General features: G+C 40.9%; 1 long non-coding RNA gene across 1 annotated transcript; it reads left to right on the forward strand.

The window, feature by feature from the left end:
• The first annotated feature begins 7,849 nt into the window (after positions 1-7,849).
• On the forward strand, positions 7,850-18,898 carry LOC140069340 (uncharacterized). Its single transcript, XR_011848778.1, has 3 exons — positions 7,850-8,395; positions 10,646-10,676; positions 18,585-18,898. It is a non-coding gene; the product is annotated as an uncharacterized lncRNA (long non-coding RNA).
• The last annotated feature ends 53,191 nt before the right edge of the window (positions 18,899-72,089 follow it).

Raw genomic sequence — 72,089 nt, forward strand, 5'->3', positions numbered from 1 at the left:
CGAGCAAGAAATGGGAAGGAAGATGACCAAGAAATGAGACGGGAGATGACCAAGAGATGAGACAGGAGATGACCAAGAGATGAGACGGGAGATGACCAAGAGATGAGACGGGAGATGACCAAGAAGTGGGAAGGAAGATGACCAAGAGATGAGACGGGAGATGGCCAAGAGATGAGACGGGAGATCACCAAGAGATGAGACGGAAGATGGCCAAGAGATGAGACTGGAGATGACCAAGAGATGAGACTGGAGATGACCAAGAGATGAGATGTGAGATGAGCAAGAAATGGGAAGGAAGATGACCAAGAAATCAGACGGGAGATGACCAAGAGATGAGACGGGAGATGACCAAGAAATGGGAAGGAAGATGACCAAGAGATGAGACGGGAGATGACCAAGAGATGAGACGGGAGATGACCAAGAAATGGGAAGGAAGATGACCAAGAGATGAGACGGGAGATGGCCAGGAGATGAGACGGGAGATCACCAAGAAATGAGACAGGATATAAACAAGAGATGAGATGTGACATGACCAAGAAATGGGAAGGAAGATGACCAAGAGATGAGACTGGAGATGGCCAAGAGATGAGATGTGACATGACCAAGAAATGGGAAGGAAGATGACCAAGAGATGAGACGGGAGATGGCCAAGAGATGAGACGGGAAATGGCCAAGAGATGAGACGGGAGATCACCAAGAGATGAGGCGGGAGATCACCAAGAGATGAGATGGGAGATCACCAAGAGATGAGATGTGAGATGACCAAAAAATGGGAAGGAAGATGACCAAATGATGAGGTGGGAGATGACCAAATGATGAGACAGGAAATGGCCAAGAGATGAAACGGGAGATGACCAGAAGATGAAATGGGAGATGACCAAGAGAGCATAGAATACCAAAGAATTGTCACCCTTTATAAATGTGTCCCCAGTGAAAAAAAATAAAAAATAAAATATAAAACATAATACTAGTATATAAATCAATGATATGTCTTTTTATTATTTTCCTTTTGGGATGAGCACCAGGACAGAGGTCACTACTGGTCACAACTCACATACAATCACTTCCATAGTTCTGTCATACAGTGATAGGGCAGATATTAACCCCCACCCAAGACAGACACCAGATGTCTGATTAGTAACTGTACAAATTGTCCTGATATTATATATTTTTAAACAATTTTTACGTAAAATTTATGCATTATTGGCTTAACTTCATTACAATTATTAAGGACAATGAAATGTAAAGACTCCAGCTCCACATCTATCTATCTATCTATCTATCTATCTATCTATCTATCTATCTCATATCTATCTATCTATCTATCTATCTCATATCTATCTCATATCTATCTATCTATCTATCTATCTCATATCTATCTATCTATCTATCTATCTATCTATCTATCTATCTATCTATCTATCTATCTATCTATCTCATATCTATCTATCTATCTATCTCATATCTATCTCATATCTATCTATCTATCTATCTATCTATCTATCTATCTCATATCTATCTATCTATCTATCTATCTATCTATCTATCTATCTATCTCCTATCTATCTATCTATCTATCTATCTATCTATCTATCTCATATCTATCTATCTATCTATCTCATATCTATCTATCTATCTCATATCTATCTATCTCATATCTATCTATCTATCTATCTCATATCTATCTATCTCTCTCATATCTATCTATCTATCTATCTATCTATCTATCTATCTATCTATCTATCTATCTATCTCTCTCATATCTATTTATCTATCTATCTCCTATCTATCTATCTATCTATCTTACAACTACCAATTCAATTCAAAGAAGCTTTATTGGAAGGAACAAATAAAAAGTAACATTACTAAAACATTTAGAGAGACAGGGTAAGAGATGGGGGACATGAATGAAAAATAAATTAAAAATCCAGCGGGTTTTTCTATAGATAGATAGGAGATAGATAGATAGATAGGAGATAGATAGATAGGAGATAGATAGATAGATAGATAGATAGATAGATAGATATGAGATAGATAGATAGATAGATAGATAGATATGATATAGATAGATATGAGATAGATAGGAGATAGATAGATAGATATGAGATAGATAGATAGATAGATAGATAGATAGATAGATAGATAGATAGATAGATAGATAGGAGATAGATAGATAGATAGATATGAGATAGATAGATAGATAGATAGATAGATAGGAGATAGATAGATAGATAGATAGATAGATAGATAGATAGATAGATAGATAGGAGATAGATAGATAGATATGAGATAGATAGATAGATAGATAGATAGGAGATAGATAGATAGATAGATAGATAGATAGATAGGAGATAGATAGATAGATATGAGATAGATAGATAGATAGGAGATAGATAGGAGATAGATAGATAGATAGATAGATAGATAGATAGATAGGAGATAGATAGATAGATATGAGATAGATAGATAGATAGATAGGAGATAGATAGGAGATAGATAGATAGATAGATAGGAGATAGATAGATAGATAGATAGATAGATAGGAGACGGATAGATCGATAAATCAAAAACCTTTTTACATTTTCCAGGTTTTTATCATTTTGCAGGTTCCTCGTAGTGTTTTATAGATAACATCACATTCACCAATTGTGTCAAATTCTGAAAAATTTCTATTCAACAAAACTGGTCGAAAAAAATGTCACAAAACATCCCGGCACGTGTGAGAATGTGGGAGATTACAAGAAAGAGAAGAAGGAAACAAAAAAGTTTTTGTTAAAACAATTCATTTATTTTTTTCACTTTCAAAAATTCCTAATTTTTTTTATTTGTCCGGCAGCTTTTTTTTTAAAATATTTTTATTGCCTGATGTTTTCATAGGACATTATTAGAATCTCTTCCTCCCTGTGACATCGCTTTTTCAGGTAACGTAAAATAATCTATGACGTATTTTTTTGCAATCGAAAACTGTAGTTACTAAACCGTCTCCCAATTGGAAGTAACAAAAAAATTTTTTTTTTCAACTTTATGCCTAAAATTCGACCGTGTCGACACTTGCATCGCTTCAATTCTGTAAAGAATGGATCCAAATGAATATTTTCTGACAAATATTGATACATTCGATACATTTTTGTTAAAAACTTCTCACATTTTGTGCTAAAACGAAAATTTCCAATAGAAATGAGAATATTTTTTGCCCATAATTGTCATCACTTTCCTTGCAGCGTCAGGATGTGGCGGATTCTCCGGACACATCTCCATCCCCCGAGCTCTGGTGGTGACTGAGGGTACACAATGCTGGGGGATGTAGTCTCCATCGTGGACGGGATAATGGACCACGCGCGCTGTGACGCTAAAGGTCTCCGGGATCAATGACAATTACATCAACTAAATACCAAATTATTCATTGTTACAGGAATATCGTCTTCTGGAGACAAGAACGTGAACAGCGCAAGTAGTGGTTAAAGTACAATAAATCCAACTTATCTGACGGTATTCTAACAGTACAATGGTCTATAGGGAGTGGAGATACATAATAGATAGGAGATAGATAGATAGATAGATAGATAGATAGATAGATAGATAGGAGATAGATAGGTAGATAGATAGATAGATAGATAGATAGATAGATAGATAGATAGATAGATAGGAGATAGATAGATAGATAGATAGATAGATATGAGATAGATAGATAGATAGATAGATAGATAGATAGATAAATAGATAGATAGATAGATAGATAGATAGATAGATAGATAGGAGATAGGTAGATAGATAGATAGATAGATAGATAGATAGGAGATAGATAGATAGATAGATAGATAGGAGATAGATAGGAGATAGATAGGAGATAGATAGATAGATAGATAGATAGATAGATAGATAGATAGATGATAGATAGATAGATAGATAGATAGATAGATAGATAGATAGATAGATAGGAGATAGATAGATAGATAGATAGATAGATAGGAGATAGATAGATATGAGATAGATACATATGGGATAGATAGATATGAGATAGATAGATAGATAGATAGATATGAGATAGATAGATAGATAGATAGATAGATAGATAGATAGATAGATAGATAGATAGAAGATAGATAGATATGAGATAGATAGATAGATATGAGATAGATAGATAGATAGATAGATAGATGATAGATAGATAGATAGATAGATAGATAGATAGATAGATAGATAGATAGATATGAGATAGATAGATAGATATGAGATAGATAGATAGATAGATAGATATGAGATAGATAGATAGATAGATAGATAGATAGATAGATAGATAGATAGATATGAGATAGATAGATAGATAGAGTAGGATATGTAGAAAGATCAGACATAACATACAGACACTATTATGGGGTCTCTTACCTTTTTCTCTTTTAAAACAGGTTCCCACATTTCCCAGCATCCTACGTTTTACACAATTTCTAATTATAATTTTACTGTGTAATTTTTTTACTTTTCATGCCCCAAAGTATTTACTCCATCTGAAAAAAAAATTACTGAAGTCATAAAGTAAAAATCAAAGTGATAAAAATCATTTACAATAGTTGATAAAAATAGAAACTTGTAATCAAATTGAACAAAAATCCTTAAAATACCCCATTATCATCTAATCATATTATATCATATAATGTAAACCCCACATAGAAATCTATAATACCAACATATAGATGTAGATATAGAAAAGTAAAATTTCAAATTGGGATAAAAATGTAAAACAATTGACACAAATGTCGTTAAAAAATTATTCCAAAAACTAAAATTTTGAGCAAAATATAGAATTTTAAAAACCGAATTTAATGCCGGTGATGGTTCTGTTGGAATGTGTAGGAGATGTTTGTATTCCCTGCGAGACGGGCTTCACATTCCCACATGCAGTAAAATTTATGATTATTTATAAATTGCCACAAAAATAGAAGTAAAAATTTGACGTAAAAAATTCAACGTAAAAAATTCAACATAAAAAAAAATCAACATAAAAAATTCAACGTTGTATGGCCACACCTCTTTCATAATGTAAAACTAAAAAAATGTAGAAAAAAAATCAAAAATAATGTAAAAAAAACTGCACATATTAAAGCAGATGTCTGTGAAATATATAGGGAAGAGACCGAGACTGAAGGAGTGTATCAAGGACGTAATTGAAAAGTGATTTTCCCACGGGGTCTAGAAGGGGTTAATTCAGAGATACTTCTGGAAAACGGCTCCATTCCTCTATTGAATATTACGTAGGGGTCGGGAATCCTTGGCTCGCCGAGGACTAGACGGTAGATTTTGCGTTTCCCCTCGATGTGTTCTCGTCTCGGGGCTTTGTATCGGTGTTAGTCTCCGAGATGTTGTTGACAATGGAACGCTTGGTCTGTTCCGGGAAGGTATTCAGGCTGAAAACACATCATTTCTGCCATGTGATCCTATTATTACCATCCCTTCTTATTATTAACATGGTTTTGTTACGTAGCTGAATGCTATGGGTATCTATTCAGCGTATTTTTTTAGCAAAAAATGCTAAATTTTATTAAAATTTTTAAAAAAATTTAATTTTTTTATTGTATATTTGCATTACTTATATTTTTCAAAAATAATTAATGAAAAAAAAAACTCCATGTGTCGCTGATCCCGATATCTATCGACTTGTTAGAAAAAAAAAAAAATTGGCTGTGAATTCTGAGAAAAGATGCAGATGTGTCGTGGAAAATACTGCTGATGTGACCTACACTCCCATACCGTGCAGAGGATTTTTTTTACATTTGCATATATGCTAATGAGGCTGTAATGATCAGGCAGATATGCATGACTGTAAGGACTCAGTTGCAAAAAAATGATAGGTTAAAAAAAAAAAAAAGATTTTTATTTCCAATCTTGAATTAAAAAAAAAAAAAATCAGTGCTGCCGGTGCCCCCCTCCCCTCCTGACAACATCTGCATATCATCTTTTTTTTAAATATAATACGTGTACTTTACGTATCAGCTACGTGGAGCGTTCCTTTGTAGTTGGTGTATCCTTACGCCATGTCAGTCTCCCCCTTATCTCGTGAGCAGCTCCCTTCGCGGCTCCACAACGATCCTTGTTTTCTCGAGGAGCTTGTCCCTCAAAGACGGTAGAAAGAAAAACGTGAGGAAAATATTTCAAAACCGGCTTGAAAAATGAAGATTTGTAAAAGACGTTATTTTTCCATTTTGATTGGAATTTTGGGAAATCTCCTGTGAGGAGGTAAGTGGGTCCTTACATACAATGGGAACACGGGAAATCGGGATTGAAAGTAGCTTCGGGGGTCATTGTTACACCATAGCAGTAGATTTATAAATTTCAAAAACATTATAGAAAAAGATTAGAATTTTTGTTTTTTTTAAGGTTAACAAAAATCTAAAAAAAAAAATCTCAAAAATTGTAGATTCCGTAAACGGAACGGTAGAGATTTTTTTTTGGGGTAAAAAAGGGAAAGCAATCAAGAGGTGTCTGTAGTTAATTATAATTATATGCCTCTTAGCTTCCTTTCGGCTAATGAGCATTTTTTTAACAAGGTGGAGTGAGGGGGGGGGGGGGGGGAGGGGTCACGTGGGTTTCTAGAAGGCGTGCTTAAATCAGCTCCCAGGGAGTGCTAACAATATGAAAAGATTTGTCTGAACAAAAGACGGAGACACAAGAGGCTCAATTTATCCAACTTGGTGAGAAAATAATATTAGTATATCCAAAGACTAAAATAGGGGGAGGGTTTAAAAAAAAAAAAAAAGCATCAAAGATTTTTTTATTTCAATTATTTTAAACTTAATTAATTGATTTTTCAATTTTCAATTTCACACAAGGATTTTTTTTTTTTTTTGCAATGAAAAATAAAAACAAATAAAACTTTTTTTTTTAAAAAAATGACTTTAAAAAAAATTCTGACTTACCCATCGGTAGGAGATGTAGCTCAAGGCTGGAAAGTCCAGTGGTGACTTTTTGTAGGGACGGACCTTGTATTGGAGGATACCGAAGCCTAGACTTGTTTTTTAATTAAAAAATAAATAAAAAACATTAAAAAAAAATTTAAAAAATGATCCCATATCTGACCACGTTCCGATCTACACTCGGAGCGGAGGAGATATGGTGGAGCCATTTGGCAGAAGCTGTTATTTTGAAGACCTAAGTATGGGAATTGTTTATTTAGCTGAAAGGACCGACTATGCAAATTTTTTTGGCTAATTATTCCGGTATGGAAGTCTGGGTACTTCAAATTCATTAAAAAAAAACACACACACACACAAGGGTTTAGTCAGTGGAACAAAACAAGCGTTGGAATTGAAGGCCGGTCTATGGGAGAGGACAGGGTGTCTGCGAGGGGCCTTTTGACAATGAACTTGAGACATCTCATTAACATTCAGTAGACTGCCTGTCAAGTTCAGGACGTACCCAGTTCCCAGGCAAGAAGACAGAAAAGTGAATTCATTGTGCATTTTCTACGGACCATTAGTCCAACTTCCAAAGACAGTCTCAAAAACGAGCCCTGGAAACCAGACGTCAAAAGAAAAATAAAAAAAAGTAGACCTGTACACGTCGCGAAGACTGAAGAAGCACGGTGTCGTCTAAGAAAAAATAGTTTCAAAAATTTTACTAAAATGAATGCCTATTCGACAGGGACAATCCCACGGTGCTTTTCACATGTTAATAAGGTGCCAGGAGAAGGCTTAGAATTTTTAATTTCATAGAGCGGAAGATTCCATAACTTTTTAAAAATTCAAATCGGAGAAATAGGGTGGGGGGGGGGGGGTTGACAGTTAAAATTTTTACAAAAATTTTCATAGTATGAAAATTGAGTAGAATTTTTGGAGTGAAGGGTTTAGAGGAGGGAGTGCAGTATATTAGGTGCCCATAAGCCCCTTCCACACCCCTTTTTGCCTCTCCACCACTCCCCCTTCTTCAGTTCTACCCCAATCAACATTTTCTTTGGTCAAAACTGAAAAGAATGCGGGGAGGAGCCAAGGGATAAAGAAGTATTTATGTGAATAGAGCCGAGGCATGATTGTCTTTCACTCGTTTTTTTTGTAGCCTGTGAGGTTTCGGGTGGAGAGGGCTCTTGAAGTCTATAATTGTGGGTGTTTGTGTCTCTACCGCGGTTAGAGGAGCTGCAGAATCGTTCAGCACGAAGACCTGACTTGTGGTGCGAAAAACAAGGGGGCAGTGGAGGACGAGCGAGCACATAATCAGGAAGAAAAAGGGACGGATTTCTGAGGGACCTGAAAAGCTGCGGAGAAAAATCCTGAATGGATAGCCCCTTTTTACGTCACTCACAGATGCAACCAACTGCCACAAGAGGGTAGGATGTTGGAGAAGCCACTCATTTTACCAGTGCCTCCACCGGTGCTGCATCCATCGGGGGAAATGCCTCAACTACACAGTGAGTATTGACCATTTTTATGAATATTTTTGAATATTTTTAGCATTTTTTTTTTTGCTTTTAGGTGTTGTTTTTCCTTTTGCAAATTTTTGAGAAAATATTTTTGAAAATTGACCTTTTTTTCGGATTTTTTTCCAAGGCAGTCGTAAACGAGCCAATTAAAGCAGCTGTTTACGAAGCCGTAGAGGAGGGATGTGATTTGGATCTAGAGTAGAGGAGTCGTAGATGTAGGGGGAAAAAATCCCTGTTACCAGAGCTGGAATAGTAGAGGGAACGAGGAGCAGACATGGCATCTCCTTCTCCGTATAATCCTCCATGCCGGCACTAAGCATCTTCATCTAACGGGATTGAATGTGCTCAAGGGTCCCCGGCACGGAGCAGTGTAGATGGGCCCCCTATTATGTGTCATGAAAGGGCCTAGATGACCGATGACTTCTTACCCCCCCCCAGTCACGGCTTCCACATGCCGGGGGACTTCACACCGTCGTTTTGGCGATGGACAATTCAAATTGAAAAGAAAGGCATTTTTTTACATTTTTCTGACGAAAAAAAAACTGTTACAAAATTTTGTTTATTTTTTTTTTGCATTTTTTTTGTAGAACGATAAGAATGAATCATAATAATAAATTATAGTATTTTATAGGAAGGGATTTTTATTTCTGAAATTGAATGGCGCAGGGTCCAGGATAAAAAAACTGCAGGCGAGATCTTATATAGAGGGATTTATTGTGGATTTATAATATTTCTAAAGATGGATGGATAGATAAATAGATGGATAGATAGATAGATATGAGATAGATATGAGATAGATAGATAGATAGATAGATAGATAGATAGATAGATAGATAGATATGAGATAGATAGATAGATAGATATGAGATAGATAGATTTGAGATAGATAGATAGATAGATAGATAGATAGATAGATAGATAGATAGATAGATAGATAGATATGAGATAGATATGAGATAAATAGATAGATAGATAGATAGGAGATAGATAGATAGATAGATAGATAGATATGAGAGAGATAGATATGAGAGAGATAGATATGAGATAGATAGATAGGAGATAGATATGAGATAGATAGGAGATAGATATGAGATAGATAGATAGGAGATAGATATGAGATAGATAGATAGATAGATAGGAGATAGATAGATAGGAGATAGATAGATAGATAGATAGATAGATAGATAGATAGATAGATATGAGATAGATAGATAGATAGATAGATAGATAGATAGATAGATAGATAGGAGATAGATAGATAGATAGATAGATAGATAGATAGATATGAGATAGATAGATAGATAGATAGATAGATAGATAGATAGATAGATAGGAGATAGATAGATAGATAGATAGATAGATAGATAGGAGATAGATAGATAGATATGAGATAGATAGGAGATAGATAGATAGATAGATAGATAGATAGGAGATAGATAGATAGATATGAGATAGATAGGAGATAGATATTAGATAGATAGATAGATAGATAGATATGAGATAGATAGATAGATATGAGATAGATAGATATGAGATAGATAGATATGAGATAGATAGATAGATAGATAGATAGATAGATAGATAGATAGATAGATAGATATGAGATAGATAGATAGATAGATAGATAGATAGGAGATAGATAGATAGATATGAGATAGATAGATAGATAGATAGATAGATAGGAGATAGATAGATAGATATGAGATAGATAGATAGATAGATAGATAGGAGATAGATAGATAGATAGATAGATAGATAGATAGATAGATAGATAGGAGATAGATAGATAGGAGATAGATAGATAGATAGGAGATAGATAGATAGATAGATAGATAGATAGATAGATAGATAGATAGATAGATAGGAGATAGATAGATAGATAGATAGGAGATAGATAGATAGATAGATATAATATGAGATAATAGAGATCAGATAGAAATAGATATATAGACATGTGTTATGTATCTTCTTACTATGTCATATATATATATCTCCCCATACATGATATCATGGTGTATACTTGTACACACTATTCCTCATGTATGACAGGAAACACCATGAGATATGTGTAGAGATCCCCTAGACGCCCCCTGTGCCCGGTGTATGATGTAGGCCTCAGTCTGTAGAGCTGCATTATTACATACAATACAGGCCAGGCCCGGGTGTTACTGCCTTACACTGACTGTTTTATAGTAGCTATTAAAAAAAATAATTTTATTTTATTTATATTTGTTTTAGAAACACAAGAGGGAAAATTCAAGAGCGAAAGGTATGAAAGGCTTTGTTGGTTTTATTTTCTGAGCTGTAGCGTCTGTACGTGGTGTTATTGTGTCCCATCAATATTGCAGTTTTATTTTTTATTATATTTTGAACACTAAGCAACAAGATATGTCATAGGCCTCACACCAAAGACTGGAAGCTCAAAGCTCATCTCTATCTATCTATCTCCTATCTATCTATCTATCTATCTATCTATCTATCTATCTATCTATCTATCTATCTCATATCTATCTATCTATCTATCTATCTATCTATCTATCTCCTATCTATCTATCTATCTATCTCCTATCTATCTATCTCCTATCTATCTCATATCTATCTATCTATCTATCTCCTATCTATCTCCTATCTATCTATCTATCTCCTATCTATCTATCTATCTATCTATCTATCTCATATCTATCTATCTATCTCCTATCTATCTCATATCTATCTATCTATCTATCTCCTATCTATCTCCTATCTATCTATCTATCTATCTATCTATCTATCTATCTATCTATCTATCTCATATCTATCTATCTATCTATCTATCTATCTATCTATCTCATATCTATCTATCTCATATCTATCTATCTATCTCCTATCTATCTCATATCTATCTATCTATCTATCTATCTCCTATCTATCTCCTATCTATCTATCTATCTCCTATCTATCTATCTATCTCATATCTATCTATCTATCTATCTATCTATCTATCTATCTATCTCATATCTATCTATCTCCTATCTATCTATCTCCTATCTATCTCCTATCTATCTATCTATCTCCTATCTATCTATCTATCTATCTCCTATCTATCTATCTCCTATCTATCTATCTCCTATCTATCTCCTATCTATCTATCTCATATCTATCTCCTATCTATCTATCTCCTATCTATCTATCTCCTATCTATCTATCTATCTATCTATCTATCTATCTATCTATCTATCATCTATCTATCTCCCATCTATCTATCTATCTATCTATCTATCTATCTATCTATCTATCTTCTATCTATCTTCTATCTATCTATCTGTCTATCTATCTATCTATCATCTATCTATCTATCTATCTATCTCCTATCTATCTCCTATCTATCTATCTATCTATCTATCTATCATCTATCTATCTATCTATCTATCTATCTATCTATCTATCTATCTATCTCCCATCTATCTATCTATCTATCTATCTATCTATCTATCTATCATCTATCTATCTCCTATCTATCTATCTCCTATCTATCTATCTATCTATCTATCTATCTATCTATCTATCTATCTATCATCTATCTATCTCCTATCTATCTATCTCCTATCTATCTATCTCATATCTATCTATCTATCTATCTATCTATCTATCTATCTATCTATCTATCATCTATCTATCTATCTATCTATCTATCTATCATCTATCTATCTATCTTCTATCTATCTATCTCCTATCTATCTATCTCATATCTATCTATCTATCTATCTCCTATCTATCTATCTCCTATCTATCTATCTATCTTCTATCTATCTATCTCCTATCTATTTATATCTCTCCTATCTATCTCTCGCTCATATCTATCTATCTATCTATCTATCTATCTATCTATCTATCTATCTATCTATCTATCTATCTCATATCTATCTCATATCTATCTATCTATCTATCATCTATCTATCTCCTATCTATCTATCTCCTATCTATCTATCTCATATCTATCTATCTATCTATCTATCTATCTATCTATCTATCATCTATCTATCTATCTATCTATCTATCTATCTATCTATCTATCTATCATCTATCTATCTATCTTCTATCTATCTATCTCCTATCTATCTATCTCATATCTATCTATCTATCTATCTCCTATCTATCTATCTCCTATCTATCTATCTATCTTCTATCTATCTATCTCCTATCTATTTATATCTCTCCTATCTATCTCTCGCTCATATCTATCTATCTATCTATCTATCTATCTATCTATCTATCTATCTCATATCTATCTCATATCTATCTATCTATCTATCTATCTCATATCTATCTCATATCTATCTATCTATCTATCTATCTATCTCATATCTATCATCTATCGATTTCATATTTATCTATTTTATATCTATCTATCCATTAATATATCTGCCTCATATTTATCTGACCATCTATTATCTGTTTATCCAGCATCTTCACCTGATCATATACATCCTATTATATCCTATAAAAAATAAGATATAAATCCTAAGGTTTATGACAACATGAAAGATGATATAGCAGACATTGTAGTTCTGGCAGTTGGAGGTGTATGAGGGGGCGGAGCTTGTTGGTGGTAATTATATTGAGCAGTTATTATAGAGTATTATGGAGCAGGGGGAGTGGAGTTATGTGACTGCACACAATAGAAGGCAAACATCAGCAGATCTGACTGCAGGATCATAACACCAGTGCAGCCCCACACTACATACACACACTACATACACTACACACTCTACATGCACACACTACATACACTACACACACACATACTATATACACTACACACATGCACACTGCATACACTGCATACACACACTACATACACTACACACGCACTACATACACTACATACACACACTACATACACTACACACACATACTTTATACACTACACACACGCACACTGCACACACTGCATACAGACACTACATACACTACACACACACACATACTATATACAGTCCACACACGCACACTGCACACACTACATACACTACACACACATACTATATACACTACACACACACTGCACACAATACATACACTACACACACACATACTATATACACTACACACACACTGCACACAATACATACACTACACACACACATACTATATACACTACACACACACTGCACACAATACATACACTACACACACACATACTATATACACTACACACACACTGCACACAATACATACACTACACACACACTGCACACACTACATACATTACATACACTAAATTACACACACTACATGCACACACTACACACACTAGATAAACATACACACACTACACACAATACATACACTACACACACTAGATAAACATACACACACTACACACACTACATACACTGAATACACATAAAAATTATTTTCTTCTTCTTTGGAAAAATATGTTGGGCTTTGGGATGTTTTTTCTTATTTATATGGATTATTTTGGGAAATATAAATTATAGTTATAATTCTTAAAATGCTGGTTTAGAGGGGATTAATAGGTGCAATGCACTGTAATAAACAGGTCCTGTTATGGTGACTGTGGATTGACAAAGGCTTGGAACGCAGCCGAAACGTTGCTGGAAGTGGAATAAACACTAAACTGATTTTTTCACTACTTTGGAGTGCTGCCATTGTCTTATGTCTCGGTAGATAGATAAATAGATAATAGATAGATAGATAGATAGATAGATAGATATGAGATAGATAGATAGATAGATAGATAGATAGATAGATAGATAGATAGATAGGAGATAGATAGATAGATAGATAGATAGATATGAGATAGATAGGAGATAGATAGGAGATAGATAGATAGATAGATAGGAGATAGATAGATAGATAGATAGATAGATAGATAGATAGATAGATAGATAGATAGATAGATATGTGATAGATAGATAGATAGATAGATAGATAGATATGTGATAGATAGATAGATAGATAGATAGATAGATAGATAGGAGATAGATAGATAGATAGATAGATAGATAGATAGATAGGAGATAGATATGAGATAGATAGATAGATAGATAGATAGATAGATAGATAGATAGATATGAGATAGATAGATAGATAGATAGATAGATAGATAGATAGATATGAGATAGATAGATAGATAGATAGATAGATAGATAGATAGATAGATAGGAGATAGATATGAGATAGATATGAGATAGAGAGACAGGAGATAGATAGATAGAAGATAGATAGATAGATAGATAGATGATAGATATGAGATAGATAGATAGATAGATAGATAGATAGATAGATATGAGATAGATATGAGATAGATATGAGATAGAGAGACAGGAGATAGATAGATAGGAGATTGATAGATAGATAATAGATAGATAGATATGAGATAGATAGACAGATAGATAGATAGATAGATAGATAGATAGATAGATAGATAGATAGATATTGGGCAATGATCCTATGTGGATGACCTCAGAGCAGTGGATCTCATTGGCCCCTGATAGATGACAGCTATAATCGGGTGACGTTGGGATGAGGCTCCGCCTCTGTGTAGATCGTGGGGCGGGGCAGGATTCTACCATAACCTACATCCCATGTTGTTATACATCCTTCGTCCTGTCACTTTTACCAAAATGTCTCCTTACTGGACACAGAGCAGATCACATCCCGGGGCAGGGTCACATGTTGTCAGAGATGTTTTCTATGGACCGATGAGGACATTTCTGTGTGTGTTGTGTCTCTAGACATCGCCTCTTTGAAGTCCATCTGCTTATTCCATGAATGTATTCATTAGCGGCTCTGGATCGGGCCCTGTACCAGCACAGCGCATGCATAATGTACATCCCTCACCAGCAGCCGATCCGTGGAATATTCTATATGGAATATTCTATGAGGGCTGCATCTCCTATATCTACCACCGGGGAGAGGATATATAGACCATTTATTCTGCATCAATAATGTCATAGGAGATGAAGAGGGCTCAGGGATTTCTGAACTGACAATGTGAGAGACACATATACAGATATGGCGGGAGAAGATATCACAGTGATCTGAGGGGAGGAGGTTAGTGAGGGGAGGCAAATTAGTTTGAAAGGTAGATGCTAGATATTACAGAGATAGAGATAATATATAGATAGATAGATAGATAGATAGATAGAGATATAGATAGATAGATATGAGATAGATATGAGATAGATAGATAGATATGAGATAGATATGAGATAGATAGATAGATATGAGATAGATATGAGATAGATAGATATGAGATAGATAGATATGAGATAGATAGATAGATAGATAGATAAATAGATAGATAGATAGGAGATAGATAGATATATCTGAGATAGATAGATAGATAGATAGATAGATAGGAGATAGATAGATAGATAGATAGGAGATAGATAGATAGATAGATAGATAGATAGATAGGAGATAGATAGATAGATAGATATGAGATAGATAGATAGATAGATAGATAGGAGATAGATAGATATATCTGAGATAGATAGATAGATATATAGATATGAGATAGATAGATAGATAGATAGATAGATAGGAGATAGATAGATAGATAGATAGATAGATAGGAGATAGATAGATAGATATGAGATAGATATGAGATAGATAGATAGATAGATAGATAGATAGATAGATAGATAGGAGATAGATAGATAGATAGATAGATAGATATAAGATAGATAGATAGGAGATAGATAGATAGATAGATAGATATGAGATAGATAGATAGATAGATAGATAGATAGGGATAGATAGATAGATATGAGATAGATAGATAGATATGAGATAGATATGAGATAGATAGATAGATAGATAGATAGATAGATAGATAGATAGTAGATAGATAGATAGATAGATAGATAGATAGATAGATAGGAGATAGATATGATATAGATAGATAGATAGATAGATAGGATATAGATAGATAGATAGATAGATAGATAGATAGATAGATAGATAGATAGATATGAGATAGATAGATAGATAGATAGATATGAGATAGATAGATATGAGATAGATATGAGATAGATAGATAGATAGATAGATAGGAGATAGATAGATAGATAGATAGATAGATAGATAGATAGATAAATAGATATGAGATACATAGATAGATAGATGGGAGATAGATAGATAGATAGATAGATATGAGAGAGAGAGAGAGAGATAGATAGATAGATAGATAGATAGATAGATAGATAGATAGATAGATAGATAGATATGAGATAGATAGATAGATAGATAGATATGAGATAGATAGATATGAGATAGATATGAGATAGATAGATAGATAGATAGATAGGAGATAGATAGATAGATAGATAGATAGATAGATAGATAGATAGATAGATAGATAAATAGATATGAGATACATAGATAGATAGATGGGAGATAGATAGATAGATAGATAGATATGAGAGAGAGAGAGAGAGATAGATAGATAGATAGATAGATAGATAGATAGATAGATAGGAGATAGATAGATATGAGATGGATAGATAGGAGATAGATAGATATGAGATGGATAGATATGAGATAGATAGATGCACTATGCACTGCCATGTTATACCTATCTACCAACTCTTCTATCAATTGCCCCCTTGACATCTTGTTTGTAGTCAGGTCTTTTACCTGTTAGGATTATGACTATATTGTTGTGTATTTTATGCATTTGGGAGGGTCTGGCTACCGTAGCCTATGTAATGTATAACCACATTGGAGGACAACAATCTGCCGAGGATTTTGTGAAGGATTTCCTAGGCCCGAGATGCTACAGAAGCCTTATTGTAGCCTTGTTCCCTCTAGAAGTCCTTCTGGGGTGGCCTCAGATTTGGTAGTTTCTGTAAACAATTTTTCTTTAGTTGGATCCTAAAATCTCAGAGATGTCTTATTTTCTGGGGTGATTACAATTTTGAGGACTTTGTGGAGGCCTGTCGTAGTATGGCCTGTCCTTTATATATAGATTATGGGGCTATGATAGGAACATGGAGAGGAGGAAACTCCGAGAACCTCAGGTCAACCTGATTTTGAAGGGTCGACTCCAATCTAGGCAACAAATTGGTAAAACCAGTGTCTACCTTGTATTATACCAATGATGTCAAAAATTCATCAGACAGTAAAGGGTTACAAAAAGCACCTAGCCCCCTGGCTTATAACATTAGGCTAGGCCACGAAGCTTACAATCAAAGTGCGGCAAGCAAAGAGGGGAGGGGGTGTAGACAGGATTCTGTAGAAACCGGTGCTGTCCACCAAGCACATATTATTAACCCTGTCCCCCCTGAACCGCCCCATTGATGAAATGAAATATCTGCCAGTCAAGTCCAGGATGATGACATCACAGCTAATCTGGCCAATGGCAGGCGAGCAAAGGAAGGGGTGTGTTAAGAATGAATGGACGTGCATTGGTCTAACACCCCTAGAGCAGACGATACATCAGCGTAGCAGGATCGCAAGGTGCAACCTCTGGGCTACAGAGGAACCGAAGGAACCCACCAAGGCAGATGGATCTGTGGACGCACGTTATCCCTACGCGCTGCTTTTCAGGAATCCTCGGGGCCTGTGTGTGTTTTACGCTTTTACGTTTCACATTTTAATCACCTTCCGCTATAATTCCCATGGAATTTTCTCCTCGAGACAAGGTGAAAGGAGATCCAAGCCTTACCACCCTTCCCTCCAGCGTCTCCTCCGCTCCTCTAGACATTGTTGCCTTGTGTGATTTTTTTTTTTATCCTAGGTGAGTGTGGATTCGTAAAAAAAAAATTTCAGAATTTTTCTTTTTTTTTTTTAAATATATTTCATATCTGCCTCTAGAGAAGCCACCGCATTGTAATTAACGAGTCTTCCAGGAAGATTTTTTTTTCGCTCCTCTATCGAGAAAGGTTTCTTTGTAACGTAATCGTAGAACGCTTGATTTCCTTAACGAGGCTGTGTGTAATTAGACCACAGGGTTTGCCGGAGGAAGCCGCAGACCTCATCTGGGCGGGCTCCCGACGTCTATTCCCATTGTACATTTTTTACATATTTTTTTTCCAGGTTTTTTTTTTTTTTATTATTTTACTGTTTGATGGTTGTTTTATTGTTTTTTATGCATTTTTACGTCTTTTTTTTGTCTATTCTAAATGCTGTCGTTTACACGTTGGTAATATCTGTATTTTCTAATTAGACTCCAACAAAGAGGAATGTTGCGGAGGAGAAGACTTCTCCCTAAGAAAGATGTCGGCAGTGGGATGAATAGGGGTTAATTGTTATCTTTGGTTATCTAGCTGTATGAGTGTTGTCAATTCTTCATAAAGCTAGATAACCGAAAGTAAAAATAACCCCATTACGCGCCTTCTTGTACCAGTGTGGATCTTAGAGGGATGAAGACTTACCTGGAACTTGAAAGCAGGAAAAAAAAAAAAAATTTTTGGGATCGAAGCCTCAGAAGAACCTTGAAATTAAAATTTTTAAGTCTTAATTTGCTCTTGGAGATGAAATCTGGAGGTAGGACTCTATCATCTATCTTCTGTCAAATCAATGACCTTGTTGTGGACTATACCAAGACCAACAGGTATCCTATGAGAAGAAACGACTCTACCAGGACTTAAAAAAAAATTCTGAAGTGCCTTCCGGGTCAAAGTGGATCATTGTGTGTTATAAAATTTAGAATTTACTGATCACCATGGGGGCCTACGTAACCATCTGACCGGATTACGAGTTTTTATTTCCTTTTTCTAGACAATTATGTAGATGGGCCTAAAAATACTGAAATTTTTTAATTTTTTAAAAATATGGGTATTTATTTTTGTGTGTGTTTTTTTTTAACGGCCTGTAATATTTTTTTTTTTCCATCCTGGTAAAAAAAAATTAAATGAACCAAAATCTTCAAGCTGGAAAAAAAAAAATTCTAAAAATACTCTTTAAAAATATTTTATGTTAATTTATTTTATTTTTCAGGCCCTTTCCCTCATAATTAGGCAGGCTCAGCCGAGATCTGTCTCCAGCCTCCGTTTGATTTAACCCTGTATAATTAACTTGTTTCACACTAGAATGGATTTGTAAGAAAACTTTTTTATTTTCAGGCTAGGGAAGCGACATTTGACCGGAGGTCTCTCTGCCTGCTGAGAGGGATTGGGTTTTTTAATCCCACCCCCTATGGAAGGGGATTATGCAGTTAGTAAATGCCCTAAAATAAAAGAGCTAGTGGAATCAAACCTAAACGTGGAAACATGTACGAGGGATATTTAACCCCATTGATTCCGGTTCTAGTTCCCTCGCAATGAATAGGGTTAACGTGTAATTGGGAGGACATTGATGCAGAAGATATGTCGTGAAGGCCTCGATATGTAGAATTTGCTACAAAAATTCCTTTATGTGCCCTCGGAGAGATATTTTACACTAGATTTGTCATCATATGTGACAACCTTACACATTGAATGACAACAAGCCAGTGGCATTCCACCATTGTTATGGCCTAATGGGTCAAAGCCTGGACTCACTGGTACGTAGTCAGCATCACCCCAAAAAAATCGGTAAATTCCATCCCACATTGGGCCCCTACAAAATTATCGACCAGAAAGTTCTCATTGGACATGGAATCAATTTTTGAAAAGATGCCCCCAGATTGATGTTTTTGAGGGATGATGATAGCAATTAGGGTGTGGCTTAAACACGCTAATTATCGAGCTGCCTGGTTGTATATCAGAAGCTTTGTCTCAACATCACAAAGAAAGGTGATGTAAAAGACATTCACGGTAGACCTCCAACAATAGTGACTACTATGTTTGTGTATAGGGAGGTCATGAAATGTTCAGAAGATGATATTGACATTCCCACTCGATGAATGATACCGGAATGTTCTAGAAGTGCAGTTGGTATTCCCAAGGCTTTCCACAATGTTTAACCCCTATAATCTATCTTGACCATATTTGTGATATATATCGTATTACATTGGGTGTGTTCTTTTAACCAGTCAGCTCGGGAAACCCATGTGGCCCGATGCCCCATTGGGCTGGTGGAAAATATAAATTCTTGTCGAAATTTTGAAGACCTCAAGATGAAAGGAATTCATTCACCGGCCTTTCAAAAACTAATTTAAAATTTCCATAATTTCGTACAAAATATTACGCAGGTTTCTACTATCTGTAGAAGGTTTCTATATTATTTTTTTAGGCATTATCATAATTAGCAGATTTCTGATAAAATTGTTGGGAGAATAATTGGGCTCTTTGACCTAATTGTTGACTATTTTTAGGAATTATTTTTGTATGAATTGATACGGTTTAATTTGCGGGTGAAGAAAATTACAATGTCATAGAAACTGTAGTCTGTAAAAAGAAAAATAAACATGTGAAATGTTAAATAATATCACGCATGATATTAATAAACCATATTGAAGTCGTAAAAATTTTGGCATTGACTGTTTTACCTTAATTTTTTATTACGTTGAGATGATGTATGTGTTTTGTTCTAATTCAAATGTAGGGTATTTTTTATAAAATGATAGAAATTGGTCAAATTATATATAAATATTCAAATAAAGTATAGAGATAGTAATATATGGAAATATAGATTTCAAAAATGGCAAAAACGTTCACGAGTAAATATCGTGTTGTCACTACTGTACACTGCACCAATTTAAGTCTCTCGCAACGAGTATGTGATATATTGGGTAATTAAAACTATGGTTCCTGCTGAGATCTCAACCTCTGACTGCTCTCGATATATAGTATATTAAATTACATTGACACCAAGAGCCGGTATTCCAGCAATGGGGGGGGGGGGGCTGCCTCTGACTATTATTGTACTTATCTTATCTACTAATAAACCGGGATAAAGATACATCACTAATTAAGTAATACAGCACCAATCATTAGAAGCTTATAATAATCTCATAGAGCTGAGAACTAGTCAAGTCCATCATATTAATGTGTATTCTGACACCTATATCACTGCATCTGGGGGGGGGGGGGGCTTATACAATAGATGCATTTATATACCACGAGTACCATAAGGTAGTTCTGTGGCTTTATAGAAATTCATATTTCCCATAGTGTAGACATCTAGGGGTAAAATATTGTATTGAAACATATTGAAATCTCATTGGTTAATTTTTACATCAAATATTTTCAAAAAAAATTAAGTAATAAAAATTTTAAAAAATACTCTTTGTAGCTAGGGAAGGTTTACTGTAGTGCGTGGTGTGTTTTATGTTTTTAACATTTCTTTTTAAGGTTTTAGACTCCTTAAGAAGTAGACGACTCCACTAAACACCAGTGTCTTTGTTGAAATCATTTTGAGGGAAAAATAAGATACAGATTTTTTTCAAAAAAAATTACATAATTCTTTTTTTTGGAACAGGTACGAAGAAAAGTTTCCAAGAATTATTATAAAACACACCAGAAAATCATCCAAATAGTTTGCCCCATACTGTGTAACTTAGCTCGAAAACTAGGGTTGTCCATTAAAGGCCAACAAACGGTGGAAGCCTTAGATGTCCATCGAAAGTCGATGGAAATGAGACACCTCCTAATCTATAGACTCTCTTAAATTAGTAAGACAAACTTGAATTTGAGCATCTTTCAACCATAAGCTAGCTTGGGTCTTCCGAAATTGGTAAATTTTGAACCAGCTTTCGACTTAGGTTGCATATATGGTCCCAATTATGATAGTTACGACTTCTTTTTTGCCATAGATCAGAATTTTTCCAATTTCAGAATTCTAAGACTTTTCTTACATCATGATGTTGCGTAGATATCTGACCTCGCCCAAAATTTATTAAGATTTTTTTTTGGCTGATCTGGAAAAAATTGTACAAATTAGTTATCGGGATGTCTTTCTTATGTGTCCGTCATATTTTTACATCTAGGTTGGGTATCACTTCTTCAGGGGACATCTTCCATTCAACTTCTGAACTTTTAGCAGTCAAAAACACAGCACGATGACGCCTTAAGGCCCGGAGAGTAGCGACATTTGTAAGATTAGCTCTAATACTTCATGGCCTCAGTTGTAAGTTGCTTTGTTTGCCAAAACTGCCTCCAGCTAAGACTTTGAAAAAATTCTGGCTTTGAATATGTAGATTTTTATAATCCTTGAGCACTGGAGATACTTCATGACTTAAAATTTATTTAAAAAAATCTAATGGATTAAAAGAAAATAAAAGGTGCAGTTTTACCCAATTTGGCAATTTTACAAAAATAGTTTTTGACCAGATAAGGACTTTGTGGCCTTCTTCTCCACAGATGACACATCCCCACTATTACGAGATCCCTTGATTATACAACTGGTCGCACTGGTCCTTATGGCAACATGTCAAAAATTGGAGTGGGAATCAATTTTCACACGCCAGCTTGAATGGGAATCTCAAACAGTCCAAAATATTTTCTCAGCACTTAAAAAAAAAATCCCAAAGGGTGTTTGTTCCCAAGAGATGCAATCAATCATCCACTGCTCAAGTTCATTTCTTAGACAACAGGGTCTCCCGCCTTCTTAGTCCATTGTTCCTGGGGGTCTGCTCCAAGGAAAAGAGCTGATCCCTCTTCGAAACAATGGCAAAAACTACGTCTGACTTTAACAATTTGGTTGACAAGACAGAACTTAAATTCCCACCATCAAGCCGTAACGGAAATTTTAAAAATTTCGAAAAATATCGTAAAATTTTGGAGGTGAAAAACAGCCAAATGTCTTATATTTTTTATTATGTAAATGCCATATTTGAGTAGGTTAATGATTCTTTTTTAACTCAAGTGGTGGCTGTTATATGCCACTTGCTTGGCCATGTCACATTTGAGACATGACCAATAAACATTGGAGGAAAAGCCATTGTGCAAAATTTTTGGCCAAATTTTGTGTTTTTAGGTTGTGTGCCTAACTTTTGGTTGTTTTGTGCAATTTTTGGTAGCAGTATCCTTATTTTTTTGGTTTAGAAAGTGGGCCTTGCTTATTCCCAAGCGGAATTCTAGACCGAATTTTTGAACTGTACCTTTTTTAAAATTGTGCAAAATTTTGGTGAAAAAGCTCTCCCCTCACAGGGTCAGATTGTAGAAGCCGCCAAACATGGATCAATAAATTTGCACCTTTCTAATTAATCTCAACACTCAATTAGCACATATCAGTAAAATGCAACCAAAACTGAAGTATAAAAAGTTCCAAAAATAAATCCCCCCCCCCCTAATAAACATCTCACATATGGTCTACCTCTCTATATACCTTACTTATCTATGGACACAATACAGTGTAACACACATATAGTCATTTCTTTTGACTTTTTCTATATTTTTTGTTTATCAAATGTATCCACCTAATTATTTCTGTCTTTTTGCTACTTATGGGGCACATTTATCACATTTTAGTACAAATTCTATGTTTTGTGAATTGTCCTCCTCCTCCTCATCGATGGGTTGTGCGATGGCCGGACAAGAATTCCTCTCAATTAGAGTTGTCTTCAACCTAAAGGATACATAATGACACGTTCGTATGATGGGGCAATCAGTGAAAGGATAAATGGGTCAATTCACCCTGCGGGGAGCCTGACAGGTAAAGCAATTGCGCGGCTAACAGATATTGATTAGCAACCAGTTAATTTTATCAGACTTAATCAATATCCCCTGATTTGTTGTAGAAGAAATGTCTGTTCTTGATGAAAAGTTACGGGTGATGGTCACGACCAGACATAAACAAGCTACTCGTTACGTGTCTTCACTTACCCGGAACATCAATACATGGTCATGTTTGGTCGCCTTCCATAATGTGTAGGCTATATATATATATATATATGGTTGGACAGTTGACATGGGACCCTCAGAATTAGATTCTTTCATGACGGTAGATGCCAATTCTTGTAGATCATAAGCCTGTGCCCCGTTAACAAGGACCAACCCCCACCTTTCCCTTTCGTGATGCCAGATCGCGTCCTAACCCCTCTGGTGAGCTCTTAGCTCCAATAATCCCACAATAAGAGTTTTCTCTGCTTGTTATGACACCCTGCGAAAGCTGTGGAGAGCGGTCTTTTCTTTCGCCTTGTCCTCTGCAACCAGCCAGTGGCCTGAATGCGAGGCTTTTTTTTGTGACTGTGTGTGCCTAACTAATTGAACTGGAGGGTTTCAGTCTGGGTGAAGTACAATGGGCTTTTTGTTGGTGTTTGCTTTCCGTGGTGAGGATAGTGTGCCTCCGTTTTCTTAACCCTCTGGCTGGTTGGTAATTTTCTGGAAGGCATGGAGTTAAATAAGGAATGAAGGGGCAAAAAATACTTCATAGAAAGAGGAATTAAAAAAGTCTATTGCATAAAATAAAAAAATCTAATTTTTTAGGTCGGAGTTTAGTTTGCCCAAAGGCATTCGAAAATTCCAAATCTAGGAGCTGCTCCTGTTACAAGCATATCATAGTATCATAATATACAAGGCTGGAAAAAGATGCACGTCCATCAAGTCCAACCTTTAAGAAAAGGGATATAAAGGGGTTGTCCAAAATAAACTATTTTATTTTATGGCCCTAGTTGTACAACAAAACGAATTCAGTTAATTTCCTGTAGGTGAACCAGCACTGGTTTGTTATGATTCATAAGGGTCGGACCACTACAGCCAATACGCAGCAGCGACAGTCCAAATGCTTTAGCTTGAGGACCATTTTCTACAAATCATCAGTATTCAGCCATCGATTGGCTGTCGTTGTGCCGAGCTTTCTGACCGGGATATCAGAGGCAAAGTAGGTTGTCCATTGTTGGATCGCCTAGTTTTGTTACTGGGGAACGATGGAGGCATTTTAAATAAAAATTTTTATCTAGTGCAACCCCATAAAAAAGATTGGTCATAAATTTTAATTCTTAAGATTAATATCTAATCAGTGGGGGGAGCGGGTTGACACATGACCACCGTGCCATACTGTTAGGCCCATCATAAACTGAGAATATTGGAAGCAGTTGGCTCCATGCCGCATGCAGTGGTGAGAAGCTATAAGTATGGTTAATATTCATTTTTAGGGCTGTAACTATAAATTGTGAGTTACTTAGGGGGGCCTGCTGTGTTGGATGTCCATCCCTGGGTTAGAGTGAACAGTAGCTACAAAGAACATCTCACATTCTGGAAGACCTACACACCTTAATTGTTTAATAAGACACTTTCTAATAAGTATTTTCTCCTTTGGTGTCTTTGGAAAACAATTATGGTAACACATATTCTAATCACATTAGTTGATACATCTCCAGAAGCACCACCGGCTTTCTGGAATTCTGGAGATGTTTCTGTGCCGCTGGAGATCCTATAGTTCTACTGTTTATTCGTGCCTCCCACCAGTCTCTATAGTCCTCCTGGTATTATGCCTTTATACTAATATGTCTTAGGCTGAACATGTGTATACCCTGGGCCACAAACAGTGGACCAATAGTGAATATTTTGTGTCCCATGTCCGTGAGGTCTAATGACAGGAGAAAAGAATGCCCGAGCCACAAACTCTGGAAGGAATTGGATACACTCCAAGTTTTCCAGCACAAAAAGTCACATATAATGTGAAGATGAATGAAGATGAATGGGCCACATCTGACAGTCAGTCATTCATATCATTCATGAGGATGGTGGAGTTTCCCACCACCTATGCATCTTCATAGGGAACAATGGTTGACAAGCTTGACTGAATAGCACTTTTTCAGGTGGTGCCCTCCTGCCTTCAACACCTAAACTGGGAACTAGGTAAGCCATATCTGTTTGTGATGGTTGTCCCTCCATAGGCTTCTACTGTTACTTTGATCTGCCCATAGGAATACCCAAGCTCAGAACATCCTGGGAACTTGCACTCAACTGTTCAGTCTGCCTTATTGGTATTGGAAACTTGCTGCTATCCATCAGCCTCCTGATCTGTGTTTCTGGTGAGGAACACCCTGCCACGTCCTGGGCCGCTTTTGTAAACCATTCTCTTACTCTCACTTACTCTTACTCCAATCACTTTATGCTACATCTTCTACTTCCCTCCATCCTTTTGGATGAAGAAAACTTTCCCTTTGCATCCCTTTGACTTTCTGGAACCAATGGACGTGTGTCCAGCTGCATTCTATTTCTATTTCAATCATTGACCACCTGATACGTTGTCCTCTATTCGAGGAAACCTCCTTATGGAATCTCATGGTCAAAAACAAACATTAGGGTATATTATCTATCAACATTAGATGACTATTAAGGAGATCTCCACTACGTCTGTGAGTTGGTACTTATTCAAAGGGGTAGTATCACAAAAAGATCACTAAGGATCTAGATCACTAGAGGATAGGAGATATGTGATTTTTATGGTACTAAGCCCTATAATCCTATCTGTGGATTCCATTGTTGGTTGTCTTCTGCTAGACCTGTCGAGACCATTTTTGTCAGAAATTTCTCCCCCTGGTACTAGGGCAGGAGCAGTAGTTGTGCTCACAGAAATACCGGCTTTTATAAAGAAATGCTGTTTGCATGTAAGGCTAGGCTTGCATCTTGTTTTATGTATATGCTAAGCTCTCAACTTATACGCCAAGTGTATACATAGCCATATACTGTCTGTAGGTTGTGGCTCTTCATCCTACTGCCTCCTGCTTAGCAATGTATATACTCAGTGGAGGCCATCAGCGGCAATGGGAGTAGGATGCAGCAATACTGTATCCATCCCCGACCTCTGCTAAGTATACGCTGAGGGGGGTCTCCAGTGATGTCACGGTCCATATAAGGACAGTGTCATCATAGGGGAAACACCCTGAACATCAGCGACCACCTCTTGGAAGCAAATGGGTGCAAGGAAGGATCCTTAGTCCATGGTAAAATATTCTAATCTATCGAAATTGCCTTGGGTTCCCAAGAAGACTATGAAAGAGAGAGATTGCCTAAGAGGGAGAGGAAGAGTGGACTTGCATCTGCTTACACTTGTCTGGAAGTATAAGCAACAATCCTAAAAAAAGAGTCTTGAGGTTTGCTGTCTGCATTCTACCTTTTCCAAAGGGGCACACACTCGACCTACCTGGAGACTGTCCCATCAGGGGTGCCCTACTTCATTCCCTGTGAGTGTCTGTATCCATTGGAAAGTCCAACCCCCTATCAAAATTAAGGTCATTATTACAAATAAAATGCTTATGACTAATGTAATACAATTTGTGCTGTAAAATGATTGTAACATCGAAATTGTGTTGATCCTGAAAAAGGCAGAAGAAATTCCAGTTGACTAATGAATACCATTGTGCCCGGCCCTCCAGCACCCAGCGGATCTATCGGGAGGCTTTGACCCCCTAAAAAATATCTGCCAATTGCTAGGGGCATCATGAGCCTGTCTCAGTTCTATATCAGGTCTGGCCTGGCTTAAAGCTGCACTATAGCCTGCACCCAAACCTGACACAGATTATAGCTAGTGCACTACATGACCTGGCACCCCCCCCCCCCCCTCGCCCAACCAGCAAAGGGGCGGTTTTCAGGCGTGTAGGCCATGATAAATCATAAAGATGATGTCTCCCGTTTTGGAGGACCTGGCTTACCCTGTGTTATGCAAATGGCTAGGGAGCAGAAGTGGAAGACCACTTCCATTACCTCTTTAGTGGCCATTGATAGGAATTGCAGTTTAGCTAAGTCTACAGAGAACATGGGCTTAGGTAGAGTCCTTGGTGCCAGCCACCTAACAGAGAACGGAACTGGAACATGGCTCTGTCCTCTGTTATTATTCTGGTGCCAGGTTGCAGTTGGTACCAGATGATTGGCAAGGTTCTGAGTTTCAAACCAATATCGATCCAATATGTAGGACCTCATCAACATCATGATCCAGGGAAACACCAAATCACCCAGTTCCTTCTTTACAACAAGTCAACATTACGTTTTAACTGCCTTAAAAGGGGCAACGTTTTCCTTATTCCATCCTGGAAAACATATTTGCATATTTCCCAGAATCCCTCGGTGGAGCGTCAATGGCTGGAAGTCTCCCCACACCAGCCTTAATCAGCCTTCCCGATTGTGTTTTAAAGGCTACCAATATACATATTCACCCCCACATGACCATGTAATAAAAAAAAAAAATTAAAAACTAATACAATATTTTGTGTATCTTGTTACGCATTGATGTTTTTTAATAACATGGGCTATAATAAAAAAAATCTCCGGGTCCTTTACGACATGATTACACCGGAATCCCTCTAAAATAACCAATCTGTGGTTTTTTGGTTTTTTTTTTTTAAAAACATTCCAAAAGTTTGTCAAATACAAAATCAGCCAAAAAATATCATAAAATTTCACTGTGCAGTGAAGCGCGTGAGCACAACCTTTCCCAAGGACAAAACTCTATTGAATCGCCCTCGATCTGGAAGGGGGTAACACAACTTTTGGACTCCATCCAAAAAAAATAAAGGACGAGACACCCTCCTATTTTACTATTGGATGTGATTTAATGGTTCTGCACCATCCGGACGGAGGGCTCAGGCAGTTTGTCGCATCCATCTTATGCAGAACAAATAAGCTTTGTCCAACTGGCAGATGCTCGGAGACCCGGGCCTCCACGTATAGCGACATTTACCGTTTATAGACTCGTAAAAAGCCCCATACATTTCCGTCCGTGAGATAAAAGGACAATACAAAAGGCAACGTGTGGATATTACATCCACTATAAAATCCAAATTTTCACTTTCCAGCTTGTCTGTCGAATCACTAGAGCCGCATGTCAACAATTACATTCGCTGGTTCAAAAAAAAGAAAAAAATTTTCTATATTGTTTTTCAATTCAACTACATATTTGTCCATTTTATTTATTTTTTTGATACAGAAATTCAGTAAAAATATTAATCCACAGTGCATCAAAAATTTATATTCAAAAAATATATTTACTGCCAAAGTTACTAATTAACATAATAATCATCTCCCAAATTTTATGGGAAATTTTCTAAAAATAAATTATCTCTTTGATCAATTTCCATCAAGAATTATTTTAACAAGTGAATATCTCTCAAATAAACAATATATATATTGACTAAAATAATAATGACTCCAGTTTTTATTAATATTTTGTGAATAATATTACAATAGTCACAGAAATAATATCAAAAATGTAAAATAAAAAAATTTGGGGAATATTATTAATCTAAAAATTAATATATAAAAAAAAATATAGAATAAAATCTCACAAGAAATACAAAAATACGCCAGCGCTCAAGTTTCTCGTAATAAATTTATGCAATTCAAAAAAAAATTATTGGAATATTTCCCAAAACGATGATCCTACAATGGAGTAACATCTCATTTGAAGGTGTCATAACACATTCCATTGCACCGAAAATGGCTGGGACAAGGTAAGGTTTCTGTGTTACATAGCTGCATGGGAAATTCTACTCCCCCCCCACACACACACACACCGCACCACTCATCCATCATATTTCCGACGTCAATCATCCTAAAAAAAATTTTTTGATTCATCAGAGTTGGATCCTTGGCAGATCTGAGACTCTACAAAATCGGATCCTATCAAGGAAAGAGCAAAATCTGATCAATAATACATAAAATACACAAAAAATCCCAAATGTAACTTGTTTTGAATGGTAAAAAATAATCTACGGATCCAAAAAGCAAAAGTAGAAATTTTTTTTGTAGTCTTTTAAAATTTTTTTTAATGAATACTGAGCTAGAAATCGCAGCAGATCCTGCACCCAATGTTTAGTTTAGCTGTGAATGGATTATGGGTGTTACCAATGGATGTAACAGATTGCTGGAGAAAGAGGTGGTAGTCACTTGGCAACAATTAACAGCCCCCCCCCCCTTCCCTTTTGTCTTTTATCTTACGGAGATGTATAATTTGCATGTGGGAACGAGGCGACGCAGAGTTCCACACACATTCGGCGTTCTCGTTTCATGCCTGTGTGACAAAGAGTTAAAACCATTAGGAAAATGAAGACCTTCATCCAATAGTTAAATCTGATTTGCATACATCTGCATAATGAATGTCATTTGCATTCCTAGAGGTTGGCTACTTCTGTGGGAGAAGTAATAGGGGGGGGGATCTTGTTTTGCAGAAGAATGCGTGTGCGCGCGCTCTTTTTCTGTCCCCCCCCAAAAAAACAAAAAAAAGAGACTCTGTTCCCTCGGATTTTCCCTTTCCTTCCTTCCGTAGATGACAAAAGCTGTGAACACAGAGTCCATCTCCCAGCATTCAATCCCTTCCCCTCTTCTCCTCACCCCACAGAATGCTACGTCCCTCTCCCTCCTCCCGTTAAGCACCTATGGACGTTCCACCATCTTATGAGACCCAACAAAATGGCCGACCTCCCAACCAGGTACCGAGTGTAGATCCCACAGCGTAACGCGGCACCACGGCGCCAGCTATGGCGCGATATTGCATGGTTATCGAGCTGAACGATATCATAGCCTCTCCTGCTGAACTTGGCAACCATCCGATAATTCATTTGCATGTAACAGTCTGCGGAGGATTTCTCAGTTTTTTTTAATTGTCAGGCATCAATTAGCCGAAAAGATTATGCATGTGGGCGATTATGATTTCCAGCCCATCCCCCCCTCCTCGTTTCTCATCGCTCCTCTTTATATAAAAATAGCATACAATCAAATTATGGTCTAGATTCATGAGGTAAACAGGAATTAGCGAGAAGGGGCTTTGGCTTTCCGGAATATTATGACCCTAGATGTAGATTTTTACCGATTTGGAAGGATGTAGAACCATGGTCTCGTCTTGAGGGAGGGGAGAGGACACTTGCTTCATGGAGGTTCTCCTCATTTCTGTGAGAATTTTTGGAACATTTTTATAGATGCCCCATTTTGCCTGGGGGGGGGGGGGGCAATTGTTTATGTGGAGGAAAATTTTGGGCATGAAAAAAATTCCAAGGGTTTTGTGATCAATGTTTAACATATTTGTTAATCATGAAGCAGATGGGACAACAATGAAGGTAAGCAAGGGTGGAACTTGAGGTGGTGCAAAGGGTGCAGTTGCAACCGGGCCCAAAAGACCTAGGGGGCCATAAGGTGTCACTTTCCCATATAAGAAGACTAGTACTAGAAGCCATACTTTATAGTCAGAGGCCTAGCGCAGACTTTTCACTGGGGCCCAGTTACGCCACTAGAGGTAAGGGATTATCCAAGGGATCTTCCACCCCATCACACAGACTGCTCCTTCTTCCACCCCCTCACACAGACTGCTCCTTCTTCCACCCCATCACACAGACTGCTCCTTCTTCCACCCCATCACACAGACAGCTTCTGTCTCCACCCTCTCACAGACTGCTCCTTCTTTCACCATCTCACACAGACTGCTCTTTCTTCCACACTCTCACACAGATTGCTCCTTCTTCCATCCTCTCACGCAGACTACTCCTTCTTCCACCCCCTCTCACAGACTGCTCCTTCTTTCACCATCTCACCCAGACTGCTCCTTCTCCACCCTCTCACACAGAATGTTCCTTCTCCTCCCCCTCCCACAGACTGCTCCTTCTTCCATCCTCTCACATAGACTGCTTCTTCTTCCACCCTCTCACAGATTGCTCCTTCTTCCATCCTCTCACAGACTGCTCCTTCTTCCACCCTCTCACAGACAGTTCCTTCTTCCACCCTCTCACGCACAGACTGCTCCTTCTTCCACCCTCTCACACAGACTGCTCCTTCTTCCATGCCTTCACACAGAATGCTCCTTTTTCCAGTCTCTAACAGACTGCTCCTTCTTCCATCCTATCACACAGACTGCTCCGTCTTCCACCCTCTCACGCAGACTGCTCCTTCTTCCACCTTATCACACGGATTTCTCCTTCTTCCACCCTCTCATAGACTGCTCCTTCTTCCATCCTCTCACACAGAATGCTCCTTCTTTCACCCTCTCACATAGACTGCTCCTTCTTCCATCCTCTCACACAGACTGCTCCTTCTCCACCCTCTCGCACAGACTGCTCCTTCTTCCATCCTCTCACACAGACTGCTCCTTCTTCCACCCTCTCACACAGACTGTTCCTTCTTCTACCCTCTCACACAGACTGCTCATTCTTCCACCCTCTAACACAGACTGCTCCTTCTTCCACCCCCTCACACAGACTGCACCTTCTTCCACCCTCTCACACCGAATGCTCCTGCCTCCTCCCTCTGACAGGCTGCTCCTTCTTCCACACTCTCACACAGACTGCTCCTTCTTCCACCCCCTCACACAGACTGCTCCTTCTTCCACCCTCTCACACAGAATGCTCCTTCCTCCACCCTCTCAAGGACTACTCCTTCTTTTACCAATTCACACAGACTCCTCCTTCTTCCACCCCTCTCACAGACTGCTCCTTCTTTCACCATCTCACACAGACTGCTCCTTCTTCCATCCTCTCACAGACTGCTCTTTCTTCCACCCTCACATAGACTGCTCCTTCTCCACCCCCTCTCACAGACTGCTCCTTCTTCCATCCTCTCACATTGACTGCTTCTTCTTCTACCCTCACACAGACTGCTCCTTCTACCACCCACTCACAGACTGCTCCTTCTTCCACACCCTCACACAGGCTGCTCCTTTTTCCAGTCTCTCACAGACTGCTCCTTCGTCCATCCTATCACAGACTGCTCCTTCTTCCACCCTCTCACAGACTGCTCCTTCTTCCACCCTCTCACACAGACTGCTCCTTCTGCTTCTTATAACTACTATAATACTGCCCCCTATCTTCAAGAATATAACTACTATAATACTCCCCTCTATGTACAAGAATATAACTACTATAATACTGCCCCCTATGTACAAGAATATAACTACTATAATACTGCCCACTATGTACAGGAATATAACCACTATAATACTGCTCCCTATGTACAAGAATATAACTACTATAATACTGCTCCCTATGTACAAGAATATAACTACTATAATACTGCCCCCCTATGTACAAGAATATAACTAAAATAATACTTCCCCCTATGTACAAGAATATAACTACTATAATACTGCCCCTATGTACAAGAATATAACTACTATAATACTGCCCCCTATGTACAAGAATATAACTACTATAATACTGCCTCCTATGTACAAGAATATAACTACTATAATACTGCCCCCTATGTACAAGAATATAACTACTATAATACTCCCACTATGTACAAGAGTATAACTACTATAATACTTCCCCCTATGTACAAGAATATAACTACTATAATACTGCCCCCTGTGTACAAGAATATAACTACTATAATACTGCCCCCTATGTACAAGAATATAACTACTATAATACTGCCCCCTATGTACAGGAATATAACTACAATAATACTGCCCCCTATGTACAGGAATATAACTAATATAATACTGCTCCCTATGTACAAGAATATAACTACTATAATACTGCCCCCTATGTACAAGAACATAACTACTATAATACTGCCTCTATGTACAAGAATATAACCACTTTACTACTGCCCCCTATGTACAAGAATATAACTACTGTAATGCTGCCCCCTATGTACAAGAATATAACTACTATAATACTGCCCCCTATGTACAAGAATATAACTACTATAATACTGCCCCCTATGTACAAGAATATAACTACTATAATACTGCCCCCTATGTACAAGAATATAACTACTATAATACTGATCCCCTATGTACAAGAATATAACTACTATAATACTGTCCCCTATGTACAAGAATATAACTACTATAATACTGCCCTATGTACAAGAATATAACTACTATAATACTGATCCCCTATGTACAGGAATATAACTACTATAATACTGTCCCCTATGTACAAGAATATAACTACTATAATACTGCCCCCTATGTACAAGAATATAACTACTATAATACTGCCCCCTATGTACAAGAATATAACTACTATAATACTGCCCCCAATGTACAGGAATATAACTACTATAATACTGCCCCCTATGTACAAGAATATAACTACTATAATACTGCCTCCTATGTACAAGAATATAACTACTATAATACTGCCCTATGTACAAGAATATAACTACTATAATACTGCCCCCTATGTACAAGAATATAACTACTATAATACTGCCCCCAATGTACAGGAATATAACTACTATAATACTGCCCCCTATGTACAAGAATATAACTACTATAATACTGCCTCCTATGTACAAGAATATAACTACTATAATACTGCCCCCTATGTACAGGAATATAACTACTATAATACTGCCCCCTATGTACAAGAATATAACTACTATAATACTGCCCCCTATGTATAAGAATATAACTACTATAATACTGCCCCTATGTACAAGAATATAACTACTATAATACTGCCCCTATGTACGGGAATATAACTACTATAATACTGCCCCCTATGTACAGGAATATAACTACTATAATACTGCCCCCTATGTACAGGAATATAACTACTATAATACTGCCCCCTATGTACAAGAATATAACTACTATAATACTGCCCCCTATGTACAGGAATATAACTACTATAATACTGCCCCCTATGTACAAGAATATAATTACTATAATGCTATAATACACTCTAGTACTGAGGAGAGCGCTTATACATGTACATTCTGTATATATAGCAGTATCTGTAATCTTACTGCATTTGTAGCAGAGATGGGAACCGGACGGGAGGGAAATGATAATGTCCTCTGATAGACGGCGCTATTATTAATGAGGCCCAGCTGAGAAGGACCTACCCGCGGTTTGGCCGTATCACAGAGCGGTGATTGTGCCGGGCGCTGACTGCTCTGCCTCTCAGCCCTTTGTCATGTATAAGGATGGCCATTGTGCTGGGAAGTTGTTGGCAGCGGCGGATCTGACCCCCAGGATGCCGGAGGGGAAGGTGGGGAGAAATATTAATACTGGGATACAAGGTGAAGAGGCTTCTTTAAGCAGATTAAACTTAACGCCAATTTACAGGGGGGCGGATAATCCCACTGATCAGTAAATATCGCCAACCCTTATGGTCCCCTGACATTAAGACCGGCTAAGTGATTGTGCCCTGTGCGCATTGTCCCCTATTCTTCCTGAATGTCCGTGAAATCCTAATCCCTCTCCTGCTCCGGATCAGCCGCCACCGCTGACAACTTACAAGTGACCAGTGTCCCCGGCAGGACACACACCAGGATGGAAGCTGCGAGGTATCACCCTACTCTGATACATAACCACAGGGTATCTAAGCTTGACGTGATACAGTCTGCTGCGCTGTGGAATCTAAAACTCTGTAGATTGGTGTATCTAAGCCTGTCATGTGTGATATTCCATGTTAAATTGGTTTATCTAACAGGTACAATCCTGTGTGCTCAGCTGGTGTATCTAAGCCTATTATGTGTGGTTACTGCAGCCTATCATGTGTTATGCTATTCTCTCAGCTCTGTATCTAATCCTACCATATTGTCTGATGAAAGATCCTGAATTCTCGGATGGTGTATCTCGGATGGTGTATCTAAGGCAACCTACTGGATCAAGCACAGAACGTCTCCTCCAGTCTTTATGATCTCTTGCAGAGCCAGAGTGGATCTACTTTTAGTAGTTTTCTATGAATATGGAAAACCCTCAGTTGGCAGGTTAAGAAAAAAAATGACATGTTCTTACCCCACTCCAACTCTCAGTTGCTGCCTTACTCCAGTATTTCTGGTTTCGGACCCTGTGTTTGACTAGAAATTTCATGGGACCTACCATAATTCATCCAATGGGTGGCTTTCTTCCACTTCCGTTTTTCCAGGGGAATTCACTTCCTGTGTTGTCCCCTACTGGAAGGAGGCCAGTCATTTGATGACATGTGTCTTGTGAGCACCAGATTTATTGACAACCTGTATTTTCAAAATGTGGTTGACACGGAGCCTCTGCTGCCATATTCCCTGTAGGTAAAAAAAAAGTCTTATACCCCACAAATATATCTGACTGAATCACATATTAAACTTAAGTTATGTTCCCGAAAAGAGAATTCTGACTAAAGAATGTGTATTCTCAGGTCGCTCTATGTGCAACTCAAGAATATTATCCACAATAGACGACAGAACCTCAAAATAGCCCCTACTATAGTGGCTGGGACACAAAAATACCACCCACAATAGGGAGCAAGACTCAAAAATGCCAGCCACGATAAAGAAAAGGACTGGCAAAAGCAGTGAAGAGAACCCAAAAAAAGCATACACAATAGGGGACTAGATTCAAAAATACCACCTCCAATAGGGGACGGTAGTCAAGATATCAGCAACAGTAAGGGGCAGCACCCAAAATTACTAGCCACAGGGCAAGGCTCAAAAATACCAGCCGCCATAAAGAGCTCAAACATTTTGGCAAAAGACTGTTGAACCTTAAAATATCAACCAAAATAAAGGGATAATTCAAAAAAGGGGCCTCCATTGAAGGCAAAACTCAAAAATACATCACAGGACCAAAAATATTGGCCACAGTTGATGTCAGGACCCAAATATGCCACCACAAGCACTATAGAATAGTGGTTAGGTGGCAACCTCATATGAACAATAAAAAAACATTCAACCCAGAATTTTTATAGACGCCACGTGAGTTAACTGCAAAAGGGCCTTCTAAGGCTCTGTCGCCCAGGGGCCTAGAAACCTGGAGCCAACCCTCTTTCAGAAGTTTCCACGGCCATGTCGGATAGTGCGAGAGAGTACTATAATCAGATCTGTATGTATAGTATACCCGTATCCTGCATTGATATTTTTACAGTTCCTCCCCCTCCTCATTTCCCAGACCCCTGCGGTGGTGCGTCTACTGTAAGGTTGCTATGTGACACCCTCAGAATGCCGTCGCTATGCCGAGGGTGTGGAAATCCTAAGTAGGCCCATCTGGAGCAAAGACATAGGCCCTGTCCCAGAAGACTAGGCCGAACTTGGCCTCTATGATGGAAGCAGGGCCTGGGAACGTCTCCCCCAGCTCGCTCTGGCTCATGGGCACCTGACAAAATAAAAGTCTGGGGGTATTTGACTCAATCCTCTGTTGAGCTCGGGGCCGGGGTCCTCCCTGCATACTGATCTGCTTTCTATTCTGTGCCTGACAAGGGGAGACATAAATAAATTACTACCAGCCCGCGACTGCAGATCAATCTGTCCTCTAGATCCCATTCATCGCCGGACAGCCCCCATTATCCCCCCCATTAAAGCTTCTAGAGAAACTTGTAAAGGATACTGTTTCTCTGTCACACTGTAAATACCCGGCCAGAAGAAATAGATGAAGAATAGGTGTCTGCCCTCAGCACCGCCACCGAATGAATGGCTAATGACCGCTGTGTGGAGACGCCGAGGAATGACGGAAAGGATTTCGGGGTGCCAGACATTAGGAAACAAGTTCACATCTGTTTTTCATGGGGTTAAATTAGTATTCAATTGAGTACGGGGCCCGGACAATGTAGACAAACATCATTCTCATGCAGACGGGATTGTTCAATGTCAGGACATCCGGAAACTCCGCAAAGCCAACTCCATTTTCCCGCCTTTCCTTCTCTTTTTTTTTTTTTATTCTCTAAATATGTCACTTGTTGTGACAGAAAATCACCAGTAAAATAAGTCAATAAATAATGAAAGCAAAAAAATTATTTTTGGTAATTACTTTTTGTAATAGATTTTTATACTTTGTTTCTTTCGATTGTTTTGTTTTTTTAGAATTTTATATATGTATAAAAAAATAAATAAAAATTAAACAAAAAAAATCAAGCTTTGCTATCTGGTAGTAGATGAAAGGGGTTGGCCACTTTACCTCGTTTTGGACTGTGTGTATAAAGTGGGGTGCCTCTTGTCTTTTACCTCATAAGCCAGAAATTCCTGACCGTAAAATGGCCGTAGATAGAGAGGGTCATGTGATCTCCATCTGCCCATGATCAATCGCTGGGGCATTGGCACTTTTTTTTTTTTTTTTTTTGCCCCATGTTTGTTTTGTGACTTTTTGTGGCACATGTGCACTTATGCACTTTTTGTGCCTTAGACAACCTCCCTTTAAAATTATCAACTTTTTTCAGTTCGTCACAACTTGCAAGTCCATACCTGTCAGCCGTGGGAAAGACGTTTGCGACTTTTTTGAGACTTTTGTTCAAAAAAGTGCAAAATCGCTAAAGACCTTAAAGGAAACCTACCACTTCTGAAGGTAGGTATTAGATGCAAACACCGGGCTCCAGCTCAGGGTGAGCTGGTGCCGGTGCTTAGTCTCGTTAGTGTTAAAACCGCGGTATCGCGGTTTTAACACTTTTTAAACTTTCTAGCAGAAACTGCTTCGGCGCTGCGTGCGCACGATCGTGCGCGCGCCTACATTGGAAATGCCGCAGGCGTTGCGCGCGCACGGTCGCGCGCAGCGCCGAAGCAGTTTCTACTATAAAGTTTAAAAAGTGTTAAAACCGCGATACCGCGGTTTTAACACTAACGAGACTAAGCACCGGCACCAGCTCACCCTGAGCTGGTGCCCGGTGTTTGCATCTCATACCTACCTTCAGAAGTGGTAGGTTTCCTTTAACTCATATGTATTAAAAGGCAAAACTCTTAGGACACAATTGAAGAGTTGCCCGCTGGGCAATTCTGGGCTTTATGTTTACACTAATCAGACCTGTAAGAACAGATACAAATCTGCAGTTCAGTGCTATGAGAAGATGACTCTAAGTAAAGTTGGAGCGGGTGTAGAGGGTTCGGACATTTCCTCATTCTAAATAACTATCGGCTATAGGACGGCAATGATAAGCCTCTTGTTTAACAAAAAAAACAGGGATTTTTTTGCCCTTAAACATGAGATTGAGCGTCTAATCTGATCACATGCCTGTGATTTGCAATTTCATCCTCTCCGTACCAAGCTCTGGCCGGCCCACCGCCATCCAGGGAGAAAAAAAAGTCCTTTGAATAGAAGATTTAACGTGACCGGCCTGAAAATCTTCAGCATGCTGCGGAGCTCTCGCCAACTCACGGAGAAACCGCTCCTGGGTTATACCGGAGGAAGGGGGGTCATAGAGCTAATGTGCTGCCATGTTTTATAACACTGTCATGTGAGACATTCCTTCCATGTAGGAACACCTTCCTTACCAACTGAGTGAGCAAAGGGTTACTGACGTGGAAGCTGTGTTACTTTAATGTCGGGGCACCGGCACTGCAGGTGGAGCTCGGTCTGAAAGTGAAGGGAGGAAGGTTTGTAGTTACAGCTTCCGGTTCCGGCATCTACCACTTCTGACTCCATGTGCTGTGTTTACTTGCAACATCTGATCCATAAGGGATCCAGGAATCAATTTCACAGTTGTTCCATGGGGAGGAAAGGGTTCCCATCATACATCACTATGGCGCTCAGAGTCATATCCTTGGCACGGGGTTCGGCCTATTAAATGCAGCTACAATACAGTCTAGGGTTCACAAACCAAGCACAGTCATGTATCTCTGCCCTAAGGAGGTTCTTGGTATGGATGGGCGGACCCGAACTTTACGTTTGGTGCAGAGGATTGGAAGCTTCCCGCAAGACCCAGACATATTGTGGGATTGGCGGCCAATCTGGCAAATTGATGCCCATAGTTATGGCTGGGATTGGCAAGGGGGACACCTCTGGCATTGGCCAGGGCATCAATTTGCCGGTTTGTCCGCTTGGCCAACAATCCAGCAATATGTCCGGATTGCGCGGGACAAACCCGAACCCTGTACATGAACTTGGAGTTTGGATCCACTCATCTCCAGGTCTTCTATATGCCGTAGAGGAGCAGGACTATCATGGGAAGCATGATACCATCTGGAGGCTTCCACATGACTCTCAATGTCATTTGAGGGATTTTGGTACAGATTTGGCTTTGAGGCCAAGGTTCAAGTTACACCTCTGCCCCCCTCTAGTCTATTATTAAACTCTCTGCGACTTGTTCCTTGGTGACATGTGTGTGGGGGATTATAGTTTAGACGGTTGTCACAATCCCACCTTGAAGCTGTCTGCGGAGCTGATCTTCAATCTCCTTCCACTGGAAATTTAGAAGATTCCAAAATATGATTCTGCTTAGCACAAGATCATACAGCTGAATGCTTAAATGCTCTGTGCTGCTCCAAGAGTTATTTTATTCTAGGTAATTTTCGTGCAGTTCACATGAGCCTATGTTGGTGCACTGCTTTGGATGTATATGAAGCACATATGGAATGTGGTGGGAACAATTACCGGCTCTGTGAGAAAATACAAGTCGCAGCTGATGCCCAGGATCACGTCGGATCCACCAATATAAAACTACAAATTTATGGAGCAGGACTATCATGGGAAGCAGTGATTTACCATCAGGAGGCTGCCAGACGATGACTCTCTAAGTCATTGGACAAGGATGACGTGGGAGCGCGTAGCGGTGTTCATTTTTATGCATTGTCCTTTTTTAGAAAAACAATTCCACTCATATACAATCATCATCACCCACATGAGGGCTGGCGACAACATGGCGCCCAGTGGGCTCCTGCATCTCTTTACCCATTTACATATGACACCGTTTTATTAATTCCGTTTCGTTTGTTCTAAAATTTAAAAAGTTACAATTTTTGAAAAAGATTTTCAAAAAGAATTTTGTCCTCTTTATTAATTTTTAAATTTGTTTGATCCAGCGAATTTTTCACACAACCGCCTCCTTAGTCCATTGTTGTGTAAATGAGTAAACACACCAGTCACTACCGCAAGGAGGAAATGTTAAGAAATGCAAACAAGAGGACTAATTTTTAGATAATAAACACCAGTTAATTACTTACGGGACTCTGTTTAGTCCGGGCTTTGTCAAGAGACAGAGCATGGATCACAGACCTCATTCTCGGTGAGCAAACAGTCTATAGTCTTCAATAAGTGTCCTGATAATCCACCGGCACAGTGGATGATATGCCCATGAGTCCAAGGGGATTATACAAATAATTTGGGGAAAAGTAAACCATTCTATAAAAAATTCTAGCTATTTTGGTTTTTATAACAGAACATAACAGCCATGGCCAAGAGATACCTCCTGTTGGGTAATTCTTTTATTCTTCTGAATATTTTGAAATGCAATAAAATATGGAGGTTAATACATTTTTACAACAGTCGAAAATAATATTTGCATGTTTTCCAAAAAGTTGGACATTCACATGTTTTTTTTAATGCTTGACATCACTAGAAGACCGTGAGCACCATCTATGAATATTGAAACCCAATGAGACAGCTAATTGGCCAGTGAACTTGAAAAACATCTTGTGGTTCCTCAAGCCCTATAAACCATGCTAATATTCTGTTAAGGAGCCAAGGAACCATCTGTGGGTTTAGGACAATGTAAAGAACTGAAGACTAGGACTTCCATGGTCATTCTGGTCAAAGTTTATGTCTACAACCAGTGTGTGATCATGGGAAAAAATCTTGAGATCTTCTTGTTATGAAAAAACATGGTCCTAAATACTTTCATCTCTTATGATGGCCCTGCCACTACTGATCATGGTAGATAACCTCCGTATTGTCCACAGAGCACTGACTACACAAAGCCACCCCAGGCCTTAGAGACAGTGAGTGAGTAGGCTAATATGGATGGCAATAAAACCCGTAAAAGAAGAGGTCATCTTGTTGACAGGTGTCTAGGAGACAGATAGCAGATGGACCTCTGTAGGAAAAGACCTACTATGGTTTCCAATAAGGTCCTACAAGGAGGTTGGTTTCCCCAGAGAGTCATATATAAACCATAGCAGAAAAAAATTCTCATTAAATTACTTGCACAAACCTCACAGCTTGACACTTGCTAACTCACAATGATGACTATGACTGTGTCTCGTCCTGATGTCAACAACACTGGAAGCTTGTTTGATTGATAGCTCCTGGGGTTTGTTAACCACCCTAAGTGATTAGACTATGGATACAACTCAGGAGGATACGGCTGGACTTTCAATGGAAAATACTGGTGGTCTGGCCAAGTCCATGACATAGTGATGACACTGATATCATAAGTCTTTGGAAAGGATATAATTACCAACAGGACAAAAAATAGTTCTTAGTCAACCATAGCAACAACCGAGTGCTATGTATATGCTGGTGAATACAAGTCATTAGAGGGAGGCCATTATTCAGTAGGTTTCTAAGAACTATATAATGTTTTGTGTTTTTTTATTCCAGTTGTCCGATGATTTGGTATTCATATTCCCGTAGTCCAAATATCACAGGAAGTTATTGCTAGAATGACCTGTTTTCGTTTATTTACGTAATGTTTTTCTACATTTATCCTTTTGGCCAGTTCTGATTTTGGTTCTTGACCACAGAAAGCCCGGGACCTTGTGATCATTTTCAGTTTAGGTTTAACTTCACTTTTTGAAAAAAAAAAAAATACTACTGGGACTTTTGTCCACTAATGTGGCCCATTAGGTGAAAAACTTTTGATATGTACGGGGTTGTCCAAATGATCCCTCAACAGAAAGAGCAAGCATTGTGAATATGACATGCCCAAAGCTTCTGTTGTTGGGGATGCAGCTTAGTCTTCTACCCCAGCATGACACATGCATGCTCAGCTCAGTCAGGGGAATTTGGAAAAAGTTGGCTGAACAGAAATGTGGATCGACAGAACAGAGATTTTTCTAACTACCCATTTAGACTAAGGCCTGGAACAATAATAATAAGGATGACTCCTCTACTGCCAGAGGAATGGTGGTTTGGCCATCGGCATTTGCCGGATTCTTTACTGTAAGGGAAAAGACACTATGGGGGTCATTTACTAAGGGCCCGATACGCGTTTTCCCGACGTGTTATGCGAATATTTCCGATTTGCGCCGATTTTCCCTGAATTGCCCCAGGATTTTGGCGCACGCAATCGGATTGTGGTGCATCGGTGCCGGAACGCACGCGGCGGAAATCGGGGGGTGTGGCCGAGCGAAAACCCGACGGATTCGGAAAAACCGCAGCATAAGAAAAAAAAATGTGTCGTGAAAATTGCACTTACCTTCACTCAGCCCAGCTCGGTGTATTCCAGTGCGTTCCGATGCTCTTCAGCGCAGCAGCGCCACCTGGTGGACGTCGGAGGAACTACCTTAATAAATCCCGGCCGGACCCGAATCCACCGCAGAGAACCCGCCACTGGATCGCGAATGGGCCGGGTAAGTAAATGTGCCCCTATGTGCCTCAATACCACAGGAGGTTGTGGTGGTTGAGACAATGTAGGAGTTCACGAGGAAACTGGATGCCACCTTTGTTGACATATTACGTAATAAGGGACTTCATTTTTATATGGCTCTTTGAATCCATATTTAGTCAGGGATTAGGTTTGAGCCTTATAGATTTTTTTGTGGTTCAACACTATAGGATTATAGAATGGACTTGTTGGCCTACGTCTTCTGGTTAACCTCAGGACCATGATGACCTTGCACCTGTTCTATTTGTTCAACCACTCCTGATTTTGGTTCATTACCAAAGGAATAACTGAAGACCTAATGGAGATGTGACCTTGCCCTCATCTATGATAATGAGGGGCGGGTGTTGCCACCTTCAAAAATACCTTCAGTTACCTGAAGGACCCAAAAATACTTACATAGCAGTGAGGATATGGGCAATATATAATATATGATGGCACTCGAAATTGCAGTCATCCAGAAATTCAATAAAGACCCATAGGGGCATTTTTATCATATGCTGGCGCTCGTGCGCCAGTGTATGATAGCCCCGCCGCTGCATATTCGCAGCCGGATACATCTGGATGTATCGGGGCAGCCGACTGTGCAGTGTTTATCCTACGCCAGGCATATGAAAAGACGTCAGCAGTAACGCTCTGCGCTGGCTCACTCCTGGCTGCCCGCACCCTCCGCTTGGCCGCGCCCTCCACTCGGCCGCGCCTCCCCCCACTGGCGTGAAGGTGGCGAATCAGGGCAATAAGCTAGCATTTTCGATTATTTCACTGGCGTGGCGCAGAGGTCCTCATAAATATGCCCCATAGACTTCAATGGGTGCCATACGTTGAAGATTAAGAGAAACATTTACAATCTAGCGTCTTTGGAAAATCTGTGGTTTTTGTTTTATTTTTAATAAATGCCTAACCAGTGGAAACATCCTAAAGCTAATGCATTTCAGGAGGAAGGCCCACCCTTGACTGGTCTTGATCTACAGTGAGGGGATTCATGCAGCATTGGTTTTGTGGAGTAGGTGAGCCGGTCTTCTTCCATTTTTGTGCCTTAGGTTGACTCGGTAATACTCAGAGCCCTAATAAAAATGGAGGGTTTGTTCATTCCAATTTGACTATAAAATCTATAGTAACACGCAATGTTCTGTTCTTCCCACAAATTTTACTAAAATACAAAATGTCCATTCCATTGCTTAATAACGATTAATATAATGATAAATAGACTGCCCAAAAACAAAAACATTTGGATTTGCCTAAAATTTGCCAATATTTCATAAATTTTTTTACAATTTTATATGATGAAAAAGTGCAAAGATTACATATTTATATTTAAAAATTATATTTGTTCTCATTAAAGAGATAAACGACAACGTTGAGGAACACTTAACACTCAGGACCAATGGACTTTTACAATTCTGGAATATTTAAAAAAAAAATATCAAGCCCTAATTTGTTTTTTGTTAAAACAACGTTCCGAGAAATTTTTTGTGAGATTACTAATAACCATTAGAAACTTTCTCTGTAAATTCTAGATTCTCACGCCGTATTATCTCGCTTAACAGAAAACAGATCAACATAAATTACCCAAACACAGCGATGGCCGCTTTCCCTTCAAAAATGTAATAATAAAAAAAGCCACTTGATGAATAATTTAACAAATAAAGCGCTAACTAAAATGACTAGCATGTCCACGATGGTCATCAAAAGGCCATTTGCTTGGTAATTACAACGCAATTTGACAGAATCCGACTATTTGCTCTGGTGTCCCTTTATTTGGCGATCTACGTTTTGCTAATCCTTTTTTATTTTCCTAAGGCAACGCTCATTTTCTCAGGACTCCGCACAAGGCCTCAGATTCCCCTGGGTTCTTAGAACACGTTTCAGGCTTGGGGTGGATGTCTGTGTCTGTTTTCGGTGGTATTGTGGTGAAGGAAAGGTCTACATCCTTGTGGTCGAGATTGCTAATTAAGACAATAGCGGCCCATGGACAATCGGGGGCCGACGGATGAATAAGAGTCTAGACAGCAGCCTCAGTCCTCTGTCGGAATTTTAACTCTGCTGAGCTTCTGTTTCTCCTAACTCCATCAATCCCCCCTCTGTCGGCCCCCAACATCTCATTCCCCCGGCTTTTTTTATTTAAATTTTATTTGTGTCTGACCTTAAACAATTCATCTTTTCACAGACTTGTCCAGACTGACAGCTAAGTTTTTATTATGGAAGGGGGGGTCTAGTGCTTGTGCCTTTACAGAGACTTCCAACTCACAACAGCTACGTCATGATCAAGGAATTTTCTCGAAGCTTTATCGAGTTTTGAAGACCTGGCCACTTCTAAGTTCTATAGAAATGATATGTAAAAGAATAAACATTGGGTTCACCGCTTCTACGAGTTTGTAATCCTTGCCGTGGCCTTGGGTTAAGCAATTCTAAAATCATCTATTTTGTAAAAATGCAACATCATCTTTTATTTACAAAGATGTTTGCCAATAGACATAGAAAAAATTTTAGTATATTTTTTTTTAAAAACAATTACTTAGGACTTACAGATATGTTGTCTATGATATGTTTGTATGGTTCATGGGAAAACCTCGGAAATAATAGAAATGTACGGTAATTTACACTTTACATTGAAAAACTATGAACATAGAGCCACTAAAAAGGATGAAATCCAAAAAGTTATAATGTAATTTAAAATTCAATATAGAATAAAAAGTTCAAAACTGTTTTTTAAAAACTCTAAAAAAAAAAAAAAAATCAAACGGAAAATCTCAGATTTTTAAACAATTGCATACAAGATACATTTTTAAAAGATTTCATATTTGTTATTTTTGATAATATTTTTGGCCCTCACGTTCAATTTTAGACGGCATTTAGGGGTGAATTTCTTTAAAAATTTGTGGTTTTTCCACCTGAAGGCACAGTCTTATGAATCATTTTTTAAGTATTTTTAGTTCCGTGTTCGATAATAAAAATCCAACATTGAATGTCACCTTTGACATCATCTGGTAAAACCCACAATAGATCATCTTAGATAAATTTGGGAGCTGTTCTTAGGCAAAGACAATCCGTTCGTCGGGATTTTTTTTTTTTAAAGAAAAATCTAACAGATTTTATAAAATGTTATAAAATAAAACAAAAAAAAAATTGGGACCGTTCCATTTCTGGAGTCTATGATGAAGTAGATCTGAGTCTCGAGGGCTAGCAGTGGCCTCCCAATTTTTTATTTTTTTTTTCAAAAGTTTTTATTGGAATAACAGCTGAAAATTAAATTCGGTTGCGTAACAAAAGACGTTACAACAATTTTTTTTAAATTTTTTTAAAATAAAACCTAATGAAACTTATGAAAGGAACCACATAAATGTATGGCCTGCCGGAAATCTCCATGAACTTCCGTTTCTACTTTGCTAAGTTTTCTTGAACACAAAGTGCTGGAGGGCCCGGTGACAGAGTTGATTGACAGGCGATACAACAGCCGCCACTAGCCGAGGCCTTTTTTTTTTAGCCTTTTTTTTCGAGTCACCTGCAATTTTCCACTTGTCTTAAGCCAGAAGAGTCTTTTTTTTTTTTTTAGGCCGGCTTATTTATAAAGTGGGAGTCGGGAGGGTTGGTGGCCGTTTGATAACTAAACTTCTATCAATCATCGGCCCCTTAGTCGAATAGCTGTTAGCTTGTCCCTTAGTCAAATCCCAAGCACTTAGGTAGCAGGACACAGAACCCAAAGTGAAAAGCTGGTGATTAAGCCCCTGAACTACGCAATTAACATGAGGAGGAAATTGTGGCAGAGTTTCCATGACAATAAACCAAAATTATATAAAAGAATCGGTAATTACGGGTAAGTAAACATTAAGGGCTTCATTCACAGAGGAAATACATCGGGACGATTTCAATGCTAATTTCCAGGCTTTATTGTCAGAAACAAAAGTACTTTTTTTTTTTCTCGCTCGCGCGCATATCGCCACAGACTGGATTTCGTTTTTTTTTTTTTTTAAATAAAAGAGGTAAAAAAAATTTCCTCGCTACAAAAGATTTTTTCGAAAGCCGCCCTCTTAGGTAAAATAACAGTTTCTCTTCTCTTTTTTTGGCTTTTCCCCGGGATGGTCTTTGTAGTAGAATGAATGCAACGACTTGTAAATTCCGATATTTTGACATTTGGTTACACGGTCAGCGGTAATTTGGAGTTGTACCCACACAATGGCGACGTGTAATGTGCCCTCTTGTGCCCCGTCACCGGTGTGATAAATAAACACCGATCCCGCTGATGGATTTACACCTCAGGGTGATCTGGGTGTAACAGCTCCCAATATCCTGATACCGTACACCACTCTATTTCTAATGCTTATGGGGGCACTGAATCTGTGCATGATTTGAGGGACTCTGGCCATCTTTTGGGATGTTCTGGCTGTCACAGTTATGGGGGGGGGGCAAAAGCTGTCACTTAGAGAGCTGTTTAGAGGAACTCAAACTGTTGATACTGCTATGGGGGCACTTTCACTTTTCTGCTCTGTATCTGTCACAGTGTTATGGGGGGCTGTGGGTGTCAGTGTTATGGGGGTCTGTGGGTGTCAGTGTTATGGGGGGCTGTGGGTGTCAGTGTTATGGGGGGATGTGGGTGTCAATGTTATGGGGGCTGTGGGGGTCAGTGTTATGGGGGGCTGTGGGTGTCAGTGTTATGGGGGCTGTGGGTGTCAGTGTTATGGGGGCTGTGGGTGTCAGTGTTATGGGGGCTGTGGGTGTCAGTGTTATGGGGGCTGCGGGTGTCGGTGTTATGGGGGCTGCGGGTGTCAGTGTTATGGGGGCTGTGGGTGTCAGTGTTATGGGGGCTGAGGGTGTCACTGTTATGCGGGGCTGTGGATGTCAGTGTTATGGGGGCTGTGGGTATCAGTGTTATGGGAGGCTGTGGATGTCAGTGTTATGGGAGGCTGTGGATGTCAGTGTTATGGGGGCTGTGGGTGTCAGTGTTATGGGGGCTGTGGGTGTCAGTGTTATGGGGGGCTGTGGATGTCAGTGTTATGGGGGCTGTGGGTGTCAGTGTTATGGGGGCTGTGGGTGTCAGTGTTATGGGGGGCTGTGGGTGTCAGTGTTATGGGGGGCTGTGGGTGTCAGTGTTATGTGGGCTGTGGGTGTCAGTGTTTTGGGGGGCTGTGGGTGTCAGTGTTATGGGTGGCTGTGGATGTCTGTGTTATGGGGGATTGTTGATGTCAGTGTTATGGGGGGCTGTGGGTGTCAGTGTGATGGGGGGCTGTGGGTGTCAGTGTTATGGGGGCTGTGGGTGTCAGTGTTATGGGGGATGTGGATGTCAGTGTTATGGGGGCTGTGGATGTCAGTGTTTTGGGGGGCTGTTGATGTCAGTGTTATGGGGGCTATGGGTATCAGTGTTATGGGAGGCTGTGGATGTCAGTGTTATGGGGGCTGTGGGTGTCAGTGTTATGGGGGCTGTGGGTGTCAGTGTTATGGGGGCCTGTGGATGTCAATGTTAAGGGGGCTGTGGATGTCAGAGTTATGGGGGGCTGTGAATGTCAGTGTTAAGGGGGGCTGTGGGTGTCAGTGTTATGGGGGCTGTGGGTGTCAGTGTTATGGGGGCTGTGGATGTCAGAGTTATGGGGGGCTGTGGATGTCAGTGTTAAGGGGGGCTGTGGATGTCATTGTTATGGGGGCTGTGGATGTCAGTGTTATGGGGGCTGTGGGTGTTAGTGTTATGGGGGCTGTGGGGGTCAGTGTTATGGGGACTGTGGATGTCATTGTTATGGGGGCTGTGGGTGTCATTGTTATGGGGGCTGTGGATGTCAGTGTTATGGGGGCTGTGGGTGTTAGTGTTATGGGGGCTGTGGGTGTCATTATTATGAGGGCTATGGGTGTCAGTGTTATGGGGGCTGTGGGTGTCAGTGTTATGGGGGCTGTGGTTGTCAGTGTTATGGGGGCTGTGGGTGTCAGCGTTATGGGGGCTGTGGATGTCAGTGTTATGGGGGCTGTGGGTGTCATTGTTATGGGGGCTGTGCGTGTCAGTGTTATGGGGACTGTGGATGTCATTGTTATGGGGGCTGTGGGTGTCATTGTTATGGGGGCTGTGGGTGTTAGTGTTATGGGGGCTGTGGATGTCAGTGTTATGGGGACTGTGGATGTCTTTGTTATGGGGGCTGTGGGTGTCAGTGTTAGGGGGGCTGTGGGTGTCAGTGTTATGGGGACTGTGGATGTCATTGTTATGGGGGCTGTCGAAGTTAGTGTTATGGGGCTGTGGGTGTTAATGTTATGAGGCTGTGGTTGTCAGTGTTATGGGGGCTGTGGGTGTCAGTGTTATGGGGGCTGTGGATGTCAGTGTTATGGGGGCTGTGGATGTCAGTGTTTTGGGGGGCTGTTGATGTCAGTGTTATGGGGGCTGTGGGTATCAGTGTTATGGGAGGCTGTGAATGTCAGAGTTATGGGGGGCTGTGGGTATCAGTGTTATGGGGGGCTGTGGGTATCAGTGTTATGGGGGGCTGTGGGTATCAGTGTTATGGGGGTGCTGTGGGTGTCAGTGTTATGGGGGCTGTGGGTGTCAGTGTTATGGGGGCTGTGGGTGTCAGTGTTATGGGGGCTGTGGGTGTCAGTGTTATGGGGGCCTGTGGATGTCAATGTTAAGGTGGCTGTGGATGTCAGAGTTATGGGGGCTGTGAATGTCATTGTTAAGGGGGGCTGTGGGTGTCAGTGTTATGGGGGCTGTGGGTGTCAGTGTTATGGGGGCTGTGGATGTCAGAGTTATGGGGGGCTGTGGATGTCAGTGTTAAGGGGGGCTGTGGATGTCATTGTTATGGGGGCTGTGGATGTCAGAGTTATGGGGGCTGTGGGTGTTAGTGTTATGGGGGCTGTGGATGTCAGTGTTATGGGGACGGCGGATGTCATTGTTATGGGGGCTGTGGGTGTTAGTGTTAGGGGGGCTGTGGGTGTCAGTGTTAGGGGGGCTGTGGGTGTCAGTGTTATGGGGACTGTGGATGTCATTGTTATGGGGGCTGTCGAAGTTAGTGTTATGGGGCTGTGGGTGTTAATGTTATGAGGCTGTGATTGTCAGTGTTATGGGGGCTGTGGGTGTCAGTGTTATGGGGGCTGCGGTTGTCAGTGTTATGGGGGCTGTGGGTGTCATTATTATGAGGGCTATGGGTGTCAGTGTTATGGGGGGGGGGCTGTGGATGTCAGTGTTATGGGGGCTGTGGGTGTCAGTGTTATGGGGGCTGTGGGTGTCAGTGTTATGGGGGCCTGTGGATGTCAATGTTAAGGGGGCTGTGGATGTCAGAGTTATGGGGGGCTGTGAATGTCAGTGTTAAGGGGGGCTGTGGGTGTCAGTGTTATGGGGGCTGTGGGTGTCAGTGTTATGGGGGCTGTGGATGTCAGAGTTATGGGGGGCTGTGGATGTCAGTGTTAAGGGGGGCTGTGGATGTCATTGTTATGGGGGCTGTGGATGTCAGTGTTATGGGGGCTGTGGGTGTTAGTGTTATGGGGGCTGTGGATGTCAGTGTTATGGGGACGGTGGATGTCATTGTTATGGGGGCTGTGGGTGTTAGTGTTAGGGGGGCTGTGGGTGTCAGTGTTAGGGGGGCTGTGGGTGTCAGTGTTATGGGGACTGTGGATGTCATTGTTATGGGGGCTGTCGAAGTTAGTGTTATGGGGCTGTGGGTGTTAATGTTATGAGGCTGTGATTGTCAGTGTTATGGGGGCTGTGGGTGTCAGTGTTATGGGGGCTGCGGTTGTCAGTGTTATGGGGGCTGTGGGTGTCATTATTATGAGGGCTATGGGTGTCAGTGTTATGGGGGGGGGGCTGTGGATGTCAGTGTTATGGGGGCTGTGGGTGTCAGTGTTATGGGGGCTGTGGGTGTCAGTGTTATGGGGGCCTGTGGATGTCAATGTTAAGGGGGCTGTGGATGTCAGAGTTATGGGGGGCTGTGAATGTCAGTGTTAAGGGGGGCTGTGGGTGTCAGTGTTATGGGGGCTGTGGGTGTCAGTGTTATGGGGGCTGTGGATGTCATAGTTATGGGGGGCTGTGGATGTCAGTGTTAAGGGGGGCTGTGGATGTCATTGTTATGGGGGCTGTGGATGTCAGTGTTATGGGGGCTGTGGGTGTTAGTGTTATGGGGGCTGTGGATGTCAGTGTTATGGGGACTGTGGATGTCATTGTTATGGGGGCTGTGGGTGTTAGTGTTAGGGGGGCTGTGGGTGTCAGTGTTAGGGGGGCTGTGGGTGTCAGTGTTATGGGGACTGTGGATGTCATTGTTATGGGGGCTGTGGGTGTCAGTGTTATGGGGCTGTGGGTGTTAATGTTATGAGGCTGTGGTTGTCAGTGTTATGGGGGCTGTGGGTGTCAGTGTTATGGGGGCTGTGGATGTCAGTGTTATGGGGGCTGTGGATGTCAGTGTTTTGGGGGGCTGTTGATGTCAGTGTTATGGGGGCTGTGGGTATCAGTGTTATGGGGGGCTGTGGATGTCAGAGTTATGGGGGCTGTGGGTGTCAGTGTTATGGGGGCTGTGGGTGTCAGTGTTATGGGGGCCTGTGGATGTCAATGTTAAGGGGGCTGTGGATGTCAGAGTTATGGGGGGCTGTGAATGTCAGTGTTAAGGGGGGCTGTGGGTGTCAGTGTTATGGGGGCTGTGGGTGTCAGTGTTATGGGGGCTGTGGATGTCAGAGTTATGGGGGGCTGTGGATGTCAGTGTTAAGGGGGGCTGTGGATGTCATTGTTATGGGGGCTGTGGATGTCAGTGTTATGGGGGCTGTGGGTGTTAGTGTTATGGGGGCTGTGGATGTCAGTGTTATGGGGACGGTGGATGTCATTGTTATGGGGGCTGTGGGTGTTAGTGTTATGGGGACTGTGGATGTCATTGTTATGGGGGCTGTCGAAGTTAGTGTTATGGGGCTGTGGGTGTTAATGTTATGAGGCTGTGATTGTCAGTGTTATGGGGGCTGTGGGTGTCAGTGTTATGGGGGCTGCGGTTGTCAGTGTTATGGGGGCTGTGGGTGTCATTATTATGAGGGCTATGGGTGTCAGTGTTATGGGGGCTGTGGGTGTCAGTGTTATGGGGGCTGTGGTTGTCAGTGTTATGGGGGCTGTGGGTGTCAGCGTTATGGGGGCTGTGGATGTCAGTGTTATGGGGGCTGTGCGTGTCAGTGTTATGGGGGCTGTGGGTGTCAGTGTTATGGGGGCTGTGGGTGTCAGTGTTATGGGGGCTGTGGGTGTCAGTGTTATGGGGGCTGTGGGTGTCAGTGTTTTGGGGGGTGTGGGTGTCAGTGTTATGGGGGCTGTGGGTGTCAGTGTTATGGGGGGCTGTGGGTGTCAGTGTTATGAGGGCTATGGGTGTCAGTGTTATGGGGGCTGTGGATGTCAGTGTTATGGGGGCTGTGGGTGTCAGTGTTATGGGGGCCAGAGTTCAGGTGTACAAGCCCTGATAAACGTGGACCTAGATCAATCACTGTAACGGGGGAACTTTGTTTGTCCCTGTTAAGCGGGCACATCCCTGGCACTGTGAGTGTCACTGCATTGTTGTTAGGTAAATTGTGCCCATCTCTGTTACTAGGGCAGTAATGATGCCATCCATTGGGGAGTCATATATTACAGAAATCACATCTGCTGCCTTTCTACATTGCACAGACACATTAACAAGAGATGTTTATATCTCAATGAGAGGGGGGCATTTTTTGGGGCCCGTCTGATCCCCTAGTGCCAGCTCACCGTGGCAATCCTATTTCATACAGCCTCTGCAATCTGATAATCAATTACAAACATATGTATTGTATATGTATTATTTATCCATTATTTTATGTCTAATTAAGATCAGACCTTGTCCTGCCTTAAATTGGGAATTTCTAAAATAAAATTTAAAAAATCCCAGATTATGTAAAATTCAATTGATATATGCAAAGAACACCAAAGTCGCATGAATTAAAGGAAAAAAGAGCATGAGGTCAGTCCCTTCACAAGGGGGATCCCTACTGGATCCAAGATGTTACCATAGTAATTCTAAAATTTCCCTCCTCTATAATTTGCGTCCTGTATTCATAATTGAGACGTCTTGCAGCCGGAATCTTCCCCTAACTTATTAACCTCTTCCCTTCTGGGAACCACCTATAGAGGCATCACATGCATATAGGATCTCTCTGTATTGTATCCAAGTCCTAAAATGTTTGTGAGATCATTGTCATATATTAGCGTTGTCTTGTGTCTTACCCGGAGCTGATGTATGGAAGATAGAGACAATTGACATTATTTGTCGATTTGTAAATCCCGGTACAAATATGCTGATTTTTCCGGGATCTAAATTGAATCCAAATTTTTTTAGAATTCACTTTTGGGAAACTGATGTTGTACCAATTGTCTTAGAAATTGTTATACAACCCCCGAAAGTCCTTTAAAACACAGATTTATTTATTTCATTGTTTAGAATTTTATGATTTTTTTCATTAGTGTTAATGTGAGGGATAGAGATGAGCAGACCGATGGTAGGATTCATGTTCAACTATTGTGTTCGGCCGTGTGACCCAGACATATTGCCGGATTGACAGCCAATCATGACACCCCTGGTCAATCATAGCGCTGGCTAGTTGCTAGAGACTACAATTTGCCATATTGGCAGTATGTTTGGGTCAGGCCGCCAAACCCGACCATTAGGTTGGTCATCTTTAGTTAAGGATACCCCATAACCCTTAACCCTAATACTAACCCTTACATTAACCCTAATAAAATATTCAGAGAAAATTAAGGAAACAAGAGAACGGAAAAATTCTGCGTTTTAGAGGGCTAGCGATGTCTACATACCAATATCCAGGACAATTGGGGTAACATTGGTTTTAACCGATTCAAATTACACCCAAACCAAATCTTTTGAAAAATTCATATCACATTAACATTGGACTGTGACCAATATCTACCACCTTCCTAAATATCACATACCCCCTCTCCATGATCGCAGTACCTTTTAATGGCAATGGCTTATTTCGATAGGATAAAACCACTGCCAAACCCGTCCATGGAAGCCCTACCATCCAACTTTAAGATTTGGAGGGTCTGCTGCAGTCATCTTGGCATGGAAATGACACAGTCAGAGGTGTCGTGGAGTTCATGGATCATTGACGCACTTGAAAAATATTTCAATGGGAGGATTAGGCCATGAGTAAGTAATAAATTATGATTAGTAAGGGGTCCAACACCAAAACAGTGGATGAAGGAGGAAGCTACAGTTCAGTGATTTGCATCTTTTTTATATCTATTTGTTCAGAAACAAGAGGTGTAGCAAGTGGCCATCAGCCCGCACCAAATATATGGTATTTTAGGCAGAAAACTAGCATAGGAGCTCGCTAAAATCTACTCCCAACCTCCTTCTGGCATATATCAAGGCACATGATGAGGCAAGTTCCAGGGCAAGGAAGTATTAAGACTGGTGTGATCTTGATGTATGGGCCTGCTCAACCAGAGATAACATGTAACTGTACTTTCTGTCACGGCCGCACCCGCGATCCTCGGTATGGATCATGGGTAAACCCACGCCCTTACAGGTGCCGCGGCAACCCCCGTCCTGAACTTATCTCTCCAATGCTCCTGCTTCCCAACCAGGCTGCATCCTCGCTCCCTAGGCCGCACGCGTCCCCGTACTCTAGGGCGCCGCCTCTTTAAGACTTAAAGGACCAGCATTCTCCGGATTGGTGCTGGATAATCCAGCCTAGCCCTTATAATCCGGCACCTCCCTTCACTCCCCGCCGATCTTCTCCTAGGATCTCCTTTGGTTTCCATACCAGGCTTCCCTAAGCCATTCCTGTGGAAGAGAAAGACCATTAGCGTTCCCCGACGCTTTCCTGTGTTCCTCCAGCACTTCCAGATGCCTCCATGTCTCCTGTGTCTCCAGCATTTCCAGATGCCTCCATGTCTCCTGTGTCTCCAGCGTTCCCAGATGCCTTCGTGTCTCCTGTGTCTCCAGCGTTCCCATAAACTCCTGGTGTCTCCTTCGTCTCCAACGTTCCCATGTGCTCCTGGTGTCTCCTGTGTCTCTGTCTCCATCGTTCCCAAATGCTCCTGGTGTCTCCTGTGTCTGCAGCGTTCCCATACACTCCTGGTGTTCCTGTCTCCTGCATCCCACCTTGACTGTCACCATGGGACTAGTTGCACCTGCTGAACGACTTGGTGGCACCCTGCCACAGCAAGTCCATCCTGCTTTGCGGCGGGCTCTGGCGAAGACCAGGTTCCACTTAGACTCCGGTCCCAGGTTGCGGCTAGCATCAACTCCTGTTGTGGTCCAGAGGGTCCACAGACTCTTCCCAAAGAGACCCTTCCCCACATTTGTCCCTACAAGTGTGACAGTTTCCAACCAACCAGTATTGTGGACATGTTTTCCTGGCTTATAGAATTGAGAAGGCCAATGTTCAATGTACTAACCAGTAAGCAGGTTACCAGCAGGACTCCCAGGACAGTCCAAGTCAAGGACCAAGAAGCTAATACTGAAAGAAATGTGTTTCAGCTATCTTTTATGAATTTACAAATGGAAGTCTACTAATATTTGAATATATATATAAAGTGGTGAACCCCAAGAATGGATTATTCTGGAGCGACCTAGACCTCCCAGTCCAATACTAGTTAGCAATCCAGGATCTTAGATTCATGGAGTAAACAAGGTTTTCTCTGTAATATTTGGTCTTTAACTCAAAGTCATTGGAGATAATCCCTGGTGTTCTCTTCAGACATTTTGAAGGAAAACTAGAATTAATGGAAAATGTCCTAGTGCTGCACCTTATGACCCTACATGCACCCTCCACACATGTAGCACCCATTTGGCAACGTCACACGTGACTCTGATCATTATTCCCATGTAGACACATGTGGGCAAAGGGTCAAGTGGTCTACAGGATTGTAGACTTGGATGTGAACACAATACTGGTTGCCACCACCAGGAGGTAGCTAAACGTAAAATGAAGAACAACTCAAGAGGACAATTCTAACAAATATTGTACAAGGGTCAGTTTTGTAGGAAACAACTTTATCTGTCAAAACACTAGAAGAAATCGGAGAGGTCATGAATGCTTTATACCGATGTTGACCATGCCCAGCATTGAATCCATGCTTCCCGTTCAACCAGACCAATAAACGTGATGTCTTCATACATTGGGCCTATTCACCAACACCATGGGAGCTATCTGGATGGAAAATCATATGAATGACCAGATGGTGAACCCCTGGGGAGGAGATATTACATAGAAACTCAATGTAAGTGATAAGTCTGTGGGTAACGGATGGTTAAAGACATAAGGATCTTTCCATACAGTAATCCCGATGAGCTTCAGATGAAGGCTGTGGTGTGACTTCTTGGATAGATGCAGCAGAGTTATCATACACTAGGACACGAGGCTTGGCATCTTTCACATGAACCGCGCTGACTTCTGTTGTTATGGAAACGCTTAGGTGGATCTGAAAGAATCTTGTTCCCAACGTTGAACTAAATAAAGAAAAAAGCAAAGGAGGCTGATGGCCCTTATCTGGTGCTGAGATGTTAATGTGTATCCACCAGTCAGAAAGCCCTTAACCTATTATGTGCTGGAAGAAATATACTCTGATTAACGTCTATAATACTGTCCCCTATGTCCAAGAATATAACTACTATAATACTTCCCCCTATGTACAAGACTATAACTACTATAATACTGTCCCCATGTACAAGAATATAACTACTATAATACTGCCCCTATGTACAGGAATATAACTACTATAATACTGCCCCCTATGTACAGGAATATAACTACTATAATACTGTCCCCTATGTCCAAGAATATAACTACTATAATACTGCCCCCTATGTACAAGAATATAACTACTATAATACTGCCCCCTATGTACAAGAATATAACTACTATAATACTGCTCCCTATGTACAAGAATATAACTACTATAATACTGCCCCCTATGTACAAGAATATAACTACTATAATACTGCCCCCTATGTACAAGAATATAACTACTATAATACTGCCCCCTATGTACAGGAATATAACTACTATAATACTGCCTCCTATGTACAAGAATATAACTACTATAATACTGCCCCCTATGTACAGGAATAGAACTACTATAATACTGCCCCCTATGTACAAGAATATAACTACTATAATACTGCCCCCTATGTACAAGAATATAACTACTATAATACTGCCCCCTATGTACAAGAATATAACTACTATAATACAGCCCCCTATGTACAAGAATATAACTACTATAATACTGCCCCCTATGTACAAGAATATAACTACTATAATACTGCCCCCTATGTACAGGACTATAACTACTATAATACTGCCCCCTATGTACAAGAATATAACTACTATAACACTGCCCCCTATGTACAAGAATATAACTACTATAATACTGCCCCCTATGTACAAGAATATAACTACTATAATACTGCCCCCTATGTACAAGAATATAACTACTATAATACTGCCCTCTATGTACAAGAATATAACTACTATAATACTGCCCCCTATGTACAAGAATATAACTACTATAATACTGCCCCCTATGTACAGGAATATAACTACTATAATACTGCCCCCTATGTACAAGAATATAACTACTATAATACTGCCCACTATGTACAAGAATATAACTACTATAATACTGCCCCCTATGTACAAGAATATAACTACTATAACACTGCCCCCTATGTACAAGAATATAACTACTATAATACTGCCCCCTATGTACAAGAATACAGGCAGTCCCCGGGTTACATACAAGATAGGGTCTGGAGGTTTGTTCTTAAGTTGAATTTGTATGTAAGTCGAAACTATATATTTTATAATTGAAGTTCTAGACAAATTTTTTTCTTTTGTCCCAGTGACAATTGGAGTTTCAAAATTTTTGCTGTAATTGGACCAAGGATTATCAATAAAGCTTCATTACAGACACCATACAGCTGATCATTGCAGTCTGGAACAATAGTAAAGCATCCAGAGAGCTTCACCAGAGGTCACAGTGGGCAGAGGGGTCCGTCTGTAACTATGGGTTGTCTGTAAGTCGGGTGTCCTTAAGTAGGGGACCGCCTGTATAACTACTATAATACTGCCCTCTATGTACAAGAATATAACTACTATAATACTGCCCCCTATGTACAAGAAAATAACTACTATAACACTGCCCCCTATGTACAAGAATATAACTACTATAATACTGCCCCCTATGTACAGGAATATAATTACTATAATACTACATATATACACAGAAGCGAACATGCAAAAAATCAGTATGTATCATATACAGCTACAGAAAACACATGAGATCCTCACCTATTGCATCCAGTGACATCAGGTGACGTCTCCTCGGATTGTTCTCGTTCCTCATCTTCTCCATTAGTTCCACCATCTCCTTGTCTCTTCCTCCAGGTACACAGCTTTCCTGCAGAGTTTACCACACAGACGTCTTATGTTCTGCTCTTTCCCAGTGTCCCTTCTTCTGCTACCACCAATACTGTGCCCCAACTACTGAAATATTAGTACCACACAAATAGTGCCCCATAATGTAACACACTGTAATGGGAAGGATATTTTATATCTTCTTTCTCTCCTTTAACCCCCTTAACCCCCCCCCCCCCCAGCCACCCCAGTATTGATAGAGCTCCTACTATGACCCAGGCGTAATAATAATGGCCCCAGCCTACCCCACACCTAGAATTAATGGCCCCAGCCTACCCCAGACGTAGAATTAATGTCCCCGGCCTACCCCAGACCTAGAATTAATGGCCCCAGCCTACCCCAGACCTAGAATTAATGGCCCCAGCCTACCCCAGACATAGAATTAATGGCCCCAGCCTACCCCGGACATAGAATTAATGGCCCCGGCCTACCCCAGACCTAGAATTAATGGCCCCGGCCTACCCCAGACATAGAATTAATGGCCCCAGCCTACCCCAGACCTAGAATTAATGGCCCCAGCCTACCCCAGACCTAGAATTAATGGCCCCAGCCTACCCCAGACCTAGAATTAATGGCCCCAGCCTACCCCAGACCTAGAATTAATGGCCCCAGCCTACCCCAGACATAGAATTAATGGCCCCAGCCTACCCCAGACATAGAATTAATGGCCCCGGCCTACCCCAGACATAGAATTAATGGCCCCGGCCTACCCCAGACATAGAATTAATGGCCCCAGCCTACCCCAGACATAGAATTAATGGCCCCGGCCTGCCCCAGACCTAGAATTAATGGCCCCGGCCTGCCCCAGACCTAGAATTAATGGCCCCGGCCTACCCCAGACCTAGAATTAATGGCCTCAGCCTACCCGAGACCTAGAATTAATAGCCTCAGCCTACCCCAGACCTAGAATTAATGGACCCAGCCTACCCCAGACCTAGAATTAATGGCCCCAGCCTACCCCAGACCTAGAATTAATGGCCCCAGCCTACCCCAGACATAGAATTAATGGCCCCAGCCTACCCCAGACCTAGAATTAATGGCCCCAGCCTACCCCAGACCTAGAATTAATGGCCCCAGCCTACCCCAGACCTAGAATTAATGGCCCCAGCCTACCCCAGACATAGAATTAATGGCCCCAGCCTACCCCAGACCTAGAATTAATGGCCCCAGCCTACCCCAGACCTAGAATTTATGGCCCCAGCCTACCCCAGACCTAGAATTAATGGCCCCAGCCTACCCCAGACATAGAATTTATGGCCCCAGCCTACCCCAGACATAGAATTTATGGCCCCAGCCTACCCCAGACATAGAATTTATGGCCCCAGCCTACCCCAGACATAGAATTAATGGGACAGCCTACCCCAAACATAGAATTTATGCCCCCAACCTACCCCAGACATAGAATTTATGCCTCCAACCAACCCAGGACATATAATTAAAGCCCCCTGCCCGCCCCAGACATATAATTAATGCCCCCTGCCAGCCCCACATATAGAATAATGCCCGCCCCTCCCAAGACATATAATTAATACCCCCTGCCTGCCCCAGACATAGAACAATGCCCCCAGCCTACCCCAGACATACAATTAATGCCCCTTGCCAGCCCCAGATATAGAATAATGCTCCCCCCCCGCCCCAGACATATAATTAATGCCCCCTCCCAGCCCCAGATAGATAGAATAAAGCCCCCCCACCCCAGACATATAATTAATACCCCCTGCCAGCCCCAGATATAGAATAATGCCGCCCCCCGCCCCAGACATATAATTAATGCCCCCTCCCAGCCCCAGATAGATAAAATAATGCCCCCTGCCAGCCCCAGATAGATAGAATAATGTTGCCTGCCAGCCCCGGATAGATAGAAAGATGCCCCCTGCCAGCCCCAGATAGATAGAATGATGCCCCCTGCCAGCCCCAGATAGATAGAATAATGCCCCCCATTCTATAATTAAAAAAAAAAAAACCATAATGCTCACCTCTTTGGCGCAGGTTTCTTCCTGTCCCCGGTCTTCGGTAGCTTGGTGTAGAGGCGCGGGATAGTGACGTCACTGCTCCCCGCCTCTTACACCAAGCCGCGGAGCTGCACGGAGGGCCGGACAGCTGACGTGGTAAGTGTCAGCCTCCTCCATGCTACACAGGTCGCGCAATGACGTCAATTGCGTGACCTGTGTAGCTGCCCGTTATACACAGACACAGAAGCAGCAGTGCTGCGCTGCGTCTGTGTGCTAATCAATAGTACCGCCATAGTACGATGCAGGTACTATAAATTATATTAAAAGTTGTAGGGCGTGCGGACTGTAAAACTCCTGGTGGGTACAATGGCCAGTCCGCCCCTGGCCACATCTTATAGATAGGAGGCATCATGTAAGGAAAGGAATCAGGGCACTGACAAGAGCCTAAGTGTAGTAGTTGCACCTAAAATTATCACAAGCTACAAACATCTGTGATAAGTTAATTTCCTGCCTCTTATTAATCACTTTACTTTAACACAATTTAGGCACCAGTATCCTCCTCAGACACCAGTGGGGTCATCCTGCTACACGGGGACACTTCTCTGTAGTATCTGCAAAATCCTGCAAACTTCTCTCCTGTCCTGCTGTGAGCTGAGGCTTTTGCAGAATGTTTTGTAAATAGAAGGTGATGACCTGTAAATAGAGTCTGCAGCTCCTGTCTGTAATGTATCTAATGTATCTATTATATGTTCCAGTGTCTGCAGTGTATGTAATGCCTGTATTATCTGTACTAGGGTCTGCAGTGTATGTAGTGTCTGTATTATCTGTTTTAGTGTCTGCAGTGTATCTAATGTATCTATTATATGTTCCAGTGTTTGCAGTGTATGTAATGTCTGTATTATCTGTTCTAGTGTCTGCAGTGTATGTAATGCCTGTATTATCTGTACTAGTGTCTGCAGTGTATGTAGTGTCTGTATTATCTGTTCTAGTGTCTGCAGTGAATGTAATGTCTGTATTATCTGTACTAGTGTCTGCAGTGTATGTAATGTCTGTACTAGTGTCTGCAGTGTATGTAATGTCAGTACTAGTGTCTGCAGTGTATGTAATGTCTGTATTATATGTTCCAGTGTCTGCAGTTTATGTAGTGTCTGTATTATCTGTACTAGTGTCTGCAGTGTATGTAATGTCTGCATACCTCCCAACCGTCCCGTTTTTGACGTGACAGTCCCGTTTTTTGGGCTCTGTACAGGAGGAGGCTGCTGGGGGACAGGAGGAGGCTAATGGGGGGACAGGTGAAGGCTGCTGGGGGACACCGGAGGAGGCTGCTGGAGGACACCGGAGGAGGCTGGAGGACAGGAGCTGCAGGAGGAGGATGGAGGTCACAGGAGGAGGATGGAGGTCACAGGAGGAGGATGGCGGTCACAGGAGGAGGATGGCGGTCACAGGAGGAGGATGGCGGTCACAGGAGGAGGATGGTGGACATGAGCTACAGAAGGAGGATGGAGGACATGAGCTACAGAAGGAGGATGGAGAGCAGGGAGATACAGGAGGTGCAGGAGCTACAAGAGGAAGCTGGAGGCCACAGGAGGAGGATGGAGGACAGGAGCTACGGAAGGAGGAAGGAGGACAGGAGGAGGCTGGAGGACAAGAGGCCAAAGGAGGAGGATGGAGGACAGGGGGGCACAGGAGGAGGATGGAGGACAGTAGGCTACAGGAGGAGGCTACAGGAGGAGGGAGGAAAGGACACTACAGGAGGAGGATGGAGGGCAGGAGGAGGATGGAGGGCAGGAGGAGGATGGAGGACAGGAAGAGGATGGAGGACAGGAGGAGGATGGGGGACAGGAGGAGGATGGGGGACAGGAGGAGTATGGGGGACAGGAGGAGGATGGGGGACAGGAGGAGGATGGAGGACAGGAGGAGGATGGAGGACAGGAGGAGGATGGAGGGCAGGAGGAGGATGGAGGGCAGGAGGAGGATAGAGGACAGGAGGATAGAGGACAGGAGGAGGATACAGGAGGAGGATGGAGGACAGGCGGATACAGGAGGAGGATGGAGGACAGGAGGAGGATGGAGGATACTGGAGAAGGATGGAGGATACTGGAGAAGGATGGAGGACAGGAGGATACGGGAGAAGGATGGAGGACAGGAGGAGGATGGAGGACACTGGAGAAGGATGGAGGACAGGAGGAGGATGGAGGACAGGAGGAGGATGGAGGATACTGGAGAAGGATGGAGGACAGGAGGATACAGGAGGAGGATGGAGGACAGAAGGAGGATGGAGGATACTGGAGAAGGATGAAGGACAGGAGGCCACAGGAGGAGGATACTGGAGGAGGATACTGGAGAAGGATGGAGGACAGGAGGATACAGGAGAAGGATGGAGGATACTGGAGAAGGATGGAGGACAGGAGGAGGATGGAGGATACTGGAGAAGGATGGAGGACAGTAGGATACAGGAGGAGGATGGAGGACAGGAGGAGGATGGAGGATACTGGAGAAGGATGGAGGACAGGAGGATAAAGGAGGAGGATGGAGGACAGGATGAGGATGGAGGATACTGGAGAAGGATGGAGGACAGGAGGATACAGGAGGAGGATGGAGGACAGGAGGAGGATGGAGGATACTGGAGAAGGATGGGGGACAGGAGGATACAGGAGGAGGGTGGAGGATACTGGAGAAGGATGGAGGACAGGAGGATACAGGAGGAGGATGGAGGACAGGAGGAGGATGGAGGATACTGGAGAAGGATGGGGGACAGGAGGATACAGGAGGAGGGTGGAGGATACTGGAGAAGGATGGAGGAGGACAGGAGGATACTGGAGAAGAATGGAGGACAGGAGGCCACAGGAGGAGGATGGATAAAAGGAGGCCACAGAATGAGGAGGATAGAGAACTGGGACCACACCATGTGAGGAGGGGTGGGGGTAGGGGTACAGATAGGATTATGTATAAATTTGGGAGATTAAATAAAAGTGGAAAACCAAATATAAAGGGAGGATAAAATTAAAGAGGTGTTGCAGAGTTGCATTAAGTGTAATTATACGGGTCCACGGGGGGTGGAGGCAAAGTAAGGGGCATTGTTCTATGTGGGGACCATCAAGGTCAATATTATATTATGCTTGTGGGTGTGGCAATGGGCGTGGTTTAGAAAAAGGGGAGGGGCTTTCTCTCGCCCAAAAGTTGGGAGGTATGTGTCTGTACTAGTGTCTGCAGTGTATGTAGTGTGTGTATTATCTGTACTAGTGTCTGCAGTGTATGTAATGTCTGTATAATCTGTACTAGTGTCTGCAGTGTATGTAGTGTCTGTATTATATGTACTAGTGTTTGCAGTGTATGTAGTGTCTGTACTAGTGTCTGCAGTGTATGTAATGTATGTACTAGTGTCTGCAGTGTATGTAATGTATGTACTAGTGTCTGCAGTGTATCTAATGTCTGTATTATCTGTACTAGTGTCTGCAGTGTGTCTAATGTCTGTATTATCTGTACTAGTGTCTGCAGTGTATGTAATGTCTGTACTAGTGTCTGCAGTGTATGTAATGTATGTACTAGTGTCTGCAGTGTATGTAATGTATGTACTAGTGTCTGCAGTGTATCTAATGTCTGTATTATCTGTACTAGTGTCTGCAGTGTGTCTAATGTCTGTATTATCTGTACTAGTGTCTGCAGTGTGTCTATAATGTCTGTATTATCTGTACTAGTGTCTGCAGTGTATGTAATGTCTGTACTAGTGTCTGCAGTGTATGTAATGTATGTACTAGAGTCTGCAGTGTATGTAATGTATGTACTAGTGTCTGCAGTGTATCTAATGTCTGTATTATCTGTACTAGTGTCTGCAGTGTGTCTAATGTCTGTATTATCTGTACTAGTGTCTGCAGTGTGTCTATAATGTCTGTATTATCTGTACTAGTGTCTGCAGTGTATGTAATGTCTGTATTATCTGTACTAGTGTCTGCAGTGTATGTAATGTCTGTATTATCTGTTCTAGTGTCTGCAGTGTCTATAATGTCTGTATTATCTGTACTAGTGTCTGCAGTGTATGTAGTGTCTGTATTATCTGTACTAGTGTATGCAGTGTATGTAGTGTCTGTATTATCTGTACTAGTGTATGCAGTGTATGTAGTGTCTCTATTATCTGTACTAGTGTCTGCAGTGTATGTAGTGTCTGTATTATCTGTACTAGTGTCTGCAGTGTATGTAGTGTCTGTATTATCTGTTCTAGTGTCTGCAGTGTATGTAATGTCTGTATTATATGTACTAGTGTCTGCAGTGTATGTAGTGTCTGTACTAGTGTCTGCAGTGTATGTAATGTATGTACTAGTGTCTGCAGTGTATCTAATGTCTGTATTATCTGTACTAGTATCTGCAGTGTGTCTAATGTCTGTATTATCTGTACTAGTGTCTGCAGTGTATGTAATGTCTGTATTATCTGTACTAGTGTCTGCAGTGTATGTAATGTCTGTATTATCTGTACTAGTGTCTGCAGTGTATGTAATGTCTGTATTATCTGTTCTAGTGTCTGCAGTGTCTATAATGTCTGTATTATCTGTACTAGTGTCTGCAGTGTATGTAGTGTCTGTATTATCTGTACTAGTGTCTGCAGTGTATGTAGTGTCTGTATTATCTGTACTAGTGTCTGCAGTGTATGTAGTGTCTGTATTATCTGTACTAGTGTCTGCAGTGTATGTAATATCTGTATTATCTGTACTAGTGTCTGCAGTGTATGTAATGTCTGTATTATCTGTACTAGTGTCTGCAGTGTATGTAATGTCTGTATTATCTGTACTAGTGTCTGCAGTGTATGTAGTGTCTGTATTATCTGTACTAGTGTCTGCAGTTTATGTAGTGTCTGTATTATCTGTACTAGTGTCTGCAGTGTATGTAATGTCTGTATTATCTGTACTAGTGTCTGCAGTGTATGTAGTGTCTGTATTATCTGTACTAGTGTCTGCAGTGTATGTAGTGTCTGTATTATCTGTACTAGTGTCTGCAGTTTATGTAGTGTCTGTATTATCTGTACTAGTGTCTGCAGTGTATGTAATGTCTGTATTATCTGTACTAGTGTCTGCAGTGTATGTAGTGTCTGTATTATCTGTACTAGTGTCTGCAGTGTATGTAGTGTCTGTATTATCTGTACTAGTGTCTGCAGTGTATGTAATGTTTGTATTATCTGTACTAGTGTCTGCAGTGTATGTAGTGTCTGTATTATCTGTTCTAGTGTCTGCAGTGTATGTAGTGTCTGTATTATCTGTACTAGTGTCTGCAGTGTATGTAATGTCTATATTATCTGTACTAGTGTCTGCAGTGTATGTAATGTCTGTACTAGTGTCTGCAGTGTATGTAATGTCTGTATTATCTGTTCTAGTGTCTGCAGTGTATGTAATGCGTGTATTATCTGTTCTAGTGTCTGCAGTGTATGTAATGTCTGTATTATCTGTTCTAGTGTCTGCAGTGTATGTAATGTCTGTATTATCTGTTCTAGTGTCTGCAGTGTATGTAATGTCTGTATTATCTGTTCTAGTGTCTGCAGTGTATGTAATGCGTGTATTATCTGTTCTAGTGTCTGTAATGTCTGCAGTGTATGTAATGCGTGTATTATCTGTACTAGTGTGTGGCTGAGCTCTGCTGCTGGGGATGAGCTGCTCTGCACAGGGGTTCTCAGTTAACTCCACCTTCGGGCTGGAGTGTTTTTGCGCCCGTTTTTGCTCCTAAATGAAAAGTCACAGGTGATGAATATTATGAGGCGCAACAAAACATCTGGATTGCTAGGATAGATGAGGGAAAGCTGGTTATTTTTGCTGCGCTGCTAGTTTGGTGTTAAATCGCAATAGTGGTGCATAAACGGTGCTCTACTATGAAAAGGCGCGAAAACAACAGAAAAAAGAGTGATACATGTGGCCCTATGCCTTCCAAGTTTCATGATAGATAGCTATGAGATAGATAGATAGATAGATAGATAGATATGAGATAGATAGATAGGAGATAGATAGATAGGAGATAGATAGATATGAGATAGATAGATAGATAGATATGAGATAGATATGAGATAGATAGGAGATAGATAGATAGATAGATAGATAGATAGATAGATAGATAGATAGATAGATATTAGATAGATAGATATGAGATAGATAGGAGATAGATAGATAGATAGATAGATAGATAGATATTAGATAGATAGATATGAGATAGATAGGAGATAGATAGATAGATAGATAGATAGATAGATAGATAGATAGATAGATAGATATTAGATAGATAGATATGAGATAGATAGGAGATAGATAGATAGGAGATAGATAGATAGATATTAGATAGATAGGAGATAGATACATATGAGATAGATAGATAGATATGAGATAGATAGATATGAGATAGATACAACTTTAAATGAAGGGGGCACATTATTTTGGGAGGTCTATGCTTCCGACAAAAGGAAGACAAGTAGATAAAAAGAAGGGGAAATAAAGAACAGAGATGAATCGGAGTTTGTTTCGTTAACAGTCGCGGTTTGTTTTGCGGAGAATAAGGGAATTCCGATTTGGCCCCCCCCCCTCCCTTCCTTTACCCCTATTTCCTCCCTGGTTCATGAAAAAAGTGCAGGTGCAGAGGAAAAAAAAACAGATAGAGGCTTTAGAAAGCGAAGGGTTTGTGTCAGGACTCCGGAATGGGAAGATTCTGAATGAGGACTCGTCTGTGACACCGACTTGGGGGATTAAGAATGTATTCACGTAGGACTCAGACTGACACGACAGTGTGAGCCGGACTGGAGCAATTCACTAGTCAAATTGTGGAGGTCAAAAGGTCACTCAAGTTCACAGGGGCTGGCGTTTTGTCATGCAAATTTCCCCGAAAAAACCAGTCAGTGCTCCTCTAGCGGAGGCTGGGCACGCCAAGGGAAAATAAGAGGGGGAGAATGCCAAAGCCGAGGAAGGAGGAGGGGCGGCGGTGGTTGCACTTGTGTCGATGGGGGGAGGTTTTAAGACCCTACAATATAGAAAGACGAAAATAAATAACCTCCTCATTGTACGTTTATCTGTCTATTAATTACGTCTATAAAGGACGGGGGGGGAATCCTCCCGCGGTAAAGGATAAATGGGATATCCATGAGATTTATGGAGTCGTGCCCTTGATGTGGGCAGCGCCGGGTGCATGTGTGTGGCGCAGTGTTTTTATTGTCCTTTATCCATTTCGGTAACACAAACGTCTATAGCCAGACAGGCCATCCCCTTTGCAGAGGCACTGGCAGCGTGCCATTACAGACCCCCCATTTTTTTTTTCCCGGGGGCTGGATACAGAAGCAGATTGTCTTCACCGACTCTCGCCACCAGACCCTGTTCGTCTTTCATTGGTTTGCGCTGGTAGAGGTAACCATGGAGACCAAGCCAGTCTACGAAACTTCATTTGTAGGTGCAGTATGTGATTCTAGATGAAAAAAACTGAAAAAAAAATGTATATACATCCTTTCCGGGGAGATGCTGATGGAATTTTTTGTTATTGCCTCGTTTGCATTAACGCTTTACGTGGAAATACGGGATTGCGTTGGTACAAGCATAGACAAAGTTTCGAAGTGGATTTCCAGACATGTAATGAATCCTGGAGAAAATGTATTTATATTTCAAAAAAGAAAATTCTAAATTCTTACCGAAATTGTATTTATATTTAGAAAAGAAAATTCTAAATTCTTACCAAAATTTTCCATCTTGTAGACTCCTTCTGAATCAAAGACTACAATGGGATTTAGGAAACATCTCTGATGGAAAGGTCAAAGTGGTTTTCCGAACATTTCAAAAACAAGTACCGTATATACTCGAGTATAAGCCGACCCGAGTATAAGCCGAGACCCCTAATTTCAACTCAAAAAACTGGGAAAACCTATTGACTCGAGTATAAGCCGAGGGTGGGAAATGCATTGGTCACAGCCTCCAAGTATATAGCCAGCTAGACCCCTGTAGTGTATAGCCTGCTAGACCCTGTAGTGTATAGCCTGCCAGCCCCCTGTAGTATACAGCCTGCCCAGTCTGTCTCCGATGCTCCGGTCCTGCCTTGGGTCCTTCGGTCCTCTTGGGATTCTTCCGAAGAGGAGCGGAAAAACGTGAAGAGGATCCGAAGGACCCGCGGCGACACCGGAGCATCGAATCAAGCATAGGACCTACGGGTGACGTCTGAAAGGTGAGTTTTGACTAATTTTTTTTCTTGACTCGAGTATAAGCCGAGTTAGGGGTTTTGAGAACAAATTTTGTGCTGAAAAACTAGGCTTATACTCGAGTATATATGGTAGTCCCATAATGATTTACACATATAAATTCCTACCAAAATTCTCTCTTATTCTGACCGGTTCCCAATCAAGAACCATGATGGACTTTGGTAAACATCTCGGATCGACACATCTCTCTACTGGATTCATTATTGTAGATGAAATTGGATTTCCAAACATTTTACAAAAGAAGTAATTTTATAGATGATTTATGTATAGAAAATGTTGATATTTACCAAAATTTTCTGTCATGCTGCCTGGTTAACAATGATGGATTCTGGTAAATATCTGCAATCAGCGCGTCTCTTACTTCGGGGTTGTAGCTCAAAGTAGATTTCAAAAAGAACCAATTTTAGAGATCGTTTATATATAAAATAAAATTTCTTCCAAAATTTTATCTTATACAGAATGGTTCCCAATAAGGGAACAGAATGTGATTTGGTAAAAATCTCTGATGGAGGGGTCTTCTGCTCAATTCTGGGTTTTAGACCCAGCCAATCAAAACATTTCAAAAATACGGAGACCTATAAATGATTTACATTTACAAATTAAAATTCCTACCAAAATTTTCTCTTATTCGAATGGGTTCCCAATCAGGGACCATGATGGATTCTAGTAAACATCTTCATTCGACAAGTCTCTTACATAATTCAGCATTGTAGATCAAAGTGATTTCAGGCCATTTCAAAAAGAAGCATCATTTATATATACAAATTATGAAATTTCTTCCAAAATGTTCTCTAATGCACAATGGTTAAGAAAATGGATGTCTATTTTTTAAAATCTAAATTCTTACCAAAATTTTCATTTACGCAGACTCTGTCTGAATCAAGGACCATTATTCAATCTGAATGATAGGTCTGTTGCTCATTGCACTGTTGTAGATCAAAATGGTTTTTCAAACGTTTCAAAATTCTATAAATGAGTAATATATAGGGAACGCTATTCTTACCAAAATTTTCTATTAGGCAGAATGGTTTCCAATCAGGGATCATGATGCAATTTGGTCAGGTTTTATGTCCGGAGCACCATCCTTTACTATGGTAGAAGCTCTTTAGACACTGCAAAATGAGATTTGTAATTATATATATATATATATATATATATATACTTGAGTATAAGCCGACCCGAGTATAAGCCAAGGCTCCTAATTTTAACACAAAAAACTGGAAAAACCTATTCACTCTAGTATAAGCCAAGGGTAAAAAATGCATTGGTCACAGCCCCCCCAGTATATAGCCAGCCAGCCCCCTGTTGTATACAGCCTGCCAGCCCCCTGTGGTATATAGCCAGCCAGCCCCCTGTAGTATATAGCCTGCCTGCCCCCCCAGTATAAAGCCAGCCAGCCCCTGTAGTATATGGCCTGCCAGTCCCCTGTAATATATAGACTGCCAGCCCCCTGTAGTATATAGCCTGCCAGCTCCCTGTAGTATATAGCCTTCGAGCCTCCTGTAGTATATAGCCTGCCAGTCCCCTGTAGTATATAGCCTTTCAGCCTCCTGTAGTATATAGCCTGCCAGTCCCCTGTAGTATATAGCCTACCAGCTCCCTGTAGTATATAGCCTTCCAGCCCCCTGTTGTATATAGCCTGCCAGCCCCCTGTAGTATATAGCCTGCTAGCTCCCTGTAGTATATAGCCTTCCAGCCTCCTGTAGTATATAGCCTGCCAGCCCCCTGTAGTATATAGACAGCCAGCTCCCTGTAGTATATAGGTGCCTGCCCCCCCAGTATATAGCTTTCCAGCTTCCCAGTATATAGCCTGTCAGCCTCCCAGTGCAGAGCCTGCCTGCCCCTGTAGTATAAAGCCTGCCAGTTCTTGTAGTATGTAGCCTGCACCCCCCCCCCCCCCAGCATATAGCATGTAGCCCCTGCCCCCAATATAATGCCTGTAGGAAAAAAAAAGTATACTCACCTTCCGATGCCTACCTTCCCCTGGCAGGTCCTCTTCTATCCATTGTGGCCCCATCATCAGCTTCATGTCCCTGCGGTCCGTTGCAGCCTCCTAGTTCATCACAAATCGCTTGTGGTCTAAGGAAGTGAAGGGTGTTGTGGGAGCTCCACTGTTGTAGATTAGAGTTGTGAAGGGTTTCTAAATGAGTTATGTATAGAACATTTTTATTCTTACCAAAATGTTCTCTTATGCTGACTGGTTGCCAATCAGGGACCATGATGGATTCTGGTAAACATCTCTAATCAACAGGTCTCTTGCTCAATTCAGTGTTGTAGGTCAAAGTGGATTTCAAACCATTTGAATAACAAGCAATCGTAGAGATTATTTATCCCATCTTCTCTGCTGAACTATCGCCCTATTTGCTTCAAAACTCCACGTATAGCATGTCCTTCTTGAACTATCCTCCTACTCACTCTTTCACATGCTTCAATCTGGATTTCCGGGTTTCCGACCCAATCACTCCACTGAGACTGCCATGACCAAGGTCTCCAGTGATCTACTGGCTGCTTAGGTAAACACTATTATTCTGTTCTCCTCCTTCTTCATCTGTCCTCTGCCTTTGGCACTCTTGACCATTCTCTCCTGCTGTAGACACTACATTCGCTTGGCATCACTGACCATGCCCTCTCTTGGATCTCCTCATACCTTTCCAACCAGACGTTCAGTATCTAGAACTCTCATACCAGATCTTCACCTTGCCCCCTTTCTTCTGGTATCCCTCAAGGTTCTGTCCTAGGACCCCTACTTTTCTCCATCTAAACCTCTGGCCTGGGACATCTCATTAGATCCCCCACGGTTTTAAATAGCACTCCTATGGAGATGACACACAGCTCTATATCTCTGACCCAAATGTCAACTCTCTTCTAGACAGTATTCCAGGGTGTCCATCGGCCATATCCTCCATCTTCTCTTCCTGTTTTCTAAAACTTCACATGGACAAAACGGAACTCATAATCTTTCCTCCACCTAACACATCCCTCCCACCAGACCTAACCATAACCATCACAATTCCTGTCTCCACACTCTCCCCGGTCCCTAAAGTCCACTGCCTTGGAGTAATCTTTGACTCTTCCTTATCCTTTAAGCCTCACATCCAGGCTCTTACTACAACCTGTCGCCTCCATATCAAGAATATGTCTCGCATCTGACCCTTCCAAAAT

This window comes from Engystomops pustulosus, chromosome 7 (genome assembly GCF_040894005.1).
Source record: "Engystomops pustulosus chromosome 7, aEngPut4.maternal, whole genome shotgun sequence".
Lineage (NCBI taxonomy): Eukaryota > Metazoa > Chordata > Amphibia > Anura > Leptodactylidae > Engystomops > Engystomops pustulosus.